A 68,799-nucleotide genomic window follows, 5' to 3' on the forward strand; every position below is an offset into this window, starting at 1 on the left:
CCGCTTGGCTGCCGGAGTGCCTTGGATGTTTGCGCATACAGCACACACATGGATGGATGTGTGTGTGAGGGAGATACATACACCTGTCTGTCTCCATATACAGCCCTCTGAAATTACTACATTTCATATCTCCGTCAGCCTCCAAGTGCTCTTTTCCTTTCTCATTTATGACTAGGGCTAGGAATGGCACATTACAACCTCAGTGGATTTTATTTACTGTAGTTTGAATCGGGATTATCAAAGCCCTGTAGAAAGCTTTGGTCTCTACATTGACTCCATAACTAAGGACAGTTTGTAAAATCTGTTGAAATCCAAGAGCTCTCTCTTGAAGAAAGCCAGCCGCTTGAGCCTCACTGGGTTCAAAGGATCTGATCTGTAATCGTCCTCGTTGTGGAACTACGACACTGTACTTTTCCAAAGGCAATGACGGCTCTCGCATGCGCGTGTAGCAGACCGAAACCAAGACTCCCACCTCAGCAGAGGGGTAGAGACGCAAGGAGCGATTCAGTCCGTGCTGGTGGAGCTGAGCGGCAGGGATTCCTCTCTGGTCCCCGGGAAACCCTGCTTTGAGCGCTGGGTTTGTGCGTCCCAGAGCAGCGCTCCCTCGCTCCTCGCTCCCCGGGGCTGGCTTCGGCTCTCGGTGCAGCCCTGTGGGCCCAGCGCGTGTTGCGGGAGGCCGGGGATCAGCGGGAGCTGGAGCCGGGCGGGGGGCGGTGGTGGAGCCCCGGGCTGTGCCGTTCCCCCGCGCTGTGCCGTGCCGTGCCCCGGCGCTGTGCTGTGCCGTGCCGTTCCCCCGCGCTGTGCTGTGCCGTGCCGAGCCGTGCCCCGGCGCTGTGCCGTGCCGAGCCGTGCCCCGGCGCGGCGGTGACGGGCTCAGCGCTTCCGCGCCTGCCGCCGCAGCCCTGCCCCCGCCGCCTGCGCGGCCGGCCCGGCCCGGCGGAGAGGCGGGGGGATTTCCAAGCGCCGGCGGCCTCGCCGCTTCCTCTCCTTGTTTTGCTTTCGATCTGGCCCTCTCTCCGCCCGGGCGGAGGCACTGAACTTTTAGTTTTGCTCCCGCGATTATTCAGCGCCTGTTTTCATTTCCATTTCGTGTCCCCTGGCAACGGAGGTAACCTTGTGGAATTATATAAGGGCCGCGAAAACGGGCCGGCAAGGTAATTTTGAATTATTTTCTATTTTTTTTTCGTATTTATTCTTTTCTTCGCGTTTAATTTTCATTTTATTTTTCCGCATTGCTGCCGTTTCCTGTGTGCGGGGCAGCGGGGGCTCCCGGGCAGATGCGCATCGGTTTTAAAAACAAAAGGTCGGGCTGCAGCGACCGGGGCCGAGCCCGATTCCGCCGTTACGTTTGAGAGCTGGGGAGGGAAGGGAAGAGGCGGCCGCGGCGGAGATGGAGCGGCCGGGGGGTACCGCCGCTTCCCGGCTGGGGAGGCAGCCCGGGCGCACAGACAAAGACGGGGGCGCTGGGTCGGGAGGGCCGCGGCGCGGGCCGGGCCGGGCAGGGGCGGGGGGCCCGCACTTATTGCGGGACCGGCGGGCGCGGTGGCTCCGATGAGGGGAAGGGGAGCGGCGGCGGCGCGGGCGGAGGGGCCGCGGGCGGGGGTCCGTGCGGGGTGGGGGCGCTGCCCCCGCGGGCCGGGGGGCGGGAAGGGGCGGGGCCCGGCCCGACTCGCCCAGGGCCCGTTACACAAGCGCGGGGCGGGGCCGCCCCTCCGGCCCTCAGCGCCACCGCCCGCCGGGCCCGCGAGGGAGCCGGGGCCGGCGCCCGGGATCCCCCCCTCGGGAGGGCAAGGCCGCGGCCGTGCGGAGGGGGCGGGCGCGGCGGGGCCGCGGGCGGGTTCCGCGGGAGCGGCGGAAGGAGGAAGTGGCGCGGGCGCTCGGCTCCCGGCGGGAAGGGCTCCCGTGCGGGCACGGCGGCCTCGGCAGGCGCTGTCCTGCCCCACGCTAGCCAGCAGAGCCCTGCGCTGCCGTCTAACCCCAGAGGGAAGTTAGGAACAAGGATTTCCTTTGTGCGCAGTACACAGGGTCAAATCTCCAGCGTCTTGCCATGGCTGGGATCGAATTTGCAAGTACCTGAAGGGTTGGATCCCTCGGCACAGATTCCCGGAGGTACTTAGGTCTTTAACTCTCGTTTTGGTTAGTGTGAGCGCCTAAGCAGCAGAGTCTGTGTCCTAACCTTAATTCTTTAGTCACAGAGCTCAGATAAAGGAATTCCGGAGTGCAGAACTTTCCTTCCGGTGAGTGTACGGTTGTAATTTATAGCCCACCTTACCGTGCTCAGGTCTTGCAGACAGCATTCTCTTGAAGGTATGAGCAGTTGTAAATGAAAACCTTCATTTCTGGAGATGAAATACAACATGTTTAATTTTACAGTTATTTTATTTAAGTCTTAACAATCTTTGCAGAATGCCTGTGTTAGTACCATAAAAATGGAGTGGAGCAGCAACATTTAAATTCACCCTACCACAGAGACAGTCACACAAAAGCAGCAGAACTGATCTCTGAGCAGATGGTCTCGGTCTGAATCGCAGTCTTTCTTTGCTGCCAGCGCCTTCAGATGCCTCAGTGTCCTTCTTAGGCCCTGTTGGTAACATGCTGCCAGGAAATTACTTCATGTGCCCCTTTCTTTTTGCTGGTAAGCCATGATGAAAGGTGTGAGAGCGCCAACTCCTTAGGCACAGTATCACTTCGTGTGGCACTCTGCAGCTCTTCAGTGGGGCACAGGCACGGCAAGGTGTCAGCCTGTGAGCCCTGTGTTACCTCCCTGAGGCTGGGGGTCCCAGCAGGTTGGCAGAGACAGGTAGAGCAGTAAGTCACTGTTATTTTTTGGCACATGTATTAGCACTGCTACCCAGTTACTTGCTGATGACAGAAGTGACAGATTTTAGGAGCTGTCAAGTTAGTCTCTAGAGAAGAGCTGCTCATCACAGGCCATGCTGTGTGGAAATGGGTAGCCAAGAGACATGAGATGTAACATGCAGACTATTGGGAAGGGAGGGTTAAAGACCCCTTCCTTCTCTGAGGAAAGGTCTTTAATGTGTGGGACCAAGTGGAGTTAGGGGCGGTTTTAATACAGAGTTGAGAGAATGATGAAGAAAAAGTGATGCGAAGATTCAAGAGAAAATAAAAATCTTTATTTGAATAAATAGAGTCTACATTAGAAGAATAGGCTTTATGTAAATAAATTTGCAGCCAGGTTATATATGCCTTGAATGAAAACATGTGCTTATACATACAGTATATATAATAATATATGTTTAAAAACCAAACAGTGGGGAAAAGCTGATGGATAAGGATTGTAGGGTTTGCCGTGACACTCTCTTTTGAAGTGGTGCATCACCTTCATGGTGTTAAAACATCTCCAGGATAGAATACTTGGAATATCGAAAACTTTGTGGATGCATGGAGACTGAGTATCTTGCACATGCATAATGTGGGAAACTTTTTGTTAAAGAGGAAATAACTGTTTGGGGAAGTAACACAGGGTCCCATGTCCTGATGTCCTAGGCCTGTGTAGGAAGAGCAGAGAGATTAGGGCTATGTGACTGCCCAACCTAGATGTTGACAATAACTGTCACATATGAAGGGAGCATGGAGAAACTCCAAGAGTAGGAAATATGATTGTCAATGAGGGGCCTCAGTTGCACCCGTGTAGATTATGTCATGGCCCAACATGAAATTTGCCCAGGTGCCAAAAAACCCTACTTTCTGGGTGTAGCTTGTACAGATACACTGGTGGAAACAACTCTGGACAAGGTACTGGCCAGCAAGAATTAAATTTAGAATTTTGCATTCAAAATCCCAGCAAATTCTGACGTGACTCTGGTCATAATGCCCATAAAATCAATGTTGTTTCAGGAGCTGCAAAGGCAAGGGTTGTTGTGGCAGTGTTTACTCTTCCAAAGTAGTTCTTCATATAGCGAGGAAAGAAGTTAATCAAATGGTGAGAGGCAGCCAAAAGTGTAAAATTGTTTCAAGTGGCATGTAATTCTTCAAAGACACTAATAGTAAAGGCTCAAAGCAATTGTGTGTCAGCTGTCAAAAATACCAAAAAAGCTGAGCTGGCTGACAAGCAAAGTAAAGCAGCTCAGTACAAGTAAAAAGACCTCTTTCAAATGTTAAGATTTTTTCTTCAAATGGGAAAGGTGGAAAAGAACATAACAAATGTGCCAAACGCAGTTTGGTAAGCCAAAGAGTCATGCAGCTAAAGGCATGAGAACAATTAGAATATACTCTTTGCAGCACATCAAACCCCGGAAGCTTGCTGATAAGTTATCCATGTGTAGAAGGAGTGCCCAAGGAAGATAAAGTCAGTGGAAGAGTGAAACAAATTCTCTGACCCTTGCTTCACCAAGAAAGAGTGTAAAGAGATTCTTTTGCGAGAGGCTTTCTCTCTTTTCAAAGGAGTGAACATGTCGAGGAGCTCTCCAAAGTCAAGTGTCGGTGAGAGAGGGTGTGAGAACAAACCACTGGGAAGGATGAAGCAGAAGGCAGGAGGTGATACTTGTTGCAGAGTTTTGAAACAACCGAAATGGAAAGTTGCTGAAATGTTGCCTCTTGCGTGTAACTCCTTGTGTAGGCCTGCTTTGGTGCTCCAGAAATAGAATGTAACAAATGAGCTGCCCCTTTTTCAGGGTTTCTGTGGAGACTCAGAACTCGGGGATGAGCATTTTTGTTCGCCTCGTTGGTTGCCAAGGGTTAGTGAATGGGACTAGTGAACATGGGTATAAATGTGAAACAGTGACAAAGACTAGGCCTGGCTTTTGTTGCCAGGGAGTTGAGTGTCATGACTCTTCTGGCGTCCTCTGAAGATGTTGCTGAGCTGCTGTCTGGTTGATGCAGTCCTCACTAAAGCAGGGCCAGTTTCAAGGTAGGATCAGTTTGCTTTGGGCTGTGTAGTCATGGCCAGTTTGCTCAGTGAAAAGGGTTGTACTCCTCACCCCAAGTCTGCCCAGGGCCTGTGCGAATCAAGGGATGGAGGAAGGGATAGGTGGGAATGTGACAAGTTTGCTGGTTGTATTAACTCATTTGGAGCATGAAAATCCCAAAGGCTGAACCACAAAGTCTGCAGAAAAATCTTGTTTTGAAAGTGTGGGTGTAAGTTTGCAGATGAAGTTCAGTGCAGACCAATTTCAGTGTAATACACGTGGAAGGGATTGCAATCCTAATTTTCTGTACACAAAAATGAAGCATGAGCTGACTTTCTACTCAGGAAAAAAAATATACAACTTGTATAATCCAATGAAAAGATAAGCTCTGTGCCAAGATGTGGCTAGTAAAGGACAGGACAGGTTAGGAATTATCAGGAAGGAGTTAAAAAAAGAAATAAAAAGCACCATCGTGCCACTACAGATCCGTGTTGCTCCCCTCTCCTGATTCAGGAAGTAGTGAAATTTGCTGAGCTACAGAGGAGGATGTCAAAGATGGTGAAGGGTAGGAATGAGCTTTTGTGAAAGAGCAAGTAGCTTGGAAAAGAAGTGACTGAAGGGACCGTGGGGATATTCTTTAAAATCATTGTGTCATGAAGAAAGTGAAGAGGCAAGATAAATGAGACCCAAATAAAACAATTGGGAGGCAACTTCAAAAAAACAGATGCTTGTCCTGCAATATGTAAATTGTGGTGCTCACAGCCACTGCGTGTTTGACAGGAGTTTACTTGGGTTCACGAGTGATTAGTCAGTCTTTTGGAGAGAAACTTGATGTGCAACTTAGCAGTCAGGACAGCTCAGTATCAAATTTTGGGCACTGTCTGCTGACAGAGAATTACTGCAGATGCTGATCAAGAATCATTGCTGAAAACTGCTAGTAGAAATTTCCACTGAGAAGCATCAGCTACCGTCCATTTGCAGATAGCAGAGACAAGCAAGGCCGTTTATTGCGCTTTGTTATGTGAAACTTGTGGCATAAGATTTTACCAAACTTCCAGGGAAAAAATAGCCTATGATGATCCTGCTTAATGTGGGCTTGCTACCCTAGCCCTTGTTAACCTGACATCAGTTACAGTCAGGTGAAGTGTATCCTGTATGCATTCAACACTGCATTGGAGCGGTAGCCCTGCAAAATTCCTCTGACATTTGCAGGATTAGAACCTCAGCTTGTATTTTGTGCATCATGTATTAAAAGTCATGGTCCATTTCTAGGTAAAGATACAACAGTAATCACGTGTAACTCTTGCTTATCTTTGTGTCTCATTTGTAAAGATTGTTCTTTTGAAACCTGATTCTTCAAAGGCCTGCAATGATTGTGATATTGAGGGCATAAACCATGAGACAGTGTTTACAGGGGTTTTATTGTAGCTAGTGCTGCTACAAACTGTGATTAGTGCAAAACATTTTCTGGTTTGTCCTTTGAGATCTCAAGTGCAAAACAAAAGAATAAGTAAGCTTAAAAGATTCTGGATACAGTGAATGAGAGGAACAGATTTGTTAAGGTGCATACTCCTCATGTATGAATAGCATTATGCAAAATATTATTCAGTTTAATTAAATAAGTTCCTCTTGGGGTTTTTTGGTTTTGTTTTGGTTTCATTTTTTTCAGAAGTTTTATTGGAATGTATGAAGAGTCTTCTTTATATTGACTACGTGTAAACTCTTGTGTTAAGATTAAAATAGCCACTAAAAAAAACTGAAACCAACAATTAACAGTTAGTGGAATGGAATCCATGAGAACAGTTTAGAGTTGAATATCAGCCTATGTGTATGTAAATATATTTATATACAGATGTACATATCTACGTATCTACATCTGTATAAAATTAAGAGTTTGTATATAGCATAAATAATACAATGTACTGCACATACTTCTTATAAATAAACTGTGAAAAGGTTTTAAAATTTGCTCTTACAGTTAGTGCTGGATATGTTTGCAATTTCTTGGAAGCTCATGTAAAATTTCTGGTTTTTTGAATGGCCCAGAGAAGAAAGAAAGAAGTGGTAAGCAGTACAGTAATGTTTGATTTCTTAATTTGTGTTATATTGCAAGCCCAACTTTCTGTATGCCGGAAATCTTCTGATCCCTTTGTTTGCTTGGGAGCAGATTGCATTAAATCAAGTACAGCAGTCTTTAGGACAAAGCAAACATTTTATCTTGTTGCACCTTGGACACACATCCAGGAGCAAATCTGCCTGCATGTGGCATATGGTTTCACCCCAGGTGCAGAATTTAAATTTTAACTCTTAAGTTATTTTAACATTCAATTGTTGCTATATAGGTTGCTATCTTTCAAGATAAGCTTGGAAGTAATAATTTTCATATTCCTGTCTATTAAAGAGGAGGGCAGATTTCTGTTTGATGGTTTTTCAGCTAACATTGGCAGGCTTGGTTTGTAGCTCCCAGCATATTTCTGGTGTTAGGAATGGCATTAAGGTGTGTCAAAACTGGTTAAATTTGTCCTTTGTTCTAAACTGCACGTGACAGTGGATGTTGTCCAACCATTTCCCTTTTGCTGTAAAATTATTTTAGGTACTTTTAAAAGACTTAGATACTTAAGATTAATGCAGCACAAAAGAAGGAAGGGTTGCTTACGCATTTGGTTTTGAAATGTGTGACCTGTGGTTAAGTTCTGCTTTCTTGTACATATGGAGGGATATATGTGACTTGAAGGGCCTGATAAGTGCACAGAAGACAAAGCCTGGACTGTGATATTTCTATTGATATTGCATGTTGCTTGACAGCATTCCAGGCAAGCCTCTTACAGCTTTATCTAAGCAAGACACTGCCTTTGTTGGTTAATAAATTAAGGTAGCAATAAGTTCAGCCCTTTATGTGCATTTCGTGCATATATGTATAACCCATTTCGTGCGTGGTGTGGGCTTTTGTGCATTTGGTGTACTGGCTGCTCTTTTAAGGTGTTTTGTTGACTCCTATGTTCGGGACTTTATATGCAACTGAGACATGAATCACATGGAAAATAGTGAAGTATTGAATTTAATTGGATGAGGCATATAAATTTGTAAAATCAAAACTAAACAACTCTACCCCAAAACACTTTCTAAAATTGTGACAGCATCTTAAAAAGTTTGTCTAAGGTAAAAATAATTCTGCAATAAGAAAACAGGCAGGATAGGAGAGCAATGTTTTTAAATTACTGAGAGCTTGCCTGCAGCATTTGAAATCCCAACAGTGTTACATGAAAAAGATGAAAGCAAAACTTGAGGATAAAATTGAAACCAAATATAAACAAAAGTGAAACCGACTCCGTTGGTTTTCATTTCCCAGTTGGCAAAAATGAAATAAGCACAGACCAAAGAAGCATGAGAGCTTGAAAAATTAATTCAGTTTTACCATTTATTTGATCTGTCATCTAAATTAGACTGCTGCATGGCAGCACTCCCTTAGCAAACTACACAATAGAGGGTAGGGGCTGCACTCCTGGTTTATCCAGGTACCACTTCTCACAGCCAGAGGTCTGGGCAAAGGCCCTGCAATATGGGAAGTGGCGTCTTCTTCAGTCACAGAAGTGCTGTTTTGAAATCTGTGGCAAATATGTACATGGAGTACAGTGGAAGTGATGACATCCAGGACGATGAAATGGAGTCAGAAACTCAGCTGGCCAGAGTACTCAAGCTTTAGTCTTGTTGAGATTTGAGTTGCTAATAAAATTTGGTATAAAATACATGGTTGGCTTTTTTTTTTTTGTTTTTTTTTTAATTTCATCTTTGGGGTCATCCACTTAGACTGGGGCCAGATCAACGGTAACCAAAAGATGTAATCCAGTATCAGTTTTGCTGATGGTATGAAATGACTGTGAATGGTTTCACTCAATTTCCACAGATCAGTCAACAGCTAGAATGTACTTTGTGACATTGAGAACTACCTGGTGAATTAGTCAAAAGATGGACAAACATTGGATGGCTGTGTAATCTCAAATACATTAATTTGAGATTTCATTTCTCCTTCTCCTATTTAGATTTGAGATTTCATTTCCCCTTCTCCTATTTAGAGATGCGTGCTCCTGGGTATTGAAAAAAGGTTGAGTGTTGACGAGAAGCTTGGACAATCTCTGCTCTGCTAATGCTGTACTGGGGTGAAATGAAAAACTTTATTTCCAGAGGTCCAATTCTCACACATTTGAACACATTGCATTCAAGCATATAAAAACGAAATTTTTTGGATGCCAGAACAATTCTGAGATTTGAGATTGATGAGACAATACGAAGAAGTCTAACTTTGTTTAGTTTAATAATATTTATGCAGCTTAGATGAGAAATGAAGATGAGTTGAGTTGCCTCACTCTAGCTCAGTAGTATTTTAGGAAAATTCCAAGATAGAAATAGCTGCTGCAGATCACAAAGTGAGGCTAATTGCTGTTGGTCTGCGGTCAACACAAAACCTTTAAATTAAAAGCATATTTTGTAACCAATGCTATTAACTATTCATATCCTGTGTGTCCTGTGGCATAGGAAAGAGTAGCACTTCTAGAAAAAGGAATATTAGATCATGTCATTTCAACAAGCATAAGTACAAGCATTTAATACTTAGTACACTTTAAGTGCACTTCTTTCAGTTGTGTGTACAAGAGAAAGATATTTCTTTCTTAAATTCTTCAGTGTCCAGCAGAATCTCTGTAATAATTAATTCAAATTGTTTTTTGTGCTGAACACATCTGTGTCTTTCATGGTGCTATTTTTGTAACTGTAAATAAGTTCATGTGACAGACATGTTTCCAGCTCACAGTGGGTGATTCAGAGGATCCCAACCTCCAAGTATGTGCCTGCCATGATCTGTCTGTAAAGAAAGTGTCTAAGTAATCATAAGAATATTTTTTACAAATCTGAAATAGTGTATACTTTTCTTGAATACCTTTTCTTAGAAGTATAGGAGAAATTGCTTTACTGAAAGGGCTGCTTTTGCTTCTCTCAGTGAAATTAGGCACAGGTAGTTTATGCCTTTTGCTGCTGGATCTGGGTGCTGTGCTAACAATTACAACTTTGAGTAGCAAAGGTGTAGTTGTGGGTTAGCTATTAACTTCAGTGGTAGAAACTGCCCTTGCCCAGACAATAAAATGAAAGCTTTAAGCAAATATTAAATCACACTTTAGTGTAGCGTGCAAATAGTTCTTGCTGTGTGTTGCAGAACAGTATGTTATACAAACAAAGGTAGCTGTGGGAAACAAGCCCAGTCTAAGCAAGGTGGATTATATCAGGTGCAGGTCATGGCCAGTGAATGTGAAAACTCTTCCTTGAACACATTTCTCAGTGTTTGCTGTCAGGAATAATTTTTCTCTGCATCCATGACTGCCTCTAAAATATCATTGACTTCTTGCAATCCTGTCTGAGCCTCACAAGTCATCAGTGTGGGAACAATGAGATTAAGCACTTTTCTTTTACAATGGCTCTTTTCTTATGTATAGCACCCTTTAAAGCACTCACCCTGTACTTAGGCAAAGGAATTTTAGGCAGGACACTGAGATAAAGACTGCCCAAGCTTTAAAAGGGACTCTCACAGTTTAAGTTCTGATCCTGCAGGTATGTGCATGCATAATTTCCCACTGCTTTCAGAGGGATCCAAGTAGTAAAAGTGCTTGTTAAGAGTTTTAGGGATGTGTCCTGTAAACCTAGTCATGGAGCTCATGAGAATGCAGGGGTCTAACAGAACCATGCCATCGAGTTGCATCAGTGAAGTGATTGTTTATAATTGTTTGAGCTTTAATAGCCTTCTAGTTTTCACCTTGGTGGAAAATTCTTTATGAATCAGGTGTCAAATGCTGAGTTTTCCTGGCAGCTTTAAAGAACACACAGAGTTTGGCTTCCATGGATTCCAAATGACACAGCTAAGCAGCAGCAGCAATTACCTGTGGGTATTCAGAAGTGGATTTGGATGTGAGTGCTTAATTCCAGAATAAAATTGATTATTTTGAGGATAACTGCTTCCCAATGCAATGACTTAATTACTCCCTGACAACCATGAAAATAAATCTCTTATTGTAAACAAGCCCCTCCCAAACTTGTCTGAGTGAAGTACAGGAAAGTCACCACCTCTCTTTTAGGCAGTGATTGAGAGAAAAATATTTAGAAATCCCAGATACTGAGGACAAATCACGGTCAGTCGTCAGATGTAACACAAAGCTTAAGAAAACAAATCAGATACTGCACTGATTATAAATAATCGATTTATGGCTGCTTTTGAGACTCCTGGAGGAGGTGGCAAGATGTGTTGTCGTCCTCATGCCAGTAGATTCTGGCATCTCCTATCTTCACTCCCTGCAAAACCTGAGAAAAAAAAATGAAAGAAACCCCCAAGAAACAAAGTATTCTTGTAAAGCTGAAACTAAAGCAATCATTTTGTATTGTCACCAGACTAGCAGACATCCATGCTTGTGCAGATGAGCATTGTGGCAAGGATACTGTGGAGATGATCTTTAGCAATCTGTTAAAAGCCTGGCCCAAATTCCCAGCTGATGTAGGTTGCTGCAATGCCAGAGAAGTGGATGTGCTCCACCACAGATATTGTGTTCTTCAAGTGTTGTGATAGAGCCATCACAAGAGAAATTTCATTGTGGGTATTGAGAGGCTGAAGACTTGCTTCATCATGGCTAAGTCCAGAAGCAAAAAAAGAGCATCCTTCTGGGTTTATTGTATTAAAATAAGATGGATTTTCTTCAGTGAACTTCCAGTCTGCAAATCCAAGGGCTAACTTTAATGAAGCCTGAGATCACTGCAAAATAACAACTCGTGTCTTTGCTGCTGAGGGAGAATAAGCTCTGCATGGAAACCGAAGGAAAGAGTGTGTTTTGATGTGTAACGTCTGAATCCCAGCCAGGGCATGTTAACACCCTTTGGGTGGAACAGAAATGCTATAGGGCTGATGAAACACACTCCATATACAGTATGAGTTCTCACAGTACATTTTCCTGGGTGTGTTTAACATGCAGTCTGTAATGCTGATTTCAGTACATGTTTAAGTTACTTTTGCCTTTGTTTTCTTTGGTTTTTGTTTTGTTTTCAGGGAAAGACGGGTTGGTTGTTTTTTGCCCTCTGTTGCTTGAGGATAAAAGGGCTTTTCTTCCTTCTACTTTGTGTGTCGTTCTTGGGTACAGCAGCAGGAGAGGAGAGCATGCTGAATGCTTCCCTCCTCCATCTGCCTTGCGCTGAGGTGGGCACAACCTGGACACTGCATTGCAGGGCCTTGGAAGGTTGGGTAGCTGTTGCTAGCATGAATCTGTCATGGAGCAGCTTGATTTCCCAGGTTTTTCACCCCACAAAGTTTTCCCCTTAGCAGCTATAGTCCTGTTGTAGCCCTGTCACGTTTTGTTTGGGAATCTAGGGAAGCAGGTGAAGTATTGCCTGGAGGTTGCCTGTACAGGTTCTTCTTAATGCCCAGGCATGCCTTACACCACTCTGCCCAGGACCTGTGCTCTTCCAACCAGCCTGCTCTCCAATTCTTGGCTTTCTGGCCTTTCTTGATGAAGTTACCTCCTTCCTGCAGGCACCAGATAAATAAGGTACCACCTTTCCTGGCTGCAGTGAACTCTTTCTTGGTGAAGGACAGGAAGGACATAGTCTTTTCTGCTGCCACCAAAACATTAGGAAAAGCAGGAAAGATATTGCTATGGCTACAATGTGGATCAAGGTGTTACAGCCAACGCAGGAGCTGGGTCTGTGGAGCAGACTGGCCATGGTGAATAGTGTAACAGAGCTCACAGCAAGAGGTACTTAGTGAGAAACAAATCTGCCAGTGACATCTCCCCCATCCCTCCCTGTTCATCAGGGTATCACTGACAGAATAATGGTGAAGAAAAAAGAGGCACCATTACACGCAGTTAGAAGACCAGAGAGCGTAGGTTTTGCTTTCTAACTAGCTATGAGTCCAGAAAGTCTATTACTGGCTTTTGTGGATTTTCTTGCTTCGTTTCTAAGTGAGGATTTCACTTTGAATCTGTAACCCTTGTTCCTCTAAGAATGGCAATGCCCACTTTTCCTCATTTACTACTCTTTAATGAAGTGTTTTGCCGTTGGTTCCAAAAACAGATGTAGGATAATTTGGGATTATCAGAAAGAAGGCATGTTCTGCAGCACCTGTGGTAAGATCTTCCACCTCATGGCAGATAGGAAAGGTATCAGGCAGAAGTCTTGTCTCCCCACACACTGCAGGCAGGGGGAATTCAGGTGTCTACAGTCAAAGCAGCTGAGTAAAGTGCACTTCTGTTTTCCTTTCAGTGTCAATCTCACATTTCTGAAGTATTTCTGGGCAGATGAGTCTAACAGGTTTTTTTTACCTGAGAGAAGGCTCTATCCCTCTGATGAGTTTGGCTTCTCAGCAGGGCTTCTCTCAGAATACAGATGGTGGAATATTTGAAAGTGGTATTCACAGCAGAATAGCTGAAAAAGGTGGTCATATTGCAAAATCCTATATGAAAGCAGAGTTCAGTCTGTGACCAAAGAGCAAAATTTTGCTCCAAGTACTGTTCTTTAAAAAAAGATCATGTTTCCGTGTGTGCTGGAACAGTCTTGGCAGAGACACAAATACAGAACCCAGTTCTCTGAATCCTAAATTTAGCATATGGTCTCATTTCAGCATATCTCTTTGGTCACATGGGATGATTGATGCTTTTCTTAACTGCATCAGCCTTAGTAAACAAAGGGAATAGTTTAAAAGTTTATCAGCAAAGCACAAGTAAAGATAACTTCTCAAAAAAAAATAATATTGTCCATTCTGTATTCGTAGAGAAAAGATAAATTGATACCATGCAATATTCTGCACATATCCTCTGAGGAACAGATGTTTTTCCACAGCTTTGAGCAGAGGCTGTGATCTGCTTCACAAATGTGCCTCCAAGATCTTGTCCCACCTTAACTTTTCACAGCCATTAATAATATTTCCATATACTGGCAAATCTTTTAACTGGGTACTTTGTGATAGGGAAGGAAGAGCTGCTTTTCCAGAGGTTTTTTGGTTTTGGGGTTTTTTTGGTTCCATAGGAATATATTTTTAAGAAAGTACCCACATATACAGAGTAGCTTGTGGTTTTGGGATAACCTTTGTGCCTTTTCAGTTATCCAGATGCTACCAGAGTGAAACTGAAGGAAAAAGAACATCGTGTACTGCTCAGATGTAATGCCTGCCATGCCATTGCTTTCACTTTCTGTCTACAGCTGCTGTAATTCCAGTGAAGAGCTCTTCATTCTCAAAGGTTACACTTTCTGTATCGAAGGAGTGTTATCTCTGTGAAGGAAAAAACAAGTCAGACTTACTAGAATGTCCTTGCCGTGAGTAGGGAGGGACTACAAGCTCTTTATCAAGCATTATGGAGTGAAAATATGTGTATATGCATATTGCAACCAGTTTATACCTTGTTGGGGAGTAGCCTTCACCGTGGTCTTGAAGTTTCGTGTTGCAAAAAATAGGCTGAACTGACCACAGGACTAGCATGAATAGTGCAGTAATTAAAGCTTCAAAGAAGATCAGAATAATCCCTCCATAAACTGTGGTGGCAGCCAATACATGGGCCATGCTTCTTGTGTGGGAATGGCTCTTCACAGGCTCCCAGTGGGCTCCCCCTCAATGCAAATCCCAGTGAGCTGGGGCTGATGTCTTGCCCACTTGCCACTGGTTTGGGAATAATTTTATTGATGTCTTCATGTCCATCGATATATTTAAGCTCCCGCCTCTGAAACAGCAAAAGCCCCTGACTGTGGTCCCCTCTACTATTAAGACAAGTAGTTAAAATAGAGCAAGAAAAGAGAAATTAATTTCTGGAGCTACCAGTCTTAATACATTTGTAGGAGGCCTAATTAAAAATACTGATTTTTGAAGACTGGCTGTCTTACTAAGAATGCCTTACTAAGAATTGTAGGGCGATATCCCTGCAGGTAGTCCTACTTACAGTGCTTAAATGAGCTCCTCTTTTCAGATAGGGTGAAAAAAAGCTTTCTGAGGTCCCATCTGCAGTTGACTGTGTTTCTTGGTGATTAGTCTTCCTTTCCTCCACCATGAGAAACCAGAAGAAAAAACAAACAGGAATTTTTTTCAACATAATGCCAGAAAGACTTCAGGTTTGGGTCTCTGGGAATATTAATAATTTTCCTGTGAAGCCTGCAAAGTTCCTGGACTTCTTCAGGAACCTGACAATGTGAAGAGTAGCATTAGCATGCAGCAAAACTGGGATGGGACTGAAGGGTGATGGAGTGATGGAGTACAAGGTGCTTCTTTGCCACTGGAGGAGCTGGTGCTGCACCTCCCATCTGCTCCTTTCTTCCTCCCAGCCGGCTCTGCTCCTCTCCCTGGCTCCATCCATGGTCTCTGTGGTGTGGAGGAGGATGGTGTCAAGTGACCCAAGGCAGGCATTAAGCCATTTCTCTCCTGATTAACCAGAGGGTGGAGGTTCAGGCAGCCAAAAGTAACTGGGCTTCTGGAGAGGTTTGCTTTGGCCAGCAGATGGGTACCCACAGCTCAGGAGATCATGGCAGCAGTGAAGCCAGTGGGACCTGGATGCCTTGGCAGCTCTGAAAATATTGTTAGGCACGCACTTGCCCCAGGTACAAAATATTCCAACAGCTGTATGTAGCTTCTTCTAAGTGTGAATGTGCAGGGGAAGTGCAACATCGAGGCTGACCAGGAGTGGGAGATAGGTGGGTAAGTGCTTCTAGTTTTACAGCCAGCTCCAGATTATAAATGTTGATGTTTTGTTGTCCTTAAAAGGATTAACTGTTTCTACTTTTTTTCTTTCAGCTGGGTAAACACTGGAGAGAGGCTGGCAGGATCTTGGCATACCTGCTGTTTTGTAGGGCTTACCTTAGTTTCTGACTTTGTAAGTTTGTTTAATAAGTGATATATTCTGATGGATGGTGAAGCTGGCGTGGTGTTAGGCAATAGCCCCTGAAACTTTACATGTATTTGTTGCCTATTTTGGAGCATTTCAAATATCTTTACAAACTGGAATGATTCTTAAAGTCAGGTGATTTAATCTGTACTCCCTGATGGACGGATTCCAGATGCTCCCACCTGGAGTCAGTGAAATAAGGCTTCAAGTGCACCCAGTAATGCCATTTATGGACAGACAGGAGCTACTTTTAAGGCACTGCAGGTGCTGATGTTCCTTTCTGTACAAATAAATCATGCATTTGACAGCCCTGGATGGAGATAAGGCGCCTTCATTTCCCACAGGCAATTACTCCTTAGAGTTGACTTGGTATTTTCATCAAAAGAATCTTGTTAACATGCAACTGATAAAAACCTTGCTACATTTTAGCACCATTGTGGTCATTGCTGTCCTAAGGCAGATAGGTCTGGGAATGTCTTCTGGAGACATCCAGCTTTATTTTCAGCAGCATGTGCTCTAAGCGGAGCATGGGTTAGGGATTGTGTTTTGATGAGCAGAAGCACAGCTGTCCTTGCTCCTTTGTGAAGAACATAACTCCAGAAGATTCTTGCTGTTCCCTCCAGCTGAACATCATTGTAGGATTATTTTTACCTGGGTTTGAATTTACTTTCAAATGAACAGGTTTTGGGAGCCACTCCTCTCTTCTCACAAGCCAAACTTCTCCCCTGATTACCTTGGATTAATTTGTCTTGGTGTGGGTGATGGATGGGAAGGTGTGTGTTGACAGCTGCAGTTGCTAATCCCAGAAGAATCCCAGGGTGACAAAAAGGAGATGAGCACCTCTCAGCAGCATCTACAGGGGAGCAGCTGGGGAAGCCCCCAGGGATGTGGGAGGGAGAAGACAGGTTGGCTCAACTCTGCCGTTTTGGGAAAGACTGGCTTTCTTGTAGTAGCGATTGTTGGCAGCTTTCTCATTTCCTGAGATGTATTGCTTTTGTACAAAGGCAGCTTCTGTTTCTTCCATGTTACCTCTCCCAAGTGGGATTCATTGCTGCTGCTTTCAAGATTACTGTTTTGCCTTCTGTCTAAGTTGTTCATTCAGATGGGCTTGAAATTTGTCTTAGGGGCTCATTACCCAGAAGACGAGTCCGACTGCTAAATGGGAACATTCATATTGAGTGTTGAACCTCATGCGCAGTGTTTCCAGGAATTGTCTCAAAGTGCATGCATACTCAAAGACACCTTACAAAGAAATGCATCTGTTGTAGATAATTGTTTCTTCCTTGTCAGACAAATAAAAATTTGCTCATGTTTTTAGTACATTGCCGTTTGCATTTTTCAGCTTTGACTCAAACTATAGTAGGGGAAGTTGGTAGAGATCTCCTGTGCACATTCTGCAGCCTGGATGAGGATTGTTGGTTCCAAGGGGAGGGGGGTGCAGCGGCATGGCTGGCTGTTTGCCACCAGTCTGGGGGCTAAAAAAGTTGAACCCACATCACCCTTGCCCAGGAAACAGCTTCCCTCGTACACAGAGAGGGGATATGCACAAGGGCTTGTCTGCTGTTGGATTCCCAGGGCTGGCTGTTTTTTCATATCTGAAGTGAACCTGCAAGGGAGCTGAGCAGTTACAGCCGTTTTCTGAGCTATTTTAGAAATTTGTAGTTTACTGCAAGAGGCTGCAGCTGAAGCACAAGTGACCAGCTCCACAGAGTAGTAAACAAAATACTAATACGTTTGCTGAGAGATTAGTGTGAGCATGGCTGCTGGTAAATTCTCTGAACACATCAAAGAACCTTATTGTTACATTCAGATTTTAATTCCTTATTAGTTTCAAGGAAATACATGTCCTCAGAGCAATGAGAGGAAACTTTGAACGTTTTTCTTCCTCTTGTGCTGGGTGTGGACTTGGTACTGCCTAATTGTTAGTCTGTCCCATGCCTGTACTCCCATAGGAAGCGAGAACAAACCCATTTACATTTGTGCCATTCCTGTGTGCTTTCAAATTTTTCTTTCTCTTTTTTATTTTTAAGATCAAAGGTGACAAGAATAGTGGAGCAGAGAAGTTACGAATGATGCAGAGAACACAGATGTGAAGAGCAAAAGAGAGAGGAGCGAGCTGAGCCCAGTGCTGAGGGGGCAAGGAGAAGCAGCAGCCTAAATGCAAGTACTTGAATGTGGAAATGATGGGTTCCAGGGTGCTTAACAGGCATTTAATGTGGTACTTTAATCTGCACCTGGTGCCAGTTGGTTAATGTTTTTAAAATTTTCTGCCTCAGGTTCAAGACTTTGGACTCTTATGTCAATAATTTACAGCTCTAAACAGGGAAGTGGCATTGAGGTCATGTGTGCATGTGTGAGAGAGGGAGAGAGACCGAAAAGGAAGTCAGTTTGAGTCTTAACTGGATAATAAAAGGTGGCATAGTGTAGTTGAGGGGTATGTGAAGAACTCACTTCATAGCTGAACAGCATTGAAATGTAAAATAACAGCCAAAAACTCAGTGAGTTGATTGATCCACTCACTGAAAAAGCTGGAGGGAGGGGGTCAAACTACTCAGCTAGAATCAAAGTGGTCTGCTAAATTGCTGTGATGTAAAATGTACCTTTATCAATTCCGGTCAAGTTCATGGGACTGAAACTGCAATTTGAAAGCCCTTTCATTAGCAGAAGCATCATTTTAGCTGGTACAATGATGCCTTCTGCATGTGTTATTTTTTTTTGTTACATATTTTTTTCCTTGGCAAAATAAGGTCTTCTGCAAATGCAGGTATGTGGACTGAAAAGAGGTGTCTCCAAGAGGGTGTTTTTCTTTGTGACTTCTGGTATCCCACCGGTATCAGCAGACAAACTTTTGCTGATATCCTATGTCATCTTCAGATGAAGGCTTTCCTAATACAAGTGTACCAGAAGAATATTTTCTGCCATAAAGAAGACTGCATCTCAGTTGCTTTTAGGGGAGGCTCACACACAGAGCTAAAATAATGTTTATATTTACCATCGTTCAGTGCCTGCGAAGCTGTAATAACTGTAGTGTGCAGAGGAGGGGGAGCTGCCTGGGAGCTCTGCCTGGCAAACAAGTAACCTTGTCCCTTGCTCCCTGCAGCTCCTTCCCAGGTGGGTGACAATGCCGGTCGAAAGGATGCGGATGCGGCCCTGGCTGGAAGAACAAATCAACTCCAACAGAATACCGGGGCTGAAATGGCTAAATAAGGTAAGGGGGTGTGCATGCATGCGCTGAAGGAGAACTTGATAGCAGTGGCTGAGGTCTGCATAGGTAAATGAGCTCATTCCTGGTTTTCAAAGGGGTGACGGGGAGGAAGGGCAAAGCTGAATGCTTCCTGCTGAACCTGTTCCTCCGGTCTCGCCTGCCAGATCTGTCTGAAGCGTCCTGCTTTGGCCTGGTGGATTTGTGGCTCATTTAGAAGCATTTTCCAACTCTTTGTTGTTAAAGTGAGTGTTTCTGGAGACTCTGCTTGGACTTTATTTTTAACCTGGGAACACATTGTTCAACAAGTAGCATCACAGGGATGTGTTCAAAATACTCTTCTGTGTTAGACTCTGAGTTGAAGCAACAATCTGCTGTATCAGACTTGTATGACTTCTCTGACACTTCTCAACTCGGGAGAAAATAGAGTGACTTTTCCTCTGCCAGACTCAAACCTAATGTCCCTGGTCCTGAGCTCTTACTAAGTGCTCAAGACACTTTCAGAGTGCAATTGAGAGCTCAAAAATGTCAGTGCCCAATTTGAATTTATTTTGATTGGTTGAGTAAAATCTAGGAGTGTATTTGAGACTTTGAATAGTAATGAATTGTGGAAATGTGGCATGCTTTCTGCACTATGCAGGAGAGTAATTTCACACTGAAAAGCATGAAGCTGTTTTTGCTACAGAGGCTGCTTTATTATCAGAATGGGTGGAAATGCACAAAATCAGGGGCAGAAACATAGGAACTGCCTGTCTGGTTAAGTCACTAAGACAAATAGTCTGGTATCCTCCCTATAGCAGTAGTAATTGTGGTACTCAGGTGCTCATTTTTAAAGTTGAAGAATGACAATTTAAATTACTACCTTTTCTTTCATCTTTCAAAGATAGAAATGCTCATGACTATGAAATTATCAGCAGCACTTTAAATTTCATTTATGAACCTTGTTTCTCAGTAACTTCCTGCATCAGTGAGTCTCATGCTGTGGCTGGGTAAATAAATATTGCTTTATCCATTCCCTAGTTAGCTGCACTGTGAATTTGAGTAGGTCCTTGTTCTTGCATAATGGGGTCACAGCTGAAGAGGAGACCGGTTTTTACTGTTGTCTTTGTAATTTGAGTCCTATGTTCGGTTCCTTCTCCTTGAATATCTCTATTTTGGTGTTAAGTTTCTTACTGGCAGTCCATGTCTGCTGTCCTTTGCTAGGTGTTCCAGCCTAACCCTGAAATAATTTCTCTGCCTTGAGGTTTATTAAACTCTGATTCCCCACTTCTATCCTCTGATTTGTCATCAGCCTGGATTGTCTGTACTATGCTCAACAAGAAAATTGCACTCCTGAGCACTTCTGTTTAAAAATGTTTGCACATTCATTCCAACAATGGATCATTAAACCAAAAATATTTCTATTTTTACTTCGAATCCTGACCATAAACAAAGCCACGCATAGAACCAATGAAGTGTCACATGTATCACAGCCTGTTCTATAACCACAGAATCAACTTTATAGGCTGTAGTATTTTAATCAGAGTTTGGTAAAGGATAGTTCACAGTTTAGATAAGAAGGTGTGTCAGAAGATGTGTCCGAAACTCATGTGTGTGCACAGCTTTTAAGGAAATAAGGTTTAAATATGAAAGAAATGATTACCATTCTGGGTTGTCATTGGCTGTTTGTTCTTGGGGACTTTTTCTGAAGAAAGAATTAAACCTCTCTTAGTTAGAAATGACAAATCAGGTACAGGTGACACATAATTCTTTCCCCTACTGTCAGTTCATCATTATACCTCCTGAACAAACCCCTCCTTATAGGGCTTAAAGCATAAATACTTGTGGACCTCTGGTGAAATTGTTATCCTTCTGAGTGGCATGAAGGAGGAAGGGAATTTCTGTACCTTCCCAGAGAGACAAAACTGGGAGGTGTTAATGAAACAACATCGGTTCAGCAGAGGGGATGTGAGGAGGGGGAGTGTGAGAGGTCAGTGTTCCTCTGAACACTGGAAACAGAAACACCTGAGCTGTCACAGAGTATGTAACAGAGTAAAATGTGTATTATAAACTTATAATACACACAGCTTCTGTGATTTTGTTATTTGTGTTAGAATTTGGTATAATTCCTGTGCTTCAAGACATCTGGGATTGGGAAGAACTTTCTGTAATGAGCAGAAGCACTGTAATGACCACTTAGAGGGCTGTTGAGTGTCCTTGCAGCTTCTTTTGAAGCAGTGAGTACAATCGATGATGACAGGATTCTATGTCTGGAGTCTTGTTCAGTCTGCTAGGTTTTGAATTATCATATGGTCTATTTTAATTTGGTCTATTCTTAAAGTTCTTGTTGATATAAACTGCTTTCTATTGAAGTGATGATTTTTTTTCCCATGCTTATTATAGTCTATGAAGAGTAAAGGCAGGGAAGCTTGTTCTAGGTCTAATGAATACAGTAGTGTTGTGGACCCCAGATAGTGGCTTTGAGGCTTTCTTTTCACTGCTTTGAGTTGGGGAAAGAAGTATCTCTGTTGATGATTTACTTATATGTAGAGGGAAGAGTGAAGAGGCAAAAGACACATGACAGAAGTGATGTAACTACATTAAGAGGAATATTGAGTGTGAGGTCTTGAGGGGAATGAGGAACATGTTAAATAATTGTTTGCACCAAATTAAAGATGAAGCCAAGCAAGAAGGGAAAAATGCAATTCTGAACAAGTAAATATGACAGAAAGGATTAAAGATGAGCTGAAGGACAAAAGGCAGGTTCAGAAGAAGAAAAGATCACATGGAAGGAAGGGAAATAAACCTAGCCTTGGCATGAGTGAAATATTAACCAGTCAGGAAAGAAAAGTGGTTGTTGGGGGAAGGGGAAAGGGTGAAGGATTCATCTCACCTGGCCAGATATCTACAATGCAGTCATTAAATGAGAGCTGCCCGTCTAGAGTTGTATGTAGTCAGTAGAGAGAAATAGGCTCTTTTAGGGTGAAATTCATGGTGTAGCTCAGGTGGCTGCTGCAGGAGGAGGGTGCATTTGGCCCTGGAAGTACTTTTCTCTTCATAGACTGATAATTGGGTGTGCACCTGCAGTGACAGGGTTTATAGTGCAAGATGTCTGCATGTGAAGCCAGATAAGTATTCTTCCCAACAGGAGAGAAAAAACAAGTGTGTGGAACAATCTTGGTTTGTATGGCTGTGCAGAAAACAGCATGAAGAGTTCTGAAGCAGCCCTGTAGGTCTGGACAAAGAAATTCATTACCATGTTGTATGACATAAAAGCACATGTGATGCAGCATCCTTCTGGCCCAGTATCCTGTGTGCTAAGTGTTTGTGGAAGGAGTGTAGGAAACATGTTATTCAAGCTCTGAAAGTCATTGGGCCCGCAGAGCTGGAGCTACATCCTAAAACTATCATCTTTGCCAGGGATCTTCCGTGATCCCTTGGGGAATCAGTTTATACTGACACCATGTAAGGCATGCCCTGATTTAGCTGTGTGTTAAAAGCCCAAATTTTTTTAAAAACTTCCTTTGCATTTTTTTAAGTGCACTTCTCTTTGGTCTAAAGTTTCTGAACTAAAATGTGTTTAGGTATCTTCAATGCGCTTCTTCATGAGTGTCACTTCACATGAGTGTCTGGGTTTTTTATCCTCAGTGGAGAGATGTCTACTGCTGATATATTCTTTTGCTTGGCATACAAATTTGCAAGATTTCTTCACCATGCTAGTATTTATTGACTGAATTCTAAATCCTTGATTTTGCTCTGTTCCTATGGTTGTTTTGTTTCAGATATATTTTTACTAATCATAAAAGTGTCTGAGCTGACAAAACTACCCTTTGTATGAAAGCTTAGAAATATGTAGTACTGCACGTTTTTTCCATGTGTCAGCTCGGAAAGCTGCCAGGCTCATCTTCTATGAAGTGGCTTCTGAGTATTTCATTCACTTGGACTGTGTTCTGCTTTGGTGATGCCAGTGGATATTTTCCTGCTGATTTCAGTGATACAAGAAGGGAGCAAAACACTTGGAGATGCTGAAACTGTGGTTATAAATTAGTGACTTAAAATCATCAGAAGATTCCTCAAGTCTATCAGTGTTGGCATTTCCTGTTTGTTTTCCCTTCCAGGAAAAGAAGATTTTTCAGATTCCCTGGATGCATGCTGCAAGACATGGTTGGGATGTTGAAAAAGATGCTCCCTTGTTTAGAAACTGGGCAATTCACACAGGTATTGGAACTCTTTTTGCAGGACAGATTTTCACATTGTTTTCCCTTTTAAAGTTACGTTTTCCTTCTTTCTTGTCTTTGCTTTTACTAACACAGAGAGTGAACTTAAGTTTCCAGATTTGTGGGAGGCTAAGTGTTTTTTCAAGGCCTATGATACTCTCTAGCTTAATTGAAGTGCCATAACTCATTTGCATTGAGGAACACAGTAAAACTTAATTGATCTAAATGTTAGCAATTGGGTTCAAAACTGTCAGGAGTAGAGCACAGTCAGCACTTTGTAGACATAGGCCCTTAGGCTTTTTATGCCTTTCTATGGATTTGAACCAGACATAATAAAGGTAAATGCTGTGCAAGCTTTTCCATGTTGTTATGGAGTCACATCAGATCTGCAGTGCCCTGGGTCTTTCTTGAGCACAAACCATTCATCATCTGTTCTAGAAATGTGCATGAGAATGAGATCACAGCACTCTCTTGCCACCTCAGCTACTGTTAGAATGCTTGCCATGGGAACCAAATGCTGATACCTTGAAGCTAACCTGGGCTGTTATTAATTTGCCTCGAATCTTCAATCACATGTCATATGTGCCTAACTTTTCTTTTCTTGCTCAGGGAAATACCAGTCAGGAGTAGATAAACCTGATCCAAAGACATGGAAGGCAAACTTCCGCTGCGCTATGAACTCCCTGCCTGACATAGAAGAAGTGAAGGACAAAAGTATAAAGAAAGGAAACAACGCCTTCAGGGTGTACCGGATGCTGCCCTTATCTGAAAGACCTTCCAAAAAAGGTAGAGGGAAGAGCTTGTCAACGTGAAATGCTGTTGAGGGCATTGTGTTGAGAAAAACACCTACTGCAGGTAGCTCAGTATGCAACAAGCTGCCAATGCAAGATGCACATGGTGCCCTGGCTGGCTGGGAAATGACTGGAACTTAGGAACAGCTGTATGAAAAATGGGCTGCATTCAGAAGAGATGATCAATGAGATGTGATACTCCCAAGCTGTTGATATTTGTCTGTTAAAGCTGATGGAGTTGGGTTCAGAATCTAGTCCCAGGTCTCCTTCAGTCAAGGAAATAGGATTAGGAGGTATTAGAGCTCAACACATTTAACTCAGTAGGGGTCATTCAGAATATGGTGGCAGACATTTTGGTATCTTTTTTCAAGCAAGGGTACAATTAAACTGGCTCTGTCTTGAGCTGAGTGAGAGCAGTACACTCACTCAGAACACTAAACCACGAAACCACATTGTTAGTTACAAAGACCATGAAAAACCAACCCACAGAGCACAATAACGGTGAAATGGGAAAGTGTCTGAATCCCCAAATTTAGGAATTAAATCTTCTGCCTGCCAGGAGAAGGCCTAACCACCAGCTCAATCTCATGAGTATTTGGCTTCTTTCAAAGTAGAAACATTGCTTTATTTAGGGCTCATTAGCTTTCATATGGCTTCCTTACTGATTTATGCAGTAGAACAATGGTTTCCTTAGTCCTCTGGTATCTTGTGTTGTCTAGAATTTTGGATGAAGGGATAACCAGCAAACGAAACATGCAGTGTTCCTCTAAAATCCAATTCAGTTCACCTGTAGCTACAGTTTGCTACTTTCTTAGATTGAGAAGTGAAAGGCAGATTTTCAGTTTAAGGTCGGTGTGACTGGAAATGATGAACCATGGCATTTTTGGGGCAGAATCATACTGTGAAAGGAAGATCAATGTGCAAAAAGTAGAACATTTATCTTGAAACTGTTTCCAGTCTCTTGTCAATAGTGTATTTTATATGTTCAAACACATTCCCCTGGACCATAACATGTCTCTTGGCAGTAGATTCCTATAGGAGCTACAAAAGTTCATCTTCAAAGCTGAAATTCTGGGAACAGGGGCTGTAGCAGGAGAAGCTTCTGCAGAAAGTCCAGTTACTGTAAAACCCTGTCATAGTTTGGGCCTCATATATATTTTCATATGCCCTTTTTTTGTGTCATGTGGCTAAACATTTGTGGGAGCAAAAGAATCTGGCTGCAAACATTTCTAATTTTCTGTGGTGTCATGTAGTAGAGATGGGAAAAGCTGCTGGGACATGTCTGTGCTGACCCTGGGGCAGAGCTGAGCTTGCACCAGCAAGTCTGAGCTTCTGCATCAGATCAGAGCAGGGGCAGCAGCACTGGGGTCTGCCAAGGTACATGACATTTTGTGAAGGTCACATGCAGTATGGTTTTTGGGATTCCCAAGCCCATTATGATCGCATAAACCACTCTTGCATGAATTGTAATATGTATTTCCCTGCCAGGTTGCAACTATTCACAAAAATATTGGTTGAAGTTTATTGTGATCTCTTTTCACATTAACTCAATTAACGATCTCCCTTTTCCTGTAGCTACAGAGAAAGCATCAGAAATGTGATGAGGCATGTATTTTGATTTTTCTTCCCTTTAAGAATATTTTTCTCCCCTTTTCTTTTTTTTTTAACAGGTCTTGTTTTTTAATTTGTCATTCTTCCATATTTTCACTTGGATTTTTTGACTGTGGTTCCTTTCCTTGGTCCCATAGTGGTTCTCTTTTGTAGCCTTTTAAAAAAGAAACACAAAGCCAGAGCATTCAAGGTGAACTTTTGCTGCCCAGGCCTTAAGGGAAGGGTAAAATTAAGCAAAATGCATTCTTCCTTAACTAGGAAGTCCTGCCATTTTGAGGCTCATTATGGGGCTATTTGTTGGTGAATATAGAAAGTGTGAAGGGTAACTCATGGCACACAGGAGTTTATAAAATCTTCCTTCTGTTGTTGCAGGAAAAAAGACGAAATCTGAGAAGGATGACAAATGCAAACAGATTAAGGTAAGAAGTGTCTGTTTAATGGTGCAAGAGCTTGTGAACACAATCTGTTGCAAATATTTTTAACAGCCCCAACAGTGTATTGTGGTGGGTACTTGTGAATGCTTGTGGTTTGCTTAGGTTACTACAGTTACCTGGGATGGCTGGGGTTGTTTTTTTTGAAATGTGAAGGCTGTTAAAGCCACCACTTACGTCATCAATGGACACAGCCCTTGTGTTACAATGCCTGGAGGTTGGAAAACTGGCAGTCTCTGCAATACGTTTGCCATTTGTTTGTCTCTGTAAGGAGAAATACAGTAATTAGGGAAGGAATGATTCTGAACAATAGAGCTACCTTTTGGAGCAATTAATTTCTGTGTGTAAAGCACTGGAAATGCATTTTCATTTATGCAAGGGTCAGAGCTGCACCTTGTGCTCATGTTTTGTCAGTTAGAAGGCCTCAGCTGTAAAGCTCTTCAGTTGCAGCCTGAGATTTCTGCTCGTTCAGAGCGTGCGCCCAGACTGATGTCTGCTGCCCCTGCAAGGCATGGTGTTTCCTGGCTTTCACACCTCTGACAAGGGCCTCTGTGAGGTGGTCAGTATTACACACCAGCAGGAGCTAGTCCACCTTCAAATTTTTAACAAAAAAGCAAATCTCAGAGATTTCAGACTCCCAGCTTTCAGTAAAATTGGGGTCCTTGGGCTGTATGTAGCAGCTGTGTCTACAATGCAAGGGTAGCTTGGTCCCCTGCTGCTCACCTCTGAAGGGCTGTGCCACCCATGCCTGGGTTCAGGCTCTGCAAGCTCTGTCCAGGAGATTCTCTGGGCCAGGTGAATCCAGAAATGTGGGAAAAATCCTCCACCAAGAGGGTTTGGAAAGCAGGTGCTGCCACAGCAGTTGTGACTTGTGCAGTTACGCGTCAGAATGCTATGACTTAAATTGTCTTAAAAGAACCACTTTGCAACTATCCTGTGTGGCTCATACAGCCACGTGTGCTTGTTACAAGTGACTGATGGTAGCTGATGTTCAGAGGGAGCCAGTAAATCTGCTTTGGTCAGAGCAGAGCAGTGTGCCAGCACATACACCTACCTACCAGTGATACCGCCTGTTAGTTCTTGTGCTCTGAGCTGGGGCCAGGTAGTATTCTTGTCTGTTCCCCCATTCTGACAGATGTGAGTGGCTAGTCTGGATTTGAAGAGGTGCTCTTCCTGTACCCAGCCACTCTTAGGCTGACTGTTGAATGTTGAAGGCTCTAGTAGTGAAGAAGGGTAGTAGGTGAATTAAAGCAAATGCACATTTCTGAGCATGAAAGCTTCTTATAATTGCTTTGCTTGGTGATGAGAATTCCTGAGATCCAAGTTGCATGTTTTGAATTGAATGCTTTACAGTTACCCTGAAAAATGTCTTGTAGTGGAGCCCAGTGGGAGGTTGCTCCACGATTTGCCTGGTAACTGCAGTGGGTTGATAGCAGCAGAGGGAGAAGCTGACAATCTGAGCACAGATCTGCAAAGGGACTTCAGCATAGCAAGAGCCTTGCAGTGAGCTTCCTGTTGTTGCCACTGCTGGACCCTGTGGGCACCCTCAGCAATTGCTGGTGGGCTGAGCTTGAGCACAGTGCTCAGGGCAGTCACTGCTTGTCCCTGTGCATCTGAGAGTGTTGGGCCTTACCAAATCCCTGCTCCACCTTAGCAAAGGGGCAAGAAAATCTCCCCCCTCACAGGTAGGTCTCCTATCACTGGGCTTTTGGGCAGAGTCTGTCGTTACGATTCATAAAATTCTTTTAAAATGAATTCTCAATCATGGGAAGGAAACGGAAATGTCAGAGCAGCCCAGATAAAACCAGTCTCTCTTGAAACAAAGGGCTGAACTGAGGCTTAATTTCTACCTTATCCTAGATGTATCCTTTAGACCACGCAGTTCCACATTGAGAGTTATTTTTAAAATCCTAGTGACAGCTTTCTCCATGCATCTGGCTTAGGCTAGACATCTGAACACTCAAAATTTAGGTGATTTAACACCAACTGTGCCAGTATCCAAGTCTCTTTGTGGATCTGACACCATCACCTGAGTTTTAAGATGCATATTTGTTTCTGAAACTTGAAAGGGGCTACTAAATAAACTTCTCAGTAATCAAACCTCAGTAAAATTGAGCAAGTGCTGCCTGCACAGTGTTTCCATGGGGGCTGCTGAGTTTGCTGTGAATTAAAGCAAACACCACTAGATGCTCAGGGCCCTAGTGTGCAGCCCTAACCTGTCTCTGCAGTTGTGACCCTCAATGGATCAATAGCAGCTAATTTTATCTTTTCAAGCTCTCCAAGTCTTTGACCTGTAGGGCAGTACAACTGGTGCATCTCATCAAAGACCTAGTTGCCATTAACACTTAAATCTCCACCCTTCTGATGTGTCAGGAATGTTGTGACAGGGTGCATGTTTGCCTTGCTTTAGTGTCTGGGAAGGTGCTTGTGTTGAAGTGACAATTCTTTTTGAGTAGATCACAATCACAGCGTGTGACATCCGGGGAAAAAGCCTATCACAGTGCCCCCAGTATTTTGTCCCAAGGATAACAGTTCAACAGTACTGGGATGGGCTGGCACTGCAGGTCCTGAGGCTTGCCTTTGTCTGTCTTTGATGAAATGCTTTAGAGCAGTGAAAATGAGTATGGTGTGGACAGCTCTGCCCTTCTCTGTGGGTGTCTCGGGCTCAGCAAGCAGGGGACAACTTGCAGCCCTGCAGGGCTGGTTGAGTAAGAACAGAAGACTTTAGACATTGTAACCAATAAACCTGTGAGAGAGTCAATAGTGGGGAGGAAGTTGCATGTGTAGAATAATCATTTTAAAGAAATAATGAGTTAATGGAATTAATTTTTTAGTGTCTACCCTTAAGGGAATTTTTTAGATTCCCACTCGCATTTATCAGGCTTACAGAGAGGCATCTTGTGGAAAGCTCAGTCTGTGTGAAACAGGTGGTGTTTTCCAAATGCTGTTGCCCTGTGGTAATGTTTATGATGTGATCTAAAAGGCTGTATTTAGTGTAAATGCTTGAGTTTGCTTTCAAGCTTGCTGTAGAGAAAAATTAAGGCTAGAATTTAGTAATTGCTGTACAGAAACTAAGACTTCCTTTTAGAGAGTGCAAAGAGATAGAGCATATTTGGAAGGGACTGAGGATGAATATTAAATAGAGTACTGTTTTAAAGCAATGTTTCTTCCTTGTTTGTTTCAAATGTTAACCTCTTGTAGTAAATAGCTTACTGCTTCCTTGCTCTCTGAAGGCTTACTCTGAATTTGAAGATTAAAAATAGCTTTCCTTTCAAAGCACAAGATTTGGAAATGAATTAGTCCCCGTCTTCTCCTCAGAGAAATATTTGTTCTAAGACAGTGTCCTGCAGACAGCAGGGGGTATATAGCAGGCAGAAGTCATGGGATTTATTACCATCTCAGAATAAAGAGATAAGCTATCTCCTGAAATAAAGTAATCCTGACCCAACTGTACTGTTTTCATTCTAGCAAGAGCCAGTTGAATCATCTTTTGGGATGAATGGGCTAAATGCTGTCACTTCTGACTATTTCCTGTCCTCCAGTATAAAAAATGAAGTTGACAGTACAGTGAACTTTGTAGGTAAGTACTCCTATGCTTTTTTTACATACTAAGTACACAGGTGACTTCAAAAACCCTTCTGGTCTGCCAGACTTATCTTTCCATCAGCATTTTGCACTTAAGGGAATGCCACAGTTGCAGTCAGGTAGCCCCATTTGTCTGCAGCCTAGGCCATGCAAGATTGTGGCTGCAGGCCAGCCCCACCACTTGCAGAGACAGTGAGCAGTACTGTGCCACTGGGATGGTTCCCTTGAGAGTAAAGCGCTTCCAAGCACTCTTAGCTGGCTTCTCATGGTGGGGACTTATTCCACAGGCTAGTCCTCAGCCATGAAGAGACTGTAGCCAATGTCACATGGGAGTTAAACTGCAGTCAGATGGCAGTTTCCCATTGCTTAAAGCAGAGGTTTGTATAGAATACCATTTTATTTGGGAGTTCAAACCAGCAGGCAAAATGTAGAAACTTGGTCCTTTTCACTGACACCTCAGCAGCAGAGATAGCTTTTAACATCACTGAGCTAACGAAAAGGGTCATCAAAGGCTGCATTTAGAAACCAGTACATTAGAAATTAGCTGTCATCTCAGCATGTGAATAATTGATCCTCAGTAGAATAATTGGACTGGGCTTTTGACAGCTCTTTTTTGGCTAAGGTTGTCATTGCAGCAAGAGCTCCTAATAATATGACCCACATACCATTTTGTCTAGAATTCCATTTTTAAATATGACAAATATGTTCGTATTCTGCTTTGAAAGATGGTAGAAATCATGTGCAGTGACTATTTTTGATCCCCATTTCTTAGGTCACAGGGCTTTGCATAGTCATACCCCTGAAGTACTTGTGTGGCTGAGGAGTTTGTGAGTAGTTTTGCTCTCTTTATGGCAGTTCATTTAATCAGCTGTTGCTTTGTACGAGTATTAGAACATGCTCCTACTGTTATAGCTTGAAGGAGTAGCACCATAGTGCTACTAGTGCTCCTGTTCACTGAGGAGCAGGTAGGAAACTGTCATCATGTGTTGTTTAATTAATGAGATGTACGGTGTGCTGCTTATGGAGAAAGAAGCTATTATTTAGGATTGCAGGAAAGATTTTAGTGTTAACGGGGAGGAAAAGGTAAAATAGAATTGTTCTGCAGAAAGACAGGAAATCAGCCGGAGTGGATGAAAGGCAAACAGCACCTGCAGAGTTTCTACCATAGGTGCAGCTCACTGAAAACTGTGGCATATTGCTCAAGTGAGCAGTAGTTTTTGCTGTGCATTTTATCTCTCAGGGTGGGTAAGAATTTGTCAGGTATTGAGGAAAGAGATAAAACAGTGCAGATGGCCTGCTCATTCCCTGAGTGGCTTGCGCAATATTAGTCTCTCCCAGATAAAATATTAACTGTGTGTGCTCTTGCACCACTCTCACCACACTCAATAAAAGCTGATTGTTTCAGAACCAGGAAAGGTGAAATAAAGGTGAAACAAAATATCTGAAACATAATTATACTAATTGTAGTGATCAACTTTAAAAAAGTCTATCCTGTATGTGTGTAATTTTCTTTATGCTGGCATTGTTTCTTAAAATACACATCTAAGTTTTGAAGATTTTCCAGTGGTTACCTGGCACTTCACAAAGCAAAATAATCTGCAGCTTTTCCCTGGGAAAAATACCTGTCACTTTTCTTTTTCAAAAAGCCCTGTCTAAAGATAGAATGCCGGAGCGGAGTGTGTGTATAGACATGTGCATTCAAGTTTATTTATCTTAGTTCATGCAGGAATAGATGCTATCTTTTGACTTTTTCAAATTTAATAATTAGTATATTCAGGTTACTTAACTGAAAACTTGCAAGATCTCTTGTATTTCATTGCCTTATGAAATTGAGCAAGGGCACATGTTTTTCTCCTCATGGGTCAAGAAAAAAAATGGACTGTTTGAACAACACAGTGTTGTGTTTGTACAGAATTTAGCCTTTTGTTCCTTGTGAAGTTTTATGTTCAGTGAAAGAATATCTATAGTCTTTCTCTTGGGTAGCCATGGTTTCAGGTTAGCCATCCTCTGAGATGGCTCCATCCCTGTGCATTCTTCTGATCTAACTCGTTGGCTTTCAGTTCTGTGCTGGATTAATACATTTGTCATGTGTTCATACAGCTGGGATTAAAGGAGGAGTTGTACAAGACAGGAAATTCTGTCAACCAGCTTCAGACGAGTGAGATTCTGGCTTTTACCATACTTTTGCTTTGCTCAGTAACTTCTTGGTACCCTGGTTTGTCAACTTTTTTCAAAAGATTGTAGTGTAGAACAACTAATATCTGCAAAGCATTTCAGGACACTTGGAAAGCATCCATGGTTGCTTCACTTTGTAGAAATAAGTAACACTCTTTTGATATTAAATTTCATGTGCTCTTTTGGTATTAAATATCATGTGCCTGGGGGAATAGGAAACCCCTCTGTTAATAACTAACCATACTGTAGCTTTCTGTCACAAACTGTGGGGATTGCAGGTACAAATTTTTTTTCTGCATACCATCGATAGCATTGCGAGGGTCAGTGACAATAGCCATCTAACTGGAGCAGAAATTTTCTATAGATTCATGTCATATGTGCATCAGAGTCCCACAGTGTTTTGCTTGACTCCATGGCAAGGTTTTTGCATGCTGGTTCTGGTCTTGTGTTGTAAAGTTCACATTAGAGCATTCAGAGACTGTGGTTTACAGCTTGCTTGTTGAGGATCACAGATTTCCTTTAGAACTCTCACTGAAACTTATATCCCCTGAAAGCAGGTGGTAGGCATGGAAAAAAGTGCTGAGACTGTTGAAGACTCAGATACCAAGCAGGCTCTTAGAGGTTCAACAGGGTTGAGATGTTATCAGTAATCATTTTTTTTGTTTCTAATTCCAAGTTGTAGGACAGCCACATCTTGATGGCAGCAGTGAGGAGCAGGTGATAGTTGCCAACCCTCCTGATGTTTGTCAGGTGGTGGAGGTGACAACAGAAAGTGATGAACAGCCCCTCAGCATGAGCCAGCTGTACCCTTTACAGATCTCCCCGGTCTCATCCTATGCAGGTAAGCAACTTGGTGTTTCTTTACACTCCTTTTTCTGGAAATGTTGGGAAGACCCTGAGTGAAAGAGGGCTCTTCCAGGCCAGCTAACAAAGATACAGAAATGCATACCCATCCGCCTTCTGAATTGTTAATGAAACTCAAAAAAGCACAGTCCTCTTCTCATTTCCTTGGGAAACAACTTGACAGATCTCAGTTTGGAAATGTGAGCTGCAGGTTTTAGCTTGTGAGTAATGGAAGAAGAACTTTTTAGGTATAATGCAGAGATCTTTTAAAGGGGGATTTTCAGTGGTACAAATGACATGCCCCCTGCCTTACTAAAGATCAAAGATCTTTTTTGCTCTCTGTTCACTCAGTGTGTAGCACAGTGTGCAGCGCTAAGGGCTGCACTAATGGTATGTATGCAGATATGGAGCTGAGGGCCTGGGGGGAGTGGGTCTGGCTTGCTGCAGTCTAGAAGAGCCATGCAATGACTGATAACAAGTGATCTTTCAAGCAACAGAGCTGTGGACATCTGCCTTCCAACGTCTGCCTGCCATCTGGATTCTCTGATACCTAAAAAGAGGATGAGATAACAGGCTTCCCCCTGCTCCCTGTGAGGGTGGTTATGGTTTCCCTTTTCATCTGGGCCCTCATTTTCTTATAACTGTTAGGAAGTCTTTGGCACTCATTTATCCTTTATCCAAGTCTAACAGTGTGTTCAGAAGTTTCTAAGGGTGAACAGACACAAATGTACATGTGGACATGCTATGTAGAGTTCCTACAATCATATGAGTCTTATTTCATAGGAATGTGAAAAAAACCAGATGTGACAAAGCCACATTTGAAAGTAGAAAAAGTTTCAGATCCAGCCTGTCCTTTCTGTTTTAACATGGTGCTAATTTGCAAGCCTTAGGAGACTGGGTAGAAACACAAATGTCACCTTTTAAGGCAAATTTAAGTATAAATACTTTTCCATGCATTTTTTTATTTTACACATGGTTTTGCCTTTGACTTATTAGGCTGAAATTTTTTCCAGACACATTTTTATAAAGTATGTATTTGGTAATTTTTATCTTTGGGCCCTAGTGGATAGTATGATGTTCCTCTGGATTGTCTCCACTGTTAGTCTCACATATGTTGATAAATGATTATGCTTTTCAATGTGTTTAGTCTGCAATGACCAAAGCATTTAGAAGACCTTTATAAAGCATAAGGCAGGGAGATAGGAGAGTGCTTAAATTTATTAGCAGAAGGGAGACAAGGCCTTTGAAACATCTTTCCTCTTTACAAATGTGTCTTGGAAAACTTTTCCATCTCTGCAAACATGACAATGATGCAATCTTTTATCTTCAGCTACAGGATGTAAATTCTTGAAATGCAGACAGAAGTCACTGTCTTGGTTTGGAAGTCGTGGTGGTTTCTTGGACTGCAATGATAGAGAAGGGTGGTCTGGTGACCACCCTGACATAAGCAGATCATGACCTACCTGCCCTAAGGTCATTGCAATCAGCCTGCATAAGGAGAATGATTGAAGAACTTCTGCTATCCCTTTACACTGTCTTAGCACCTTGGTGGCCTTCAGTTGTCTTAACTTATACCTGGACCTGCTAGCCCAAAACTCAGATAAGAGTTTCACACCACTGGCATGCTTTTGAGTGTATTTCAAGGCAGTTCTTGATGATCCTGGCTACATCCTGTAGCTAGAGGCCAGTAAGAAGTGAAGTACTGCAAGAGTCTGTCCTGGGGAAAGTCTTATTTAATATATCAATGAGCAGAAGATATGTTGGAGACATGTTTGTGAGCTTCACAGGTGACACCAAATAGGGTGCATGAGTTTGTTTGAGGGCAGAGCCATCATCCAGAGAGTCCTGGAGAGATTGCAGAAATGGGTCAGCAGAAACCTTATGAAATTGAGCAAGGGCACATGTGAAGTCCTGCGTGTTGGAAGGAAGAGATCTTTACAGCAATAGCAGCTGGGGCTGATGGTATGGAGAGCAGCTCTGCAGAAAGGTGGGTAGGCAGTGAGCTGAGTGCAAGACACCAGAGCACCTCAGCCACAGAGAAAGCCACCAGCTTTCAGGAGCATGGCCAGTAGATCTAGGGAAGTGATTATCCTCCTCTACTCCACGCTAGTTGCACTACTTTAGAAGTGCTGCATCCAGTCTTGAGCTCCCCTGTCCAAGAAACTTACAAAGAAACTGGAGCAAGGGCAGAGAAGGGCTACACAAGGTATGGCCTCTCACCCTGTGAGAAGATAGAGGGACTGGGGCTTGTTCAGCCTGGAGAAGTGATGGTTTTGAGGACTTCATAGCAGCTGCCTCTACTGCAGGGATGTTCCCCAGAAGGCAGAGCCAGGCTCTTCACAGCAGTCGCGTGGTAATAGGATGAGAAACAGCAGGCTAAATTGAAACAAAAAAATATGGTCCAGCTGGATGTAAGAAAAAGTATCACCTATTTCACCACAAAGACAGTCAGGCAGTGGAGCAGGATACCCAGAAAGATTGTGCTGCCTCCATCCTCAGAAGTTTTCAAGACCTGAAGGGATAAGCCCCAAGCAATCCAATCTAGTCCTGTAGCTGGCCCTGCTTTGAGCAAGAGGTGGGGCTGTAGACTTCCTGAGGCCCCTTCCAACCTGAATTGTTCTGTGGACCATTTTTTTTAAGGATGTATTTGCCCTTGAAGCTGGAGCAAGAACAGAAGTCTGTGTGTTAGAACCCTGAAATTTCTAGGACAGTCTTGTGACCATTTCTGCTTTGTCTTGCTCCACACAGACCTGTATAGAACTACAGGAACTTTGGCCCTGTGCTTGTGGTTTGCTCTGTGAGGTGCTACTGGCTGAATGGCAGGAAAGAGTATCACCATAACAGCTGCGCAGGAACAGTTAGTTGAGCTCTTCTAAAATAACAACCAAAAAAAGTAGCCAGATATATCAGCTGTCCTACATAAATCTGGTTTATTTCAAAACACCTCTGGTTCCTTTCTGAGGTTACTCAGGCAAATGACGTGAGTTGCCCATGTGAGTTTTTTCATATATCCACTGATGTCTACGAAATCCTTTTGGTTCTTATTACCAAGGTTGTTGTCAATGTTTGACACTGATTCAAATACCCTTCTTGATAGAAATAACCTCTCTAACTTTCCATGCCTGTGTGGCCAGCTTCCCTGGCTTTGCTAACTATAGTGCTCTCTCTTACTCAGCATTTTGTTATGTACAAACACCAAGGATGGATTCCTTTTCAGCTGCATCACTCTGTTTTTGTTGTGACATGCTTCTTCATGTCAAGGAATATCTGTTACTTGTCTCTGTGTGGATTCCTTCAGTTGATTCTGTCTTCTTTGTGAATTATTTTTTTCTCTCCTCTCCCCAGTATGGCTTAATTAGCCAGCTTAGTCACATTGGCACATCTTTCTCTGCCTGGGTCAGTGCAGGAGAAGCTCTGCAGTGCATGAGCTTCACAGGGCATTGCAGTTAGATTTAACATTTTGGACTGCTCCTCTGCTTACTGCACACTGTGGTGGAGACTCTGGCACAGGAGAGGTGCTGGCTTTTTCCAGCAGCCTGGAGTAGCTGGGCTGGAGTACAAGGACTTTGAGTACAGTTTAGATCCTGGGGGCTGAAACAGTGGTTCAGCCCATTGGTTTATAGGCTCCTGCCTAAACCTAATGCTTAGCCAGGCCTTGAGAGGATGGCAAGGTACTGCCAGTGTCTCTGGAGGTGTGCAGGGGCATGATCCATGTACTCTTAGCACTCATGTTATGTCCAGTGCAGAGCATGACATTGGGCTTCTGGGAAGGCAGAGTTGCAGGGGCTGTGCAAAGCAGTTTGCATGGACTGAAATGCATAATACAGAGCTGAGAGTGAAATTGGGGCTTCAGAGCTCTCTTGCCTGTTATGATAATTCATCACATCATTCCCTTAATTATGTGATTTCTGTGTTCCTTGTGGATGAGCCCTGTCTGTGCAGCCCTGCTGTGGGGGTTGGAGTGTTGGTATCCTGATAGATGCCACAGGTTATCCTCCCAGGAAACAGGACACAGTGGTTCAAAACCCACAAGCTGAAGGAAACCTGCAGTCCAGGCCTCCACTGGATTAGTCTGGGGAACCAGTGGCTGTGCTGAAGGCAGCAGCCATCGCTGCAGACTGAAAAGAGGGGTTTCTGCCCTGTCTCAGAGGTGTCTGAGGCACAACCACTCATGGGCTGGGAACCTGACCTTCAGACAGTAGGAGATGTGTCTTCAGGCACACGTAGGCTTGAAAATTGAGTACAAATTCCTGGATTTCAGGCTCTTCTGCAAGGGAGAAGGGGTGGCACGGTCTCCATGCTTCTCCATTGTTTTCTGGTTGTTTGACTTGACTCTGTTTGCTTCCACTTGTTGGACATACATCAGGCCTCCTGAGTTGGAATTTGTTACTATAGATAGAACAGCATGAGTTTCATTTTTGTTTCTGTTTTGTTTGACAGAAAGTGAAACAACTGACAGCGTTCCAAGCGATGAAGAAAATGCAGAGGTAAGTGCTTTCTGGATTTTTAGCAGTTTGGACCAAGGTCTCAAGATCCATGCCCTGAGATATTTTTGTCCCTTCTCTACTGCAGCTCTGTCTACCAGTGGAATATTCATTTTGGTAATAGCTAGGGGAAAAAAGCAGACCAGGAAGGTTCAGGGGATACAGACATTTGGATGATTGTGGCAGAATTAGTATCTCTACAAATTAACTTCTCCTCATCTGTCCAAACAAGATTAGTTTGCACAATAAGATGTTCTGCAGTGCCATCACCAGTGCCAGCTAGTATGTTAACATGATGCATTGACCTTGCTGGGTAGTGAGTATTTTATCTTGGTTGAAAGCTCGCTCACTTTGTTTTCCTTAAATGGCATCTGAACTCATATAACTGGAGGAAATGCTTACACTTATGACTGAAATGAAGCTTGAATGTTTGAGGTAGGTGGGGCAGAAAGCTTTCCTGAGCAGTCAGTTGGGTATTGCTGGGTGAAAGGAATCCATGGGGAAAATAACCTAAGCTGCACGTATACAAAAACACCACTTGCCTTTTATTTTGGGGCTGCCATCAAGATACCAGACCTACCGATCTCCATGTGTACTTAAAGGCCAAGTGAAGCTCATTGAGGGCTCTTGGATGCCCTGTGCTCCAGCTGTATTTTTGCGTAAGGCCTTTTGCAAGGCTCTCTCCTGCTGTGTCCCCTACCAAAGGCTCTGTGAGTCCTCCTTCTTGGAGGACCACCAGTTGTATAACAACACGGCTAGCCCACCTGGTCTCTGGTGCCTTGGCTGGGGTGGTGCCCATATGTAAACTGCCAGTAGTGACTCCACAGACCTCCTCCAACAGAACATGTCATTGCAGCATCTGCGGTGGGCAAACAAGTGGATGCTCATCTTCCCTTGATGAACTTCTTCCCTGTGATGAGGGATGCACTGTCAATGACAGTGGTTTCCCAGCAGCCTCACCTGTATTGCTAGCTTGGGTAGTGTTGAGTCTCTGGGCCTGCCTGTTGGCGGGAAGATGCTGTCCCTGGTAACAGAGGAGACACTACCATTTGGAGTTCTAAATGTCTGTATCCATTTTTGTCTCTGGCATCCTGGGAATGAGGCCTTTATTTTTGATTCAGAAGAGCAGATAGTGCCTCTTGAGTGCTGGAGAGCCAAAAAAACTTGAGCACATGACTTCAGAAAAGGAGAAATGGCTGAGAGACATCCTAAGCCGGTGGCTAGAGGCTCAGGCTCCTAGAGGCAGGATAATTCCTGTGCAATATGTGGATATTTCTATCTTCATCTTGTTACTTGGAGTACTTCACGAAGTTGTGTTCACTTACACAGTCTTCCTTTCTTTCTTCCCCCATTTCTAGGGACGACTTCATTGGCAGAAAAAAAACATTGAAGGCAAACAGTATCTCAGCAATCTAGGAATGAGGAACACTTCTCATATGCTTCCCAGCATGGCAACTTTTGTAGCCAACAAGCCTGACCTCCAAGTGACCATCAAAGAAGAAAGCTGCCCACTGCCTTACAATAGCTCCTGGCCTCCTTTCCCAGACATCCCTCTGCCACAAGTCGTGTCCACAGCCTCCACAAGCAGCAGCCAGCCAGACCGTGAGACACGGGCCAGCGTCATCAAGAAAACATCAGACATCACTCAGTCAAGAGTCAAGAGCTGCTAAGCCTTTGACAGTGTGGCTTTTTAGCTTTGTTTTGTTTGGTTTTGTATTTTACGTTTCTCTAAGAGAGGTTCATCCCTTGACGCACACAAGACAAACCCTAAGGTAAAGCCTTGGCAATAGAAAACATTGCAGTGTCTGACTCCAGTGCCGGAGTGGTTTTAACTCAGGACTCCAGCAGTCAGTGTGTATACCTGAACCCACCTTTCCAAGGTTGCTACATAGGAAAAGAACCCAAGAACTTTGGCCCACTCACAGGTTCCAGTGTTTCATAAGAGGACCAACCGACCACAAGGGAAGTGGTGCTGCTGCGCTTCTTGCTGTCAAGGCTGTGATGGAACTGAAAGCCTCAGAATGGGAGAGAAAATGTGAACTAGCTGGAATATTTTTAAATAAAGAAAAATTTATTGTGAATATTGTACATAGTGCAGTACTAGCAAAGTTGCAGTCTGCTTCTGCACCTTATTAAGAAAGCACTTACAAAAGGCCTTTTATTACCTTGCTCTACTTAATGGCACATTGAAGGTCCCTCTCCACCTGTATTCTTTTCCAAGGCTATTCTTGCTAAAGTGTCTTTAAAGAATAGAGGAAGGGAAAGGATACTAAAACTTTCCATGTGGATTTCATACGTTCTGAGACTGCTTTCATCATGTTTGTTTCTAATCTGCTATGCTTGAATGCCGCGTGGTACAATAGAAAAAAGAAAAGAAACTTATTACAGAGATATTATGCAAATTCCCAGATTTAAAAAAGAAGAAAAATACTCTAATTCTAACCAGAGCAAGCTTTTTTATTTTTTATACAGGGGAATATTTTATTCAAAGTAAAATTCTAAAGTGAATATAATTTTTTTTAATCTTTTCTACAGCAAAATTTATAATTTTAAGATTCAGTCCTTGGTTATCAGCAGTTATGACATCCTTGTGGCACATTTTTTTTTAATTTTGTAAAGGTGAAATAGCTTTTATGAGCTCATGTAGCAATCAGATTATCCTGTGGATTGATAATAAATATGGTATATAGTTAAATTTTTAATAATCCTCTTGTTTGTCTCTCATTTTTAATCTTTCAGAAGCCCCAGATGGCATGGGTTTGATAGGTGAATGTGACCTCTCAGAGTAAGCAATTAGCGTAAGCTGCCTCTGCAATTTCTGGAGCACCCATCCAACAGGATGGCAAGTGCTGTGCTTGAGGCAGCTCAAGGTGGAAAGAGCAACTAGAACTCAAAGGTGATTTATTCAAGTTTGGCTTCAAATGTAGAGGTTGGGAGCTGGGCACCTCTTCAGCTGTTACTACATGGCTGTGCTTTGAACAAGTTACCTCATGGAAGGGATCGTGTCAAAATCCATCCCCCACCCAATGCAAGCTCAGCTGTACTTCCACTGTTCCTCATAGATCCCCACATGGCTTGCTTGCAATTTCCTTGTCTAGAAAAATCTCATTTTGCAGTTTCAACCCATTAAGGGAATTAATCAGAAATCAAGTTAGCATTGACCAGGGTTTCAACATTGCTGCATGATGGGAAGTTGTGATTCCTGGAAAGCTGTAGTAGTGTATCTCAGTAAGGGTGCACAGTGACTCGCGTGGGCAGGCTGTGTCCTTTGCACAGCACTGTGCACTTTGGGCTGGCATGGACAGAAGTTGAGAGCACTCACCCTTTTGCAGTTTTTTAAGCTGTTGGGTGTGACACAGATTGATTCAGGTACATAATGGACAGAGTGCCCTTCAGATGTGATTACCATTCTCTACCAGCCTGACAGGTGTGTGAGCTGAGAGCAGAGTGTATGGGGCTGATGAGCAATAACATGCACAGCAATGGCTGTGTCACAGGGAGAGATGCTAGCTGGCTACTGAAAAGGAAAAACAAACAGAAGAATTTTGCTCTGTTCTTAACCTGATCCTACAGTTCAAAGTTTCATCACAGGTCCATGTAAAACTTGTAATTTTGTCACCCACTGCCTGGTGGCCTGGGAAGACAAGGTTAGAGCTTTGGTAGAGTTGAGAGTAAGAGGAATGCCCAAGCAGTATTTAGAATGGATCTAAAAACTTGCAAGGGTTAAAATTATGCATATAAACTTCCTCATTTCTGTCCCTTTCATTTGGTCATGCATTTACCTTTCCAGTTTCTTCGTTTCTAAGGCTGATTCAGCTGCCTACACAGACCCTGACCCCCAACAGGGCTGCCAGAGCAGAGTGAGGGCTGAGCTGTCTTTTCTGTGTGTCCTGCCTGACTTGCCTTCAGTAAGCCCAGCTGGTCACTGGGGTGAGAAGATGGTTGCCTAAGGGCTGCCTGGGGTATACAAATGCTTGTTTGCAAAGTAAGAGCTACCACTTGTGAGGAGAAGGATTTGCTGCTCTTAGCACCACCTATCTGAAACTCGGGAGTAGGCAGCAGGGAAAGGCAGGCACCCTCAGCTTAACCCATGAGTGAACTTATACACAGCTGAAGGAAGTTAGGAGGTCACATCTCTGCTCTGCTCATTCCATGTGAGAGTTGATACCAGCATGCAGATAGCCAGGCAACCTGGCTTGGTCTCCCCTAGATCCTTCGAGGAGGGCAGCTGAGTTGCAAAACCACTGACCCCCAGCCCGCTCCAGTAGCTGAGCAATAGGAGACACACACACACAACCCCCTCTGGGAGCAGTGTTTGTGCTTGGCAAAATCCCCTCTTCCCGGGGCTTGTATGTTTGAAACATTTCCAGGAGCTATCCAAGCACGGGAGTTACAGTATGCGTCCATAACACTGACCCATCAAAGACAGCACACACCTTGCAGAGACAGTGACACCTCTGCAGTGTGCCAGACCAAATGCACTGTGGGGTGATGGAATGCAACAGAGGATTTCTCTGGGCTGGGACATCAGACATTCATTCTGAAACCCAGGGTTCAATGGCGTTTGTTACCCGTGCTTGCACAAAGCCATAAAATCCATCCAGCCTTTCACAGCAGTTAAACTGCTCTTTGAGCTGCCAGTTCAGCTCTGAAACACTGGGAGCCAGGTGCCTGTCCATTAGCACTACCAGCAATACCAAGTTAATCTTGTGCAATGCTGTGACGTGCTCAGCCAACAGGCCTGCAGGAATCTCTGATGGGAGGCTGGGAGGGAGGTAAGGGCCAGGCTCTCCCTGTGCAGCTACACAATGGCCAAGGCACTGCCCATGCTGGGGACACCCATCTCGCTTCCTTAGATGTCTCAGGGAAACCCTCCCTGTCCCTGTGCCCCTCTGGCATCATCCCACTTGGTAGTGCAGGTTGCAGGCCAGGTTGGCTTCATTCCTGCTGCTTTTGCAGTCTCTTTGTTAATTGCTTTTGCCAACTGGATTTATTACAAGGGGCTAGCGAGGAGAGTGCTGGCACATGTATGGGTTTTTCTTAAGCCAGAGAGAGTGCACTGTCTCCCTGCTGATGCTACAGCAGAAGAAACAGCTCAATGACCTTTCTGGTGAGTGCTTTGAGGGGGATTTCCACCTCTGCAGTAACAGCAGCAGGTGCACAGTGTTTCTGTCAACAATAATGAAAATAGTAGTGGGGAGGAAGGAAACCATGGGGACCACAAATAGTGCTTTGCCCAAGACCCCAGACTTTCCGAGGAGGCAAAGGCAGTTGCACAAAGGCTTAGGATGCACGAAATTCAGCTATGGTATTTTACAGCTTTTCAAATGAGCCTTTCCTCTGTGTGTGGCAGCTTTAAATAACTCAGCAAAGGCACAGAAAGCCCTATCCAAGTTTGGTGTATTACTTTTTGATGAGTAGATGATGATAGGTAGCTCCTTTGGGCTAGTTCTGCTCTCAATTACACACCCATGGTCTAAATAATTCAGCAGCAGCTAAAAGGTGTGTTGCCAAGCTTCTCACCACTGCAACTCAAGCACTGCCCAGCCTTCTTGGTGAATTTGTGTTCAGAGATAATTTTGGACTGGTGTCAGAAGGTTAAATGTCAGTGGAAATAGCTCCTTGTTTTATTCAAGCTAATACTGGGGTAGGGACAGTGGAGAGGAATCTGAGTCACTGATTTTATTTTAATTTTGTAAGGAGCACCTCTCAGAGCTCTGTGCTGTAGCTGTTCTCTGGAGAGCACCTGACAGTGCTTGCTGTGGTCCTGCCTTTGTTCCCTCTGCTCTTCTGAGGTACAGTTTCTCAGCTGATTTATACACCTCATCCTGCCCTTTAAAGTTAGTGCCTTTGTAGATGTTTCTCCAGACTGTTTCTTAGGAAAAGGTGAACTTTTAAGGTGTCCAAGCCAGGTAGCAGGATGGGGATTTGTCAAGGTGCCGCGTTATTAACCCCTGGCAGTTTGTGCCCTGAGAGGTGGGGGAGCAGCAGGAAGTTGGGCGGCTGCTCTGTGCCCGTTTAGAGATGTTATCTCTCACAGTCACTGGTGTTGTTTCAGTTTTCGGTTGTATTTTTACTCTCGGGCAATTTCATTCTTTTTCTTTTTTTTTTCGCCTCCCCCCCCTTTTTTTTTTTTTTTTTTTGAAAGAACTTTAAAAATTACTGCCACACAAGCCACTGTAACATTTTAAAGCCACTTTTTGTTCCTGTTGCACATGACAAGGCTCAGGTCTGTCAGATCCAGCAGCTGAGATACTTTTCTGAATACAGTTCTCTCGAGGGCAAGAAAATATAGACATACAAACATATAAGCAGGGGTGTGGGCTTGTTTCTGGTGCAAGCCCTCAAGAGCTGATAGCTGTTAAAACTTGTTTTAGTGCCTGGGGCGGGGTCAGTCTCAGTGCCCCCAGAGGCTGTCTCGAGTTTCCAGGTGGTCATGGCATTTGTGTGCACTCTCAGCCACCTGGGTATTTGTGGGGCTGCTGCAGCCCAGCCCAGCTCCTCCTGCCTTCATTTTTGTTTTCCATTTGTTTTCCTTTCACATCTTTGGTTCCTTTAGCCAGCTTTCAGCCGTGTCACACGTGCACTTTGTGACTCCTGCGGCTGGAGTCTGCCTCATATCCTTTCCAGTCTGATCCTCCTTTGTCCCTCCTCCCTGGCTGCCTTCCTGCCCTCTTCCCCATCAGTCTGTAGGGCCCTGCCAGCCCCCTCACCCCACGCTCCAGTTTTCCCCAGTGGTTTGACTTGGTGCTTTCATCCCCTCCTAAGCAGCATCCAGCAGTGCTCTGGGCATCTGTAGGGAATACTTCCATCCTTCACCACCCCTGGGGCAGTGTGCTGGTTTTGGCTGGGGCCAAAGTCTTGCACTAAATGAACTTAATGGAGATTCTGTGGACACTTCATGGACATTTTATGGACGTTTTGCAGGGGTGGTCCCAAGGGAAAGATGTATGTATATTTTTCAAAGGATGGGAAGGGGTGATTGTTAATTAGGATTTATTGGATATTGTGGGACCTAAGCATGACATAAATGGTGTGGGATAAGGAGTGGAAATGTGCTGGTTTTGGCTAGGGTAGAGTTGATTTTCTTCACAGTACTAGGAGGAGGCTGTGTTTTGGATTTGGAACCAGAATTGCCCACTGTGCCACCAAAGCCTTTTTGCCTCCTGTGGACAGCCACGTGATGGAAGAGGAGAAACCAATTCACAGGGATTACACAAAACATGGTATGGGGCAGCCCTGAGGTGAACTCACCAGTGTGGGGCTTTCCCTGCCCCAAACCACTGCCCTGCTCCTCCCAAAGCTGCTCATGGAGCACCTGCTGGGGGGTGTGCACACCCACCCACCACCCACACAGCCCCAGGGGTGCCTTTGGGGGTGCTGCACCTTCCTGTGGGGTGCTGTGGTACCCCACTGTGCACAGCCACATCCCTGCTGGCCCAGGACAGAGGCCCTGCACATGGGGCCATTCAAGGTGGCTTTCCCTAAAAGCCATTTCCCCGAAGGCTTCCGCTGCCCCAGCACATGCGGTGTGACTCATCCTTGTGTTTGAACTTTTTGCAGCTTCCTTTGGCATTTGCCATACTTTGCTGGAGAAAATGAGATAATTCCTGTTTTGCTGGAAGGCCTTACAGTGCCATGGTTCTGTGCATTTTGGGAGAATATTGCTACTCCCGTTTGGAGACACAATTTTCTTGGTATCACAGACAGACTTCGTGAGCATTTGATGTTCATTGTTACTGGAAAATTTACAGGGAAAATGTAATTGATGGGCATGAGCAAAGCTGATACAAAACCTCTTCATGAGCATTTCAAAGGGTTCTTCTAAAATGAATTCTATAAAATTAATTCTATAGAATAGTAGAATCTCCTGAGGTTGAAGGGAACAACCAGGATCATCAAAATCTGACTCCTGGCCATGCAGAGGACAACACCAAGAGTCACACCATGTGGCTGAGAGCATTATCCAAACACTTCTTGAGCTCTGTCAGGTTGGTGTTGTGGTCACTTCCTGGGGAGCCTGTTCCAGTGCCCAACCACCCTCTGGGTGAAGAACCTGATGTGAAGAACCTGATATTCAATGTAAACCTTCCCTGGCACAGCTTCCTGCCCCTCCTGTTAGTCCTGTCACTGGTCACCACAAAGACATCACTGCCTGACTCTGCTTCCCCTCACAAGGAAGCTGTAGACCATGGTAAGGTCTCCCCTCAGTCTCCAGCTGAACAGACCAAGTGACCTCAGCCACTCCTCACATGGCTTCCCCTCAAGGCCTTTCTAACAGAATGAATACTTCTAAAATTAATTGTATGTAGATGTGGCACTTAAGAGATGTTTAGGGGTGGGCTTGGCAGTGTTAGGTTAATGGTTGTACTTGATGATGTAGGAGTAAATGATTCTATGACTAAAATACAAGTGCAACCTTTCTGAAAGAAAAACATTGAAATATCAGTTTAGAATCAGTTACCTAGAGATGAACAACCCACCCTGCCATGCCTGGCCCCTCAGCTGTTTGGGAGAGTCTGCCTGGGCACCTGCATGCTCTGTGTCAGGCTGAGTACACCCTCCCTTGGGGAATGCACCCAAATGTCCCAGCCAGCTCCTGCCGCAGCTGGAGTCAATGTCCTCACAACTGGCACAGCAGCTGGTAACTGTGAGATGGGGAGCTCACAACACTGGGACAGCAGGGCTTCCTTCACACAGCCAGGTGGCCACCTCTGCTGAAGCTATCCTCACCTGAGCTTGTTCATTTTATGGTTTTATATTTTCAGGTTCCAGATGGGATAGAAGAAAAGCAAAACCAGAGCAGCACGATAAATAGTAAGGAATTACATTTACGGCAAGTCTGCATTTATTCATGGAAATCTGGTTAACTGGGTTCTAAATAGTTTTACTTAAATCTCTTAAGTTTCCATCTGAATAAGGTCCTTAAAAGCAGACAGATGATAATAAATCAAGTTCACTGCAGGCTTAGCTGCACGGACAAATTATCCCATTCCACTGATCCACTCTGACTGTCTGCAGCAAATGCTAATTTGAGGTAACATAGCCTCAATGAAGGGAAAAAAAGGAAATTAGCTAAAGGAACATCCATCCCAGTAAGTCAGGGTGATGTGATTTTTATTTAGATGCTTTACTTAAGCAAACACCATCTTCTTGTGTAAAGAAGCTTCTCGCTGCTCTGTGGGACTCAGAGCACTCAGGTGCAGGCCAGTGGTACCTGAGGCCACTTCATCAGAGTTACTGCCCCTCTCACTCTCTGTGCACATAATCACCACAATCCCACCAAGCAGAAACAATGCCCCAGCTGGGTCACTCCAGGTGAGGCAGCAGGAGGTGCCCTGGCTTCCCTTCCCTTGGCAGCAGCACAAACATCCCCAGCAGCACGCCAGGAGCAGTGCCCGTGACCAGATGCATGCTATCCAACAGCAGCTGGCACCCTCCAGACAAGAGCTGCTTCTTTTTCTCCTGTGCTAAATGACACACAATGCCAAGCCATTCTGTTACCTTACAAAAGAAAGCCTGGTTTCAGCAGGCATGAAGCTGCTTAGGTTCTTTTGGTCCTCCTTTGGATGTTTCTTCATGTGCGAACTTGAAGTAAGTTGTTACAAGGAGGCTTCAGCTTCAAAGAGCGGTGTGAGGAAGAGCAAGCTGCCTGCCCCAAGCCAGTTGCCCCCAGTGGAAGAGGTGAAGGCATCAGGTATGGCTGCCAGGTCATCAGGTGCGACCCCAAAGCCCCCAGATGGATCTGTAGCCAGCTGGAGACCAAGCATGGAGGAAAAGTGTGCTTGAGGGTTTCTAGAGAACTGCTGTCATGGGAGGGACATCCTGCCCAGCACCTCTGACACTTTTTCCAATGGCTTTTGTTGATCTGGAGACAAGAACATGGTTTGTCCCTTAGAGCTACAACAGCTGTAATGTTGTATGTCCCTTAATATGTGCTACGTGACCCCTCAAATTCCTTGTTAGGACAGAGACAGCAACCATATCCTCCAGGATTGTCCCCACATCAGCTCAGATGCTGGGGTACCTCTTCAATTGGGGTGCAGGGCCTGGATGGCCACACCCTGATGTCCAGAGGGCTCAGGCTGTGGGAAATGCTGTAACTCACAAGCCAGTTGCATTTTTCCTGGACAGCTCTCCTTGCAGCAAACCAGGTCTATTTGGCCAAGGCTCAGGTTACCCTTCTGAATGCTGTGTCAGTTTGGAAAGAGTGAGGACCCTCTTTTTTGGAAGGGTAAATCATGCTCTTGAATAAAAAATTGTGCCAAATTTATGCTGAGAATTTTATCTGCCTAATAAAATTTATATGCATTGGTTGAGGCCAGTTCTGGATTTTTGGCAGAGGCCAAATTGATGAAGACCTTACTCTTAGTAGTGTCCATGTCCTTCAGCTTTATTTGAAGATCTTTTACATGCTCCTTATTGTAGCAGCAGTACCTTTCACAAAGTTCAGAGTTCTTTGTTCAGGCAGTAATGTCCTTCAGCTGACAATCTGCACACCTTCTCATGCATCCAGAAAATTCCTGTAGCTGCTTTTGCTGCAGTGCTGCCCTGAAAACTCACACTTGATTGTTTCTCCAATGGAAACCCCACACTGTCTATCACCTCTGCTTTCCAGGATCCAGGGAAGAGCCTGCCCACCTTGTTCTCGAGCTGCCCACCTTCATGCTTACAAAAACACCAGTATAAATACTTCAGAAACTCTTTAAAAAAGGAAATATTATTCTGCTTTGACCCCATTTCTATTTAAAATCCTGCCAAACTGGTTGTCTCCTGCAAATATGGGTGCAGTAACTGTCAGATGGGCAGTACTGCCCAACAACATTGAGCTCAACTCCATTTTTGTCACAATTGGGCTGCAGTTTTGCAAAAGTCCAGCCGTATCTTCCACTGAGACTGCACTCTCATTCTGCTTTTGTGAATCTCTGGTAGGTGTTTCCGCTCTGCTTGGAGTCAAACTCCTTTTTTCATTGCTTTCCCTGACTGAGTAAATATGTACTCGGTGCCATGACATTGTTCTTTGGGCTTGGGCTGTTTCCAGCTGATTAATTATTACAGCCATGCCGTAGCTTTTACAACAGGAGGACGGGGATGTGCGTCAGATTGCTGGCCTGAATGCACTGGTATCCTGTCCCCAAGATTTTGGATAAGTATTTGGACAAGACTATTGGAGCCAGGGCAAGTGAATTGGCCTTGCCAGAGTGAATTTGTCCTTGGTAAATCCCCCTGCCATTTGCTAATCAGCATTTTGAAGAGTTTGTGAGCTGCAGGTTGTATCGAATGATTATTTAATCCCAATGGACACACCTTGCACAAATGGGCACTCTGATGTTCCCTGAATGTTCTGCATTCCCTGGCAATGGGTTTCTTCATCCAGATATATGTTGTGTAAAAAAGTACTGGTCTTCAACTGCTTCAGAGCAATTGCCTGATAATTCAACCATCAAACAAGCATTCTGATTTTGTCAGATATACAGGCTAGAAAAGTGATGACATGCCCTATATGTTCACATTTCCCAGATGGGTTACACACAGCCTCTGCTATTCTGGAAGCATTCTGGAGCTGCCTGCCATTGTGCTCCCTGCCCAGCCATGGGCTATGGCACTCTGCAAAGGGACAGCGCATGCAAATGTCTTGCACACCTATATTTCCACCTATGCAAAGAAAATAGCCCATTGTGTGCAATCAACAAACCTATATTTGAGGTTTTTCAAAAAGCTTTTCTTTCAGACCGCTGTCTGGTTTTCACTGAGGAGTGTTACTTTCTTTCGAAGAGGAAGCAGGTGCTTAGAAAGGATTTGTTTTAGCAGTTGGGGGGAATTGCAGGACACTTTGCCATAGCTCAGCCCCTCTTTGCCTGATCCAAAAGCCTTCAGCAGAGCTGTGTGTGCTGGGCACACCTCCAGCCTGTGGGGTGGCAGCAGGAGCAGCCCCTTCCCCTGGCAGCCCCAGGGCACTGTGTTTGTGCCTGTGCCCTCGTGTCCCTGCACACAGGCTGTCCCTGCCCTGCGGAGGGCACCAGGCTCTCCTCACCTTTTACCACCTGATAGAAAACAGAGATAAAAGAGAAATTCATATGGTGACAAAACAGGCCTGGAAACAAGTGTTGCTGTCAGTCATGGGTCACACATGGCACCCTCTACTGGGGGAGTCCCACAAGCTTTATCCAAAAGCCTAGACTTGAATGGGATGGGAAGAGGGGGGAGAGAAGAGGAAGGTGATACTGACTTGTTTCTCTGTCCTTTTCTTTGGCTACCCTTTCTTTCCCACTTGAGTGAAAATGGCCACTGGGTTGAGAAGCTTTTAAGCAGGATTTACTAACTGCTATGCCACCTGCTTTACCACAAACCTGGCAGAATCCATTTTTTTTCTTCTTATTCACAGGCTTTTCAAAGAAATAAAGACAGGTGATCAGTTTTAACCAGAGATTTATTTCATCTCACTGCCTCACCAATACTTTGGCCATTTCAGAGCAGTTGTGGATGAAATGCTGCTGTGGATGAAATCACACAGGAGTTAGTCCCAAATGCGGGGAGAGTTCCCCCTACGCACCCTCCCCTTCGGTGGCAGTGGTTCGTGTGTGTGCTGAGCCAGGGTGGCCACGGTGTCTGTGCCCAGATGGATGCTCTGTGAGGCCTTGGGAAGTGGCAGTGGGAAGGAGCTGAACAGCTGAACAGCAGCTATTGCCAGGCTGTCTGCTGACAAGTGACCCTCGGGGCAAGGCCAGCACGGGGTGAGGAGCAGGGCTCAGTTCCCTCTGAGCACCCCATGGCTGGAACTGCTCAGCACCGGGGCTGCCTGGGCATGGCACGGGACAGGCACAGCCTGCTCGCCCTCCTTCCCCTCCTGCAGCAACTGCACAGGCCTGCTGAATGGAAGGGAGGAGAGAAGAGAAACAGGAACTTCTCTTTGGAATCACATCAGCCCAAAACTGAGAGAAGAAGCGAAAGTTAAATAAAAGAGACTGTTTTTCACAAAGGCTGTTGAACTTCCTAACCTCACAGTGAGCAGTTCCTATGCCACAGTCTGTGGAGGCATGGCTTAATTCAGTGCAACATTTTCAGCTCCATATTTCCTGTCGCTAATCTGTATTCATTACCAGCTGACATTATATGAAACATTCTCTTGGTGTCTTCTAATGCAGAGGGAAATCTCAGACTACCTCTAGAGTGAAATTTAGCAAAAAGTCTTAAAGTCTCAGTTTCTGAGCTACTAGGGAAGCATTGGATGAAAGCAGGAGCAGCTTTCTACACCCACTGTGGTTAGTACGACATATCACACACTTATCCTAGCCCAAAAAAGAAACAGCACCTTGACTATTCTTCAGTGCCTGCATCTCTCACAAAACTCTGGCACAGTAGAAGTGTGGGCCTGATTTCAGATGCATGGTTCATACCATTCTCAGTTCTGAAGGCTGAGAGCAGCATCGTGGGAGCTCACACCCAGTGCGACTTTCAAAAGTGAGTGGGTGGCCAGGTTGAATGGCAAGTCAGGAAGTTTTTAGCATCAACTCTAGTGCAAATCTAGCTTGTAATCCTATTAAGCTCTAGGAAAACAACATGTTAGCAGGTACCAGTGCCCTCACGGGTATCACCAGGCACTTGCCAACTCTGCTCCAATGTGAAAAGGACCCTGATGTTTCTTCTTGTTTTATCATTGCATGTCCCAGATGTGGTCAAAACCAATTTTGATCAAGAGGTAACCTTTTATTTCAGATTGCAAAAGTAAAAAAAAAAAAATGTAACAACCACAAGCTGTTCTGTAGTGTATATGACTAAGCCATGAAAGATGCACAGATTTACGAATTCCATGGGAAAATAAATGAAAACTATGGCATACTCCCCCACAGCTTCCATAAAGTAGAACTTCATTGTGATCCAGGGATCAGAAAGTAACGTCTCCTGTCAGAGAGACTCAGGATAAAGAGCTTCTTGAAATATCATTGAAAAATACTGTACTGGGCCCTTGATAAGCTTCCCATCCTTAGGATGATATTCGCATCTGTTGCTCTAGGAATAAGAAAACATTTCCTATTTCTTAGACAAAACTAGGCTAAGATGGAATTATAGCTGGGAGCAGATTAATAAACTCCAAAAGTAAAATATATTACAGGACTGTAGCAATTATCTATCAAAACAAAGTATGTTAAAACTCCAGAAAAATCAGACTTGCAGGTAAATTTAAATGGAAATGTAAACACATGAACACAGAGAGACGTAGGCAGCCAAGCATGGCAGGGAGGATGGTGCCTCTGTGAGCATGGTGTCAGTCCAACTACGCAACTTTGGGGCAGCACCTGCTTCATCTGGACCGTTCACCTGAGAGCCCTGGGCCTTGTTCTTACGCAGTTTTACCTCCATTTAAATGAAAGCAAATGTGAAAAATGCCGCAGATTTGTTTTCATCAGGTCCAGACATTATCCTGGAGCATTTACCCCTTAGTTGGTATAGACATTAGAGTATGTCTGTCCCAAACCACAATTTTATTGTTAGTTCTATGAGAGGTCATGCCACCATAAGACCCTGCCTTACCTCATCTTTAGCTTTCCAAGCATGCTGCCACATTGACTTTTTATAAATTTTTAAAGCAGCTATATCATCTCTTCATTTTAAAAAGCAGTTATATCCCCTGGACATTCATGGGAAGATAGACACCAAATCTCTGATTTTCTGTTGTCCAGACCCCAGCTTATGATTGGTTAGATGGCATGCCTAGTTATAGCTCCCTCACCCAAATATTTACTCTTGGCTCTAGTTACCAGCAGCAATCCCACCTAATTCATACCTAAGGAGCCAGAACCATCAGCCATCCCCCAGCTCCCGTTCTGCCTGCTGGCTGAGGAATAACCTCTCCTCCTCACACAGAGATTTCTTTAAACCCAAACCTGTAAATAAACTACTTTGAGGTTGGAGTTTCATGTCATTTTTAGGGCAGACTGAAAAATGCTTCCAGTAGCAACACAAAAACTCCCCACCCTCCTTTCATTTCAGCTAACTTTAAAAGCGATCTCATCCAAGCTGATCACGTAAAAAACCTCTCACTCCCTCTCTCAAGTGGTTTTACATCTCTGTCTGATCTGCAGGGATTTTTTCCGGGTGTGTGCACAGCGCCTGCTGTCCCTGGGGCCAGGAGCAGAGCTGCTTCTTCACTCTTGGGCTTCGCTTCAGCTCCTTTCTTAGAAAGTACAAGCCATGCAGAAAACCTTGCTGAAAAGCCACTGCATGGCTGAGAAAGTGAAAAGCCTGCTCTTGGGCAGGCCCCGAAAGCCTGACTGTCAGCACCAAAAGCTCAGGGGCGATGGAGCTCCCGCAGCCCTTGGGAGGCAGTGGGTGTGGGAAGGGCTGGCAGAGCACCCCAGTGCCACCCCTGTGGCCTCCTGTGGGATCACCCCAAGCAGTTAGGGAGTAACCATCATGCAGTTTAATCTCATATTACGTTATGCAGCAGAGAGAGTTTAAAAATAGGTTTCTTGGTGCCAGCCCAAGCTTCCCATCCCCTGATGCATGCTTGAGTCTGGCTGTGACAGTCATGGAAGCAAGAGCTTTGCTCAGTAGAACGTGAACTGAGCAACCTTTTCTAGCCAGTTTCTGCAGATACTTTGAAAGGTGCAAAGTGAAGCTGCAGTGAAGCTGCTGGCTGTGGTTTTGTCTTGTCTGTATTCTGGAACTGAAATTTATCTCTAACAAAAGGATAGAGGGAAGAAGAAACACTGGGATCTCCACTACTGCAAGCTCTTTGACAAAGTGGATTTAGGTGCAAACTAAGTGTGCCACAGCCTGGACCAGAGTGTACAGAAATGAATGTGACACTGACAAGCAGAGCCAGCCCCAGCAGCAACAACTCCTCCACAGGAGTCCTCAGATGAGGTGTAAGGAAGAATCAGGTATGGCTGCCCTGAGGTGGGGGCATTTCCATCCCCTTCTCCACCAAAGCATTTTTACCATTTCTGTTTTCAGCCTGTGCTGCTCGAACTTTTGCAGAAACCAAGTTACTGTCCCACAGCCCAAGGCTGCCTTACTGTTCCCTAGCAGGCTGAGAGTGTTCAGATTGTTCTTGCAGTGCCTGTTCCCATGGGAAGGTTATCAGAGAGTACTTGTTTTGCCATGTGAGTGTGAGACTACCCCATGACCCACTGGCATACACCAAAGCCAGTACACACTTTGGAAAAACTGAACTTTGCATCAGACTGACTTGAATTAGATGTTTTAATGAGAACAACTCACAGACACTGCCTGTTCTTTCACTCTTCCATATCGCGTAAAGGTTTGCAGATGGTTTATGAGATGTGATGGTCTGTGCTCTGACAGCTGCAAGATGTTCAGGTTGTTTATAGAGACTAGCAGAGAAAAAATTCAGCCTTGGCCCTTTCCCCACCTACATGTGAAGCTATATGTGGAACAAAGTGTCCAATGTTTGTGCTGAACCTCGCTTTCACTGGCAGAGCTGAAGACAGGAGGAAACAAGAGCAGAAGACTGCAGGACCTGGATACAATCACAGACATTCACTTGAGGCTTCTTTCAACACCCCACTCTGCAATACAGCTTTTATCTTTTCTCTGTTATTCTGATCGATACTTCTTTCTGATATGATCTTACTGGGGAGAAAAGGTGCTTCCTGCGGGGATCTACAGCTGTGCATCCACAACAGACACACTAAAGTATCTGTAACCTCAACATGACAGGAAAAAATTTTGCTCTGCCAACACCAGCCCTTCCCGGACTTGTCATCACTTGGCAATTTTTGGTGTTCAGACATGCTTGCTGACAGAAATTGTGTGAGTTGCTTAAACAGGAGAATCTGTGCTCTGGATAATGCCAGTGAATCATCATCAAACTTCTGGGAAAAGGTTTTCACCAAGGTTAGCCCACAGAGCTGTAAAGTCACCTACCTCAGAGAAAAACATCACACTTAGAGCAGCAGAGGAGAAAAGTCTTGGCTAAGTGAGGGAAAGGCTTAAGAATCAACATTACTCTCTGAGGGAATGGATAACTGTCATGTGCACTTTTATTTGCTGTGAAATAAATTAGACACAACCAACAGTAGCATTTATAGAGAATTCTGCCTGGTCCTGCAACAGCTATGAAACCCAAGACTACCAGAAAAGAAAAATCTGGGGCTTTTGCTCAGTGTGTCTTGAAGGGACTGCTCCAAGCTGCTGTCTCTGATGGGTCAGCCTCTCCCTGCCCCAAAGTGTGCCAAAAGCTGACACTGCATTGTGGAGGTTGGCGTGGCTGAGGAGCTTCATCTGCAGCTGAGAATATGACCTAGCTGAGTGAAGTAAGAGCAGTGACCTCTGAAGGCTTGTGTTTCATGCTCCCAGAAAAGGGGCTGTGGGGACCAGGAGCTTGCCAACAGGCTGTGTTCCTCTGAAGCAGGTTTCTCACAACACAATGGGATGTGATTAGGCAGAAAGCCTGGGGAGAATTCTTACTCTTGGATTAAAAGAAAAAATTATTTTCACAGTTTCCAGGAATTAATGGTGAATAGCAAGAACAGCTAGGTTGATTTTCGTGAACATTGTGTTAAGGACATCTAAGAAGAGCAAAATGTGATTGAAGACATGTAAAAAGAGTGGCTTGCTCAGGATTTTGTAGGGGGCACAGCTTCTCTTGGGACTCTGACAGCAAAATAAATATGGAATGTAACAAACCAGGCCCCCATCTGACTCCAGAGCAACTGAAAGGTCCATATGGAATTTTGAACCACAGAGGTCAGAGATAGATTTCAGGGCACTGTGTGGCTGAAGCCATGACAAAGTGTTACGTTTAAGAGACTGCAGAGCACAATACCACTGCCCAAGTAAGGGATCATGCTGCAGAGATCAGGAATGGCAGAACAGGCAATGAGCTAAGGCCTAAAGCTTTGCCTTTGTGGGTTCTTAACTCAAAACAAGTGCAACTCCTGGATTCCGGAAAAAGAATGGGTGGGAAGGAAGGGGAGGGGAAGGGGGAGGATTTAAAATCTAACTGAAGGAAACCCTATGTACTTGTTGTAAGTTAAAAGCTTAAAAAGGCAGTCACTATAGCCACAAAGGCACTAATCTTTATGCTGTTTGACCGGGAAATTCTGATGCACAAGGCTCCTGTTTCTGTGTCATAGTGAATATTGCTATGAACCACGAATATTTTGTTCATTTTGGCGCTGAGAAGATGGCAAGAAACTGGAAGGGATTCAAACAACAGTAGACATGATTTAGGAGACGCTGGAAGAACTGGCTTGAGAAACAAGGAAACAAATGTAAAATGGGATGAGCAATGTGCTAGAGCTCTTTAGAGACTATAAAACCACTGAGAGAGGAACTATTTAGTTTTATAGAACAGAATATAAACAAAATGAATGTGCCATGAGTAACAAAGAGCTCTGCAAAATTAACTCTTGCTGGTCTCACTGCACTGATTTAAGTTACCAGTCCTTTTTCTTGCATCTCAGCTACACCAGGGGCAGCAGCAAGACAGGCAGGGCAGCTTCCCCTCCACTGGCAGCCCCCTGCATGGTGGATTTACATCCTCACTTCTCCCAGGCTAGAAGGGCATGCCAAACTTGGGTGAGCTTGGGTGGCCAGTGCAGGTGTGCTGCCATTGTTCCTGCCCCAATATCTCCAGTAGTGCAGGGATGAAGAAGAAACAGTGGTTGGCAATTTCCACAGCTACCCCAGCAAGAGCTTCTTGTTGCTGTGGGTAACTCCCAGCAGCAGCTTCTCCGTGGGGGTCTTCAATAAATCTGTGTGGAGGTGAGGTAATAAAAGCAAACTCCTTGATGTGGTGCCCCACACCAGAACCCCTCTTTTGAGTACTGCCAGCTCCAGTATGGACTGTACACGACTTCACTTGCTCCCTACAGCTGCCTGACCAGCAGCTGCTGGGCACTGCTTTCCTCCTTGGCTGTGTTACCTGCAGTGCATCAGCAGAGCAGTGGGCCCCAACAATTTCAGAGCATCTCTCCTGCTCCTTCACAAGCCCTGTGCACAGCAGGAGAGAGGACCAACAGGAGGTGTGGGCTGCCTCTTCAGAGTAGCCCACCTCTCAAACTCCTGAGAGCCTATTTGTGTTTTATCACCTTCATGACTTGCATATGCACAGAGAGCTGGCAGCATGTCGAGCATCCTTGCAGCTCCACCCCCTCCCTTTCCAGCTCTCATCCCTATTTCTAAAGCAGGCATGAAGCTGCAGATGCCCATACTGAGCCCATGCAAAATATTTCAACCCATTCACATCAGGCCTTTGCTGTGAGGCATGGCTTGCTCCCAGCTGGTGGCTCTTTGTGGGATGCTCATGCCTGATAGCGACCAGAGGGGTGCTGTGCCCCCAGTGGGATGCCTGCCCTTGCATCCATGCACTCCCACCCACATGCCCTCATGCAGCAGTGCATTCATGCACCTGCACACCCATGCACCCACCTTCCCCTGCACCAGGACTCCGTGTGCCCGGGAAGCTGCAGCAGCAGCTCCTGCCAGCCCTGCAGCAGCTCCTGCCAGCCCTGCAGCAGCTCCTGCCAGCCCTGCAGCAGCGCTGTTTGCTGCCTGCTCTTCAGTGGCCATGGCAACTGTTGTTGTGTAATGAAGTGTTGCCAGGATCCAGGCCAGGAGCAGAGCTTCGTAAAGGAAATGAAAAATAAAAAAAATCAAGCCATGGAAAGGCATGATGTCAAGCCAATGAAGTCCAAGTCCCCGCTCTGCCCGGCGTCACACGTGCTTTCCACAGGGGCTGCCTGCAATTCAGCAATGCAACGGCTGACCCAAGGAGCAGCAGCTGAAGAGTCACTGCTCAAACCAGTGCATGTGGTTGTTTGTGCTACTGTGTTCTTTCTTACTCCCAGCAATAATCAAGAACAAATTGTATCCACCACTCATCTAGTTGTTCTTTAAGGAAGTGGTTCAGACAATGAAACACATCTTACCGAGCAGCTAAGCCAACAGAACAGGCCACCTACTGCAGGATACCAGGCTGGAACACCTTAAACACTTGTTCTTTTGATCCAGAGCTGTTTGCACTTGCTTTGCTGGAAATCCCTTCATTGAAAGAGGTGTTTTCAAAAGTGCAAGACCTTGAAGGTCTCTCTAGGGTGCAGGTCTCTCTAAGGCGTGGGTGCAGGGATGCCTGAGCCCTTCCTGTGCAGGCCAGTTCAGATGCAGGAACCTCATCCCTGCTGAGGTGAGCCCTAGCCAGGCCAGAGCATCCCAAACAAGCACATGGGAAGTACACTGCACCCTATGGAGCTGCAGCTCAGCTGGGTTCTGCCTGGGTGATTCCTGAATGCCTCTCATTGCACAGCAGGACAGAAGGAAAGACAGATGCTGGGCAGGGAAATTCTCACACATTAAAAAACAAAACAGAGGGTGGAAAAGCAGGAACAGAGGTGAAGGAGTGGATATTAACTGCCAGCCTTTAATCCCTGGATTCCACAAGGGCATCTCACCTCTGTAGCCTGTAGCCCTTGCCAGGCTGGCCTGCCAGAGAATGAGTTTGGGAGAATGAGAGGGAAATGGGGAAGGAAGGCTGTTTTCTAAACATGGGAAGGGGAAATTGCTTCTGTCCCTAGAGTGGAAATGCTACGTTTTTACTGGGCAATTTCTGTTTATCTCTCAGGGTTTTCAGTCAACACTAACCTTGGTAACTGGTGTCTGTGAGCTAAACAGTCTGGGACAACAATGCTGAGAGGAGGGAAAAAACACTAATGGAGCTTTAAATTACTCACAAAAAGTACGCTGGTGAGTGCTGCTTACCTGCCACTGCTTTCACTCACTGTAACACCCAAGGTGCCCCATCAGCCTGAGCTCAGGAGAGCTCACAGCTCGGGGCTGTTTCTGGCCCACAGAAGCCCCGAGTTTCTCCAGGGCAGCAGTGCAGCTGCTTTCCCTCTCCATGGCCACGAAAGCTCGCAGTTGTCAGCGCTCCCCGGCAGCCAGATCCTCCGGGACAGCCTGGGCGGGAGCGGGGAAGGTGCCGCTCATGGTCTCCGGGAGATCTCAGCCGCCTTCTGCCACGGGAACTTCGGGTGCAAGTTTTCACCCCTTAAAATGTACAAATGCACGTTAATTCCAAAAGGAACTTAGTGCGAGGAGGCGGGAGCGCGCCCCTCCTTTCCCCCCGGCCGCTCCGCGCAGGGCGCAGGTTCCATCCCCATCCCCAGGCTCCCCGGGCAGCTCCTCCCTGCAGCAGCACCGAGGCGCTCGGGCTCGGAGCAGAGGCTCTGGCGGGTTTGGGCTGACATCTAGTGTCGGCATGGAACGGCGCCTTCCCTCCCAACAGGTGATCTGGAAGGAAGAATGAAGCGGAGTTTTCTTGGATTAGTACTTTTCATCTGGTGAGAGACCTGGCCCCTAAACCCGCGAGTATCTTTGCTCCATTAAAGGCCGAATCATAATAACAGAATAAATAATCACAGAACGCTCAGAAGTGGAAATAAATATTGTTAAGGAAATTTCTCTAGCCCAGATTTCCTGCAGCAGAGTGTCAGGTGTCTGATTTCAGCAGGGGGGAAACATGAGATAACTGAGTGCTGCAGCAATAGGAGCAGCTCAGCCTGGTGGCTGCAGGGAGGGACCACAAGCAAAGGAATCCCTGGGCTTCTATACCCTTGCAGTCTACCTACCTGTTCCAGTGGTTATTTTTGGGTCTGGGGTCTTCCAGTTGTTCACTGGCTGGACAGTTATCGCCCTCTGTCACCTTTCACATTTGTTTTTCCATTTTTGATTTAGATCTGTTCTAACCTTTCCACATGATACCTAAAAAAAAAAGTTGTAGCAGGCATTTTATCTGAAGTCATAAAGATGAAGTCATAAAGTCATAAAAAAAAAAAAGTTGTAGCAGGCATTTATTTTATCTGAAGCTGCAGAAACAGACTTCAGGCTTATACATTTGTGAAGGAAGCGGAAAATGTGTTTGTGCTCTACTTTTCCCAGAAAACTGGGGTGGTGCAAGAGGGTTCCCTAGGTCCTGTTGGTCAAAGTCTATAGTGTTTATGCAGGAGCTGGCTTTGCTAAATGGGTCAGATGGAGTCAGGGAGCAGATCTTATCATCCTGACAGAGCAGGCATCCTGCCATTGAAGTTTCCCCAGGAAGTTTCCTGTTGCTGTTTAACCTTTAAATATGTGGTCTTTCTTGACAGATTTCCCATCAGATAGCCCATTTCAGACAGCCAGGGAATTCATACTTAAGTTCAGATGGAGCAGGGAATCTTGTAGAACCATAAACTGTTTGCTCTGTATACACACTTGAACTTCAGAATGTACACAGACATACTTTATATTAAACTCTGGCCCATTTAAGGACAAAATAATCTCTCATATTGTTTTAGTTACAGTACCTTTTACTTCGTGAAGCATTCAAATAAATGGATATATGCATTTATGGCCACTGTTTATGTTTGATACAGACCCTCTCTTTATCTTCATGGCCACATTGCTGCCATCACTCCACATGCAAACTCCCTCCCCAACACAAAACCAAAATAGCAGAGAGTTGATCTTGGCATGGAGAAATAACCACTGGAAACAAACCTCTGGAGAGGAACAAGCCTATCACCAAGCCCTGCAGTTACTGAAAGCATCCTTCAGTGACAGGTTTCCTCCTGGCTCAGCCATGATGCTAAGGGGTTTGGATGCTGCATCCTCCAGGGAGAAAATGGTCTGACATAGACAAACAAGATACATCAAAGGTTGGGGTTTCATAACCCTCTTCTGTGATACCAAGGCCATCATAGCACTTGAAGAATAAGAGTTTTCTTCCAGAAGCCTTATTCCTGAGCCAGCTGCTGCTGGAGGTACCCACTTGGGCAAACACTGCCTCTGCCTTGGCAAACCACAGCACAAAGGGCTGTTTTGAGACCACACCTCAATTATTAAATCTGATGCATTGGCTCAAAAGAGGAAGACAAAACCTACTTCTCTTTTACAATATATTCTTTTAGAGTGAGTGCTGTAAAGCATTAGTGGTTTCACATTTCATAAAACCATGTAATGCTCTTGTTTTGAGGAAAGGCATACTAGCAGCTGCACAAGGGCCACATAAAAACCACCAAATTTGGATGAGTAACCATGAGTTTCTGCCTATGGGCTATCCAGCATGAAACTTGTTTCAGAGACTGATGCTTCTCTTCTCTTCTTCAGAAGAGCTTTTCCAAGCTCCTCTGATCAGTATCCCACAGATGAAGTTGCTCAGTCCAGTGTTTTGGCTGCTTGGAAGTGCTGACTTGCTTCCAGGGCAGTTTTGAGTCTCGCCTTTTGGCTGACGGCAACAATGCTGTGCCACCCACAGAGAGTTTTCTAAAGAAAATATCTCACACTGACTGGGGTATGAGCAGCATTTGCCTTTCAGTTTCTTTGGCTTCAGATGTGCTTCAGGTGCCATCAGCAGGAAAACATTTAATGGCTCATGCAATGTATCTTTAATTACTATTCATCCAATGTCATGCTAATAGATGCTCATGTCACACATTTTAAAATAACATGCTTGTAATTCATGTTTAGAAAGTATTGGTCCAATCTACTACTTGTAGGTGATTCCTATGGCATATCCCACCCTGGCAGCAGTGCTGTGCTGTTGAGGACTGAATGAGCGGGGAGCGGTACCCCACAGCACTCCCAAGGGGTGTGCCTGACCCCTGTGCAATACTGGTTCCCAGAGGAGAACAGAAACTGGAAATCACCTTCCCAGCCTACCAGAGTCAGGAGGGATGCTGGACATGCTGGGCACAAGGAAGAGCCTGGGGAATGGCACAGTGACTGGCAAGGGGCAGTGTGAGCTGCCAGCACCCAGATGAGAGGAAACCACATCAGAGAGACCCGAGCTGGTGTCAGCCTCAGTGACACTGACTCCTTCCCCCAGGAAAGGGAGTGGATAACTCCAGCACTGTGCACAAAGCATGGACTGCATGTTGGCACAGGCTGTGCTTCCACAACAAAGGACCATCTCCTGGATTTGGGCTTCACACCCAGGTGTGGGGTCCTCAATACATCTCCAGTCCAGCCAGGGTGGACACAGTTTGAGATGCTTCCTTAAAGCACGTTGTAAAATCCCTACCTGCAGTACTGGATATATTTCTGTTTTTTCCCAAGACTCTGCTGCCTCTGGTGCAACCATTTCCAGCTTGGGGAGGAAACTGCAGCTGTGGGGAAGTACAAAAAAATAAGTCAAACTCCCAACAAGCAGAGCAAACAAGCTCTTAACCTTATTTCTTGGAAAAAAGATATCCATTTTAAATGTGTCTTGCGCCTGCGAAATGCACTAGCAGTGGTGTTGTATCCTGAAGGAGCAGTCCTGATGAAAGAAAAATAGCTTCTTTGTTGTGACCTGGTGTGCTCGTGACAGCCATTCAGGAGATGATTTACAGCTCTGTGCTGGAAGCTGGACAACCACACTCAGTGCTCACATGGTTGCTCTCTATCGTTTCCAAACTTCCTTGAAAGAGCTAAGCACTTTGCCACCATTTTCTCTTTAAAAAAACCCTCAGAATGAGGTTTTGCACATGTTGGCTATGCCAAGGAAAATAAGTCCTTATTGGGAACTGGAGGCAGAGGGCCATTGGCCCTGGAGGTTATTACAGGGTGTCCAGTTCCAGGAGCTGACAGCGCTGCAGGAAATCTCAGATGTTTCTTGCTGCCATGCTGTGGATTAACACATCAGCATAATGTCAGGAGGAAAGCACAGAAAATATGAGCCACATGCTATTCAAACAGTCCGAGCAAAGAGCTTGGTTGGCATCAGGCTGCTCCAGTGGGCTGGTGCTGGAGGAACCAGCCATGCTTTCCACCTCAGGCCACCAGCTGCCCCTGCTCTGCCCATGTGGCCTCAGCCATGCTTTTCCTCTCCTCTGCACGGGAGGTGGCCAGGAACATGCTTAGCAGGATGCAGCCCAGAACCCACTCCTGGTCAGCCCTGACCTGTGGCAAACAAGAAGCCATTTTTTCAAATAGGTTTTCACTCGAAAAGCGTGGTGGGGCAGGGGGCTGACTGCTTCTGACACAGTATATCAGAGGAAACAGTTGTGGCCTCCAGCACTCACAGGCACAGCACAGGGCTCCCTGGAAACAAGGTGAAAATGAACTCTGGGAACATGAACTACTTTGCCATGGCTTTCTGTGGCGCCCACTTAAAGTGGCAGTGAGAGCACGTCATTTTGTCAAGATGCACGTGCCATTTTTGTGTGCTGTTTGTTTTGGTGATAAAAGAGGAAGGATGACAAGGATGGCAAGTTTTTACTGGTTATCCTGAGCAGGGGAAAGGGCACATTTTCACCTGCTTCTTGTCAGTGGTCAGCGTGGTGCCTTCCAGGCATCCCACTCCTCCCTGCCCTGTGTCAGCCTCAGGTATAGCTACAGGGAACAGTACAGGGAAACAAGAGCCTGAAGTGATTTGGCTTCATGACAACATTCCTTGTCCCCTGAACAGGTGATAGATCAGGCAGCTGATGTTGGAGGGCTACCAGAAGAAAAGCACCTCTCAGAAAGGACGTAAAGCACTGTGACTTCAGGGATCCCCTGGGATGATGGTTGCCCAAGAAGAAGTAAGCCTTCCAACTGCTTATTTCTCTTTACTTCAGGTAATCAGAGCTTTGTTTATTTTCTTCTCCAAGAAAACCATAAAACTACCTACAGCTTTACTTCTCTGAGTCGTTCCAGCTGAAGGGAGCACTCAAGAGCAGCCCAGTGCAGTGGCCAGTCACTCAGGCACAAGGGGCAACACTGTGCCTGTACAAACATGCTTCACACATGCTCCCCCTTTGCTTGTTTGCCAGTGTCCAGATGGGCTTATCTGGGCTAGAGGAAAAGCTGTGCCGCAGAGGATGTGTAAAACAGCAGGACAAGCAGGATCCCCTTGGCTGGAGGCAGGGAGGTCTCACCACAGGCAGGAGATGGCCCCTGGAGTCATTTACAAAAGAAGGAGAAAAGGAAAGGGCAGGCTCTTCAGGTTTTCAGCATGAAAACCTTGCAGCATGAACTGTTGCTTTCTAGAAATGGTGCTATTGATTGAAAACATATTGGCTTCAGGATGTCCATACAAAGAGAAAAGCATTTTTACGTAGATCTAAATAGGAGCCTTCACACTGGGGGCACATTTCAGGGAAAAGAAAGGTATGATTTCACTCAAGTCTATGATAAGGGCCTTGACAGAGAGCAGAAGAATGTCAAATGACAGACTGTCTTCACTACTGGAATTGAAAGATGTGATTACCAATCTCAGTACTGCGGAAAAGAGCAGTAATACAAAGCCACAAAGTCAAGGTAACAGAAATAGGATGCAGATGTGGCATAGTGAATTCAGAGCAGACTAAACATCCTATTTGCAACATCCAGATCCCACTGAAATCCTGCTGAAGTCTGCCTTGACTTGCAGTAAGAGATAATGAGGACAGAAATCGAGGGAATTTGTCTCAGAGACCTCTGAGTACTCACATGGAAAAATTAGATCAGATCTCCCAGGACTGAGGGCTGTTCTAGCTCCTGTCCTCAGATCAAAGATTCCTGCCATCACTGAGACCAGCTCCAGCCATAAGTAATACGTTAGGATTTCCCAACCTGAGCACAGGTGAGAGAAAGTGATGCTGATCCTGATGTCCAGATATCACCGTGCCTTCCTGTAGGGAAGGACGTCATCCATGGTGCTTGGGCAGGGATGGGACTTTGCCTGTAAGAAAATCTGATGCAGATAAGGCTTTGCTTGAGAAGTTGTAGCTTGTTGATGGAGAAACACCCAAAGCTGGGAAATAGATATCATGAGGATATTTCTTTACCCAGAGCAGTGGTTGGGTTGTAAAACAGCTGTCTCTTCTCTTGGGAGCAAACTCCCCAGGGGTGACTCAGCACTCAGCAAGATGAGAACCAGACACTCGTAGTTTCTGAACAATGGGCAAAATTGAGACTTTAATTTGTGACCTCCAGGTGAGGATTCCAACCTCCAGCATAGCCTTACTAATGAATAAGATACAGCAATGAAAAGCCGGGACTGATGAGATCAAAAATAGGAAAGCCAAGATGGACAATTTGCAGTGGCACACCAAAAAAGTGAGGGCAACTGTAGGCAGCAAACTCTCCCAGCACAGGGCATGCTTGCTGCAGGCAGCCTGTCAGAGGCCAGCCTTTGGCACCTCATTATAAATATTCTCAGGTTAGCTTAAATAACTACTGTCAGAATAAAGGCCTGTTTCTTTGTTAGATCATGATGCAAGCCCAATTCCCTCAGTTCCTAAGCACTAATGTCAAAAGTTAAAGCTGAACTCCCTGTAACCTCTGGGCTATAAAGGACGCCAAATGCCAAATATTTTTTGAGTTTTAAAATTACGTTTTATGCTAGACCTGGATAGTTTACTTTGTAGGTATACTAAATTCAAGCCAATGTTCTAAGTCTCTTTGCACTCCATGTAGAAATCTAGCAGAAAGATCAAACATAGAAAATTTTTTGTTCTTGGAAAGTGGGCACTGGAATACTTATTTGCCAGATATTTTAACTTCTCAAATTACCCCTCATTTAATGGGAAAATCTGAAACCCGAATACTTTTCTGAATAGGTCTACATTTTACTAGCACTAGATGGCTGTAAGATTGTGCAAGATTATTGGATTTAATCTCATACATTCATCTTTTAAGGCTGATACTCCAGCAGGAGCATAAACTGGCAGGAACTGCCGTGCAAGGCACTGGTGGACGTGCAGAATACCCTGTTGTTCTCTTGGAGGAGCCACTGGCACATGAATGGATGTGTTGAGTTCAAGTGCTGAGGAACATGTTAGTGTCACTCCACAGCAGGATTAGTGACACCTACTTTATTTGGCTGATTATAGTTTTGTATTTTTATACTAAATAAACTAAATAATCTCGATCAACCTGCTTAGCTCGCCAAGTTTTCGTCCCCACTCACACCATTACATGTTGACACCAGTTTCTAGAACAGCAGTAACCTTCACCACAGTCCCCCCTGTATAAGAAATGACCACACAGCATAGATGAAGTAAAATATACAGTATCCAGGTGCTTAGGAGTGACTATCTGGTTTTACTGTCTAGCAAACTTAACTTCTCTGATTTCAACAGAGAAATGCATTGCACAAGATTTCCTCAATGAGATAAAACCTCCTGTTTTTATCTCCTGTGTTACAGAACACCAATGTTCAGACAAGCACAGTCTTGGGCTAATTAAGCAGTAATGTTGCAGAGATGTGAGTTAGAAATGTTGGGGAAATAGTGGTGGTGGAGATGGGTTGATATCCAAGCAAAACTCAGACTCTTTGGAAGGGTTGAAGACTAGTTTCAGTCCAAGAAAATGACACCCTCCTCTTGAGCTGGACAGTCCTGTGCTCAGGCTGCCAGATCATGGGCTCAGGGAGGAGGTGGTTTTGTGTCACATGCAGCCATCTGCCGGTGCAGGCTTCCCAGGGATTTTTGACCAGAGCTCCTACATTTCTTTCAGTGACAGAGGTTCCTTGTGTAGTGAGTTTAAGCCCACTGGTGAACTGTTTCTTTTTCTTAATTGCCTTCACGACCACTAGGAAGTAAATCATAACCCTCTGTGGCTCTGCAGGGTTCAGGTCAAAATTGTTATTCCAGCCCACACTAGCTATATGAAACATGCTTTTCCTTAGAGGCCTCTTTTGGGAGCTCCTTTGAAGTGATATTTGCATCCTTTCCTTCCCACCTCAGGCGCACAAAAGTGCAGCCTCTCCTGCTGGGCAGCGCCTGGCTGATATAGGGGCTGACATCAGGCAGCACTGCCTGGTTTCAGTCCTGTTGGAGACACATCCCCCCTGCTGCTGGCTCCCCAACCCTTTTCTTCTCTTCTTGGCTATGAATCTGCACTGCAGCAGTTCAGATATCTGTGTAAAGTGGGCAAGAGTGAGCTGCAATTACTGCCCAAGAGAAACCATTAAGAGAAGGTGCTCTTGGAGCTCTGGGTAGTGATCATACAACACTGGGTTAAGAGAGGTGCTAAGCAAAACACTTGAAAGGTTCTCCCAGTGATTAAATACTCCTGTTCACCCTCTGTAAGAACACAAAGTTCTAGGATGGTTGGAGTGTGTGCTGATTGTGTTTACCAGCCCCGGGTGCCCTTGCTTCCTGTGAATCTGTCCCACCTAAGCTTTTAGCAGTCAGGGTCTCCAGGCAAAAGGCCTGGCGCACCCGAGCAGGGCTATGGTGCCAAGAGCCACCCTCTTTGTTCATTCTAGGTACACTTAAAGAAAGCACAGCCTGTTCCCCAAGGACACCATTGTCAGGGAGCATTCACAGAGCAGGGCTGACAATGATGTACCAAGCCCATGCAGCTCCTTGCAAGGAAACTGGGAGCCATTGAGGGGTCTCCACTAATTCATTACATTTCCTCATCTCCAAGAGATATTCTTCAACCAGAAAAGTTATTGATATAACCTGTGACTGTTGTAGTGAAGGACAGAGTAAGAGATTTGGAGAGGTGCTCTCTAAATGTCCCAATTGCCTGAATTGAGGCACTTCAAAGAACATTAAACAGCCCCTGACTGTCAATCAGGGCGGTCACTGTCCCACTTTGAGGTACTCCTTATTCAGCACATGAATGTTTTCAGTAAGGCAAGTCTCATACCAGATAGGTTAGAGGAAAACTTTTCCTCAAGAAACAGGGAAAGATCCCTGCTTTTCTCCAGGAAAGCTGGAGTTTCTGGCTTTGAAATGCCCTGTAGCTAACAAGTGTGTGATTTTATCATATATACCTGTATATGACTGACAGCAAGAGCAAACTGCTTCTTATGCCTTGAATTCCTCGTGGATGAACTACTGCATACCACAAGATCACAGAAATAACTGACTTCACATAAAGTATCATCCAGGAAGACCTGAAGGGACAGCAGATGCCTTGCCTAATGCACACCTCCATGCAGAAGCATCTCTGACAATGCACACGGCAGGAGAGTGAAGAAACTGATACTAAACCCCTGCAGCCCAAGACTACTACCAAGGTAAGACCTTCTGTCAGCTCAGAAGCTGAGACACATATTGCCAGAGGTTTTCTGTGGAAGTCAGCAGTGGGCCTAGTACCATCTCTGACTATTTTATCTGGGGCTTGATGGGGAGAAGAGGAAGAAGAACCTTAGACCAGCAGGACTAAAACTTCAGACTGGCACAAACCCTCCTCTTCAAAGAAATACAAGCAGCTCAAGGCTTTTATGTCTGGATGTGGCCTGTATTCTTCTCTAATGACAGAAAAGAAACAACCAAACTAGCCAGGCTGTATTGGCCAAAGTGTTCAACCACTACTGTGTGTGAAGGAGAACAGGAACTGAAAAGGAACTACAAGCTGTCAATGAGTCATGTTATGATTTCTCTTCTTTCTTTCAGAAGAGAAAGAAAGACAAGTTTTCCTCTTAGGTTTTCTAGTTCACTGTGGAAAAGAGAAATGGTGTTTTATTTTAGCAGCTGTTGTTCTTGCATGTGCTCCTGGACCTAGGAGCACAGATAGATTTGCACTGTCAGGAAGGCTGGTATATCTGACAAGGCAGATTGAGCTGCTGGTGTGAGCCCAGAGAATTTTCTTTCATTTCTATTGTTACATTTGTGATTTCTGTAGGACTGGGGAAAAAAAAAAAAAGGATAGATCCAAGGACAGTGGAGGCAGTTTTTGCCAAGAGGATTTCTTGAACAATCTAAGTGGTTGAGGATCTCTTCTCAAATAATTTTGGATCAATGGGGTATCTCCTCATGTTCAATTTGAGTTGAGGGATTTTCTTTCCTTTATGCATGATTCTTCCTAAACCCTGTCTAACAGCTAACTAGTGAGGACTGCTGTCCCTAGACACCAGCTCAGGCTCTGTTAGCTTTTGTAAGAGCATTTGTATCAAAATATTGTTGTGCTGGAGTCTCCACGGCCATCTGGGGCTTTGTGCAGACAGGGTGCTTACAAATGAATGTGAACCAAAGCAAATCAACATTGCTTGGCATGAATGAAATGTATTGCTAGGATCTGTCTCTGCCAAGCTAGAGACTGTTTGGCTCCCATCCCACTCTTCAGGGGGATTGTCTGTCAAAACACAAGTTGGTATTATACAGCATCATGGTTACATGGCTCACTAGTCCTTTAACCCCTCCCAGGCCTTTCTCTTATTTGTTGAGTGGAAACCTGTAAATTCCAATTCTTAAGGCAGACTTTGAGCTCTGGTACCTTGCACCAATTGTCACTCATGCCACTGTCAGCTCAGATAGAGTTTTCTCTTAAGGGGCTGTTAAATAAAAGATTGCAACCCTTTTGAAAGGAAGGCATTATTTCATAATGTCTTATAACGTTAAGAAGACGTATTTTGTACCATCTCATGGTGAAAGCCCGGCTTCTTGGTCTAACCACCTCAAAAACCTGGTCATCCTTTCAAGGTGAGAGTCCATCTCAGACACTTTACTGTCTCTCCTTTATTATCACATTCCTTCATGGGCAGCAGCTGCTGTTGTTGCTGAGCCCTGCTAGTAAGCCCAGAGGCCGCACATTAGAGGCCCAGCCAAGACATCAATGTGAATGACCTCGTGGGTCTGCCAAGAGCTGCATAATAATATTTTCCTCCCTGTTTCTGGACGTGTTTCTGAGTTCATTCAACATAAGTATGGACATAATAAATTACCACAGTGGCTTGGCCAAGACATGACACTACAGGCGGCTCCAAGCCCATAACATACAGTTTTTGCTATAATGAAAATCCACAGTGAGCACTAGTAGAAGCGCTGTCTCTGAACATGAGTTCTGCAGGGCTACGTCCCATCCTGGAAGCCCAGCCA

General features: G+C 44.7%; 1 protein-coding gene across 2 annotated transcripts; it reads left to right on the top strand.

The window, feature by feature from the left end:
• Nucleotides 1–462: 462 nt before the first annotated feature.
• IRF2 (interferon regulatory factor 2) lies at nt 463–39,777 on the top strand. 2 transcript variants are annotated; one of them, XM_030947471.1, is made up of 10 exons: nt 463–1,154; nt 17,791–17,920; nt 18,861–18,968; nt 23,060–23,159; nt 23,768–23,944; nt 25,933–25,979; nt 29,460–29,571; nt 32,428–32,592; nt 37,035–37,081; nt 38,437–39,777. In XM_030947471.1, exons 3-10 carry the CDS (start codon nt 18,882–18,884, stop codon nt 38,746–38,748), a joined length of 1,047 nt encoding a protein of 348 aa, XP_030803331.1. In that variant the 5' UTR covers nt 463–1,154; nt 17,791–17,920; nt 18,861–18,881; the 3' UTR covers nt 38,749–39,777. The 2 variants fall into 2 exon arrangements, with proteins under 2 accessions (XP_030803331.1, XP_030803332.1); XM_030947472.1 differs by lacking the exon at nt 463–1,154 and adding an exon at nt 1,870–2,109.
• Nucleotides 39,778–68,799: the final 29,022 nt, after the last annotated feature.

Source organism: Camarhynchus parvulus, chromosome 4 (genome assembly GCF_901933205.1).
Source record: "Camarhynchus parvulus chromosome 4, STF_HiC, whole genome shotgun sequence".
Lineage (NCBI taxonomy): Eukaryota > Metazoa > Chordata > Aves > Passeriformes > Thraupidae > Camarhynchus > Camarhynchus parvulus.

Excerpts from the sequence above, each read along its gene's own strand:
- IRF2 (XM_030947471.1), top strand. The coding sequence starts at position 18,882 with ATGCCGGTCGAAAGGATGCGGATGCGGCCCTGGCTGGAAGAACAAATC. Across the intron at positions 25,980-29,459 it reads ACAAATGCAAACAGATTAAG|CAAGAGCCAGTTGAATCATC; the intron begins GTAAGAAGTGTC and ends TTTTCATTCTAG. Across the intron at positions 29,572-32,427 it reads CAGTACAGTGAACTTTGTAG|TTGTAGGACAGCCACATCTT; the intron begins GTAAGTACTCCT and ends TCTAATTCCAAG.